At 40.4% G+C, this 72089-nt stretch overlaps 6 protein-coding genes across 6 annotated transcripts; 5 read left to right on the top strand and 1 right to left on the bottom strand.

Annotated features, from left to right (window-relative positions):
• Positions 1 to 6095: 6095 nt before the first annotated feature.
• guca1c (guanylate cyclase activator 1C) lies at positions 6096 to 7935 on the top strand (the record flags this gene model as incomplete). The annotated part of the gene is made up of 4 exons (XM_083694679.1): positions 6096 to 6290; positions 6810 to 6959; positions 7528 to 7615; positions 7805 to 7935. The coding sequence occupies 4 exons, from the start codon at positions 6096 to 6098 to the stop codon at positions 7933 to 7935; spliced, it is 564 nt and encodes a 187-aa protein (XP_083550805.1).
• Positions 7936 to 12055: 4120 nt separating this feature from the next.
• Positions 12056 to 12475, top strand: thrsp (thyroid hormone responsive; the record flags this gene model as incomplete). Its single annotated transcript, XM_083695116.1, has 1 exon — positions 12056 to 12475. One exon carries the CDS (start codon positions 12056 to 12058, stop codon positions 12473 to 12475), a length of 420 nt encoding a protein of 139 aa, XP_083551242.1.
• A 561-nt stretch (positions 12476 to 13036) lies between these two features.
• ndufc2 (NADH:ubiquinone oxidoreductase subunit C2) lies at positions 13037 to 14815 on the bottom strand. The gene is made up of 3 exons (XM_083695518.1): positions 14569 to 14815; positions 13727 to 13870; positions 13037 to 13190 (listed from the first exon to the last, which is right to left on the bottom strand). The coding sequence occupies exons 1-3, from the start codon at positions 14705 to 14707 to the stop codon at positions 13141 to 13143; spliced, it is 333 nt and encodes a 110-aa protein (XP_083551644.1). The 5' UTR covers positions 14708 to 14815; the 3' UTR covers positions 13037 to 13140.
• A 2183-nt stretch (positions 14816 to 16998) lies between these two features.
• On the top strand, positions 16999 to 26313 carry rab30 (RAB30, member RAS oncogene family). Its single transcript, XM_083696396.1, has 5 exons — positions 16999 to 17134; positions 18103 to 18201; positions 18304 to 18387; positions 18856 to 19039; positions 24483 to 26313. The coding sequence occupies exons 2-5, from the start codon at positions 18109 to 18111 to the stop codon at positions 24731 to 24733; spliced, it is 612 nt and encodes a 203-aa protein (XP_083552522.1). The 5' UTR covers positions 16999 to 17134; positions 18103 to 18108; the 3' UTR covers positions 24734 to 26313.
• A 10848-nt stretch (positions 26314 to 37161) lies between these two features.
• On the top strand, positions 37162 to 45493 carry prcp (prolylcarboxypeptidase (angiotensinase C)). Its single transcript, XM_083696099.1, has 9 exons — positions 37162 to 37591; positions 39967 to 40107; positions 40191 to 40292; positions 40404 to 40585; positions 40808 to 40965; positions 41081 to 41253; positions 44091 to 44258; positions 44380 to 44567; positions 44764 to 45493. Exons 1-9 carry the CDS (start codon positions 37364 to 37366, stop codon positions 44966 to 44968), a joined length of 1545 nt encoding a protein of 514 aa, XP_083552225.1. The 5' UTR covers positions 37162 to 37363; the 3' UTR covers positions 44969 to 45493.
• Positions 45494 to 49555: 4062 nt separating this feature from the next.
• Positions 49556 to 50518, top strand: fam181b (family with sequence similarity 181 member B; the record flags this gene model as incomplete). Its single annotated transcript, XM_083696261.1, has 1 exon — positions 49556 to 50518. The coding sequence occupies one exon, from the start codon at positions 49556 to 49558 to the stop codon at positions 50516 to 50518; it is 963 nt and encodes a 320-aa protein (XP_083552387.1).
• Positions 50519 to 72089: the final 21571 nt, after the last annotated feature.

The following is a 72089-nucleotide window of genomic DNA, read 5'->3' as shown; positions in this document are numbered from 1 at the left end:
GTTCATAGGGGACATCAAGTAAAGTGATCCAACATTGCATCATTCATAATAAGTAGTCATAAACAAATAATTCACAATCAATTGATCAATTGTTTATTCATGATTGTCTATAGTAATGACAGAGATGGCATTCACTTTTAAGAAAACATAACCCAATAAGAAACTGCAGCAAGGCTACTAGCCTGCTGCGAAATGAAGATAGATAAGTTAATAAACAGTTGTAAAGGTGCGTTTCACATTGGCATCAATTTACAGGCTTGCTGCAGGTGATAGTGGCTAACTACTGTAGCGACTACCTAGCCTAATTTAGCTAGCTATTGAGCAACACCAGTGGCCTCACACAGCATATAACAAACTCTGTACTCTCAGTGTTTAAAATACAAGTTGTTTCAAGCTTACAACAAAGCCACACTGGTAGCTAGCTAGGTAGCTGTACGTTAGCCAGTCATGACAATATCAAAACAAGTGTACAGTCCCCGACAAATCATGTAGCGCCCCGAAGGAGCGTGATGGAGAAACCTGTGAATGCAGCAAGACGTTTATTCATAAACGTTTTACTATAACACTCTGGTTGTCTCTGTTTTACATTGCTGTGTCCCCGTTGAGCACAGGGAGGGCTTTTTATCTTGGTGTGATTACCTTCTGTGATTTATTTGGGCGCAATTAGGCTACTATCGTACTAACTGTGTTGAAATAAGTCGCCTTAACGTCATTGTCCCGAACGTGATATGCTCATTGCTTTTTTAAATAAAGATTTAGGCTATCAAACTTGTATGTTGGTACCCAGATTTAACTGATTTGATTAACGTGGGATTATTTTAGAATTGTCTATAACCAATACCTTAAAAAGTACCAAATGTTTCTGAGTACCTCCTGCAGTACTCCAAAGTACCCCTAGGGGTACGCGTACCCCCATTTGAGAACCACTGCGTTAGGCTATATGCCTATTACGGGCGTAAAACTAGCAAATACAATTTCAGAACTGTGCAACAACTGTGCAACAATTGCAAATAATGTTGCATTATTTCACATCAGCGTTAATTTTTGAAGCATTTATAAGTGCATTTATAAAGCATTAATAACTGGCTCCTGATTGCCAGCTCCCTATTTGGCAAGCACCAATTGAATATCGAACAATCTAAACTAATGTGTTAAAACTGATTGTAAATGGTTTCATTATTGAATAATAATCTGGTTATAAGTGATTTATTAACTAATTATAAACCTTTTATAAACCCAAATGTGACCTTAATGTAAAGTGTTACCAAAAATGCTTCACTGTCCCATTACTTAAGGGCACTGTTTTTGCAACCAATTTCTTGTAATTTGCCTTAAGGCAAAAATTCAAATTTCAATATTTTAAACAGGAGAATTTGTCATTCTCATCTACAATCTGTAAAGGCAATTTCCCCAGCAGAATAGATTCACAATCCCTCAGGCATTTTCTGATTACAGAAGGTTTATATGTTACCTTTGGATTGGTGTCCTAAAATAAAGTAATTGTAATTTCCATGCATATGTTCTCCAAAATTGTGAACATGTACTGTAGTCTTATGCAGGTCAGTAGTCATATTTTTCTAATCATCAGATGTCTCAGTATTCAACTCTTCTGCCCATTTTGTCCTTGCCTTGATCTCATCATATTTGCAGTGATTTTCTAATATAACATACATTAGAGAATTCTGATGTTTCACCTTTAATACATTCTAATGTTTCATAAAAAATAAGACAAGAGGATGTAGTTCCGTTGTTGTTTTCTTTAAGTCACTGCTCTGGATATAATTTCTCACTTGAAGATATCAATAGAAATGGGAATGTGGTAAGCTATACTTTTCCTGCAGATGCTCAAAAGATACTACTCCTTTTTCATTCACAAACCAAATATAATCAAACCCACATCTGAGCCCATTGGTTCCATAATTTTTGTTTGGGATAAAACTTAATCCTCCCGGCATCACTAAATAAATGCTCACTGCTTCTCGATGCCAAGTTGAACTGTTCTCTAGTGCCAGTGGTAATCTGCCTATTTGGCAAAGATCATGTAAACATGTGTCCAAAATAAGTGACATAACAAGATTATTTGAGGCTAATGGTTGTTTAGGCTGTTCCCTACTGTCTGGCCAAAAGGATTCCCATTATTTAATACTGCAAAGGCCAATTGTTAATATCCTCCTTTTCCTGGTAATTAAGTAGTTGTTTATACCTCCAGGAAAAGCCAAGACCCTATGAATAAACTTGAGCCATTTGACATTGTGACTGACATTCATTGTCACTTTTGATTGGACATCAAATGTAGGTGACAGGTTAACTTTCAGGAGAAGAGGTCCACCAGCTAAATGGATGGCAGAATACAATGGAAAACAGATACAGTCATGAGAAAAAGTTAGGACACCCCCCAAAATATTAAGTTATTCTCTTAAAAATATGGACATATCAATATGTTATCTTCTTTCTAACAATGTCTATAGATAAAGGGGATGTAATTGAACAAAAAACTATGAAAATGTAACTTTGTAATCATTTATTTAACGAAAAATTAACAATAATGCCAATTCCTACTGAGGAAAAAGTTAGGACACCCTATGCCCTAATAGCTAGTATTGCCCCCCTTGGCTGAAATAACCTCAATTAGACGTTTCTTATAACTGTCTACAGGTCTCTGACATCAATTGGGAGAAAGTTTTTCCCACTCCTCCTTGCAGAATTCTTTCAGCTGTGTGATGTTCGAGGGGTGTCTTGCATGCACAGCCAGTTTCAAATCAATCCACAGCATCTCAATAAGATTAAGATCCGGGCTTTGACTTGACCATTCCAGAACTCTCAATTTATTTTTCTTGAGCCATTCCTTGGTAGATTTACTGGAATGTTTTGGGTCATTGTCATGTTGCATGGTCCACATCTGCTTCAGCTTCAACTTTCGAACAGATGGTCTCACATTTTCCTCAAGCACCCTCTGATACAATACAAAATTCATAGTGGATTCTATGATGGTGAGCTGACCAGGCCCTGCTGCAGAAAAGCAGCCCCAAACCATGACATTTCCACCCCCATGCTTCACAGTTGGTATGAGGTTCTTGTTCTCAAATGCTGTCTTGGTTTTGTGCCAAACATGTCTACTCTTACTGTGCCCAAATAGTTCAACTTTGGATTCATCTGTCCAAAGCACATTGTTCCAGAAGTTCTGGTCTTTCTCTAGGTGTTCTCTGGCAAACTTTAGTCTTGCCCTGATGTTTTTTTTTGACAGCAGGGGTTTCCTCCTTGCACACCTCCCATGTAATGCAAACTTGTTCAGTCTCTTTCTTATGGTGGATGCATGTACTTTGACATCAATTGTGGCAAGAGATACCTGTAGGTCTCGTGATGACATTCTGGGATTGTTGGAGACTTCTTTAAGCATCTTTCGGTCAGCTCTTAGGCTGAACTTGCTTGGGCGGCCTGACCTGGCCATGTTGGTGGTGGTTTTAAATGTTCTCCACTTGTAAATTATTTTCCGGACAGTGGAATGGCCAATTTCGAATAGTTTGGAGATCTTTTTATATCCCTTCCCAGACTCATATGCATCTACAATTTTTCTTCTGAAGGCCTCAGAGAGCTCTTTTGATCTCGCCATGGTGATGCAACTCACTTCAACAATCAAGAGCAAACCAAACTAAATATCTGAGGCTTAAATAGGACAGGCTCCTCCAAAATCCTCTGTAACGATGTTCTAATCATTTGCACCTGATGTGGTGCTCTTTATTATAATTTTAGGCATTTTAAGTGGAACTAAATGTGGGGGTGTCCTAACTTTTTCCTCACAAGAAGATTGCATTTCTATTAATTACATTTTACCAATCATTTTTTAAATAATTTGTTTCAGTTGTATTTGTTTAGTTATATTACCTCAATTTTTCAATATTGTTCAAATGAATATCAAATGTCCATATGTTTGAATATGTTGAAGAAGACAAAGGTTTTCATAGGGTGTCCTAATTTTTTCTCATGACTGTATGTGTTAAAAATCAAACAACAAACATTGTCTTTATGAGACAGCTCCACCACCTGTGAAATCACCTTAATTATACTCATGTGCAAGATTTTATATCCAAGGGTTTCTCATTTCTCAAAGCATGCAATGTAAAGTGCATTATTATCATGCTTTTCCGTTTAGCTATTTGCCTTTTTTATATTCTTGATAAATCATGGCAATCACTGTACAAGACTAATTACCTGCAAACCCATTGACTCAGGTGTGCACCTATATAGTGCACTGCCCACTATGAATGTGTGGGATGTGTAATGGGCTTGTAGATTATATGGATTAACATATTATATGGATATAGATTCCTCTAGAGGGACTTGATTACAGTAAGACATATTTTGGGACATTCCTTGATGTCCTGGCTTATTATAAATTACCCCAATGCTGAATGCCTTTTATGGAATTTAAGAACTTGCTGACTGGGATGAAGATATCATAGCACTGTCAAGATCAAACATTGAAGAGTCTAAAATTAACATTAAAAGGGGAGAAAGCGAATAGACACTGGCTGTCAATCCTGGCTGCTGGTGTCGGCCCTTCCGTAATCATGTTTTGCAGATTGGTAAACGTCTAAAGGTAGATTAACTATAACAGGAGTGCTGAGCTTTGATAGCCTGATTGAGAAGATGGGGTGTGTTATCTAATGTACATTAGATAACAACAGCTCAATGTACTGATTATATGTAAATAATTGATGATACTATTAGAAGTTGAACAAGATATCTTTTACAAGTGAGACATGTTGTTGAGACATGAAATGTACCTTATCTTTGCATTTTCACAACATATGTTTTACTAGAATGGACATTTCTGTCATATGCAGTACTGTATGTTAATGTAATAGAAGATTTTTTAACTAATTTGACCATACAGGCAAACCTTGTATCCACATTCCATGAATTATTATTGTTAAAATCCGTGTTTGTGTTTTGCTACTGAAATTATCTGGTCATTTATACTTAAAAGTGTCTGATGAACTACTACTCTACTACTACTACTACTACTACTACTACTACTACTACTACTACTACTACCACTACTACTACTACTACTACCACTACTACTACTACTACTACTACTACTACTACTACTACTACCATTTCTACTGAACTAAAATGTACTTAACAGTTACATTTTAGACATAATCACAAGTGACATACTGCATGTTTCATTGGTCAAGACTACTTCATAGTATCAATCTTTTGATCTAAATGTAATTTGTTTTCCTGTGGTAAGGCTCTCATATAAGCCCCTATCTCACCTGCACACTGTTTAAACATTGTCTTTCATTCTAACTTTCACCTGTCTTTTTTAGTCAAATAAATACAACTAAACTAAATAAAAAATGTGAGTTTCCAGAGTCATTTAAGACGTTTATGATATAACACAAGTATGTATCGAATTTGTGGTTGTTGTCAATTACATTTTGATTCAGTCAATTCAGGAAGTGATTTGAATTTGAATATATTAATTAGTATGATATGAAGATATTAATTATTATTAAGTACTGTTCTTATAACTGATATTACTGTACATAAAGAAAACTACATCATGAACAACTACATAATCACCCTGTTATACTCTTTGTCATACTGAATAGGAGTGTATAACTGTGGTGGTGAAGTAGGAGTGGTGTGGGCAGCTTCATTCCATGGCACAATGACTGATTTTGACCTTCAGGGCTCAGAGATTCTATTGAACAAGGTAATCCATGGAGTGGCAAGGGTTTCAGCCTCTTAGAGTTGTCATGCATGCCATGTTCTGACTGTTCACTGGGTGGAATGTGTTGTGCAAGCATCCAATCCCCATGTGGCTTCCCCACCACAATCTTTGTGCCAAAGATGTCCCCAGGTTCTTGGAAGAGTTCAACTGTTATCCCATTAAAGGGTTATCTCTCTTTTTAGTTGCCAAAGGCTTTATGAGATTAAGACAGAGTCAATGCATCATGTCTCAGCCAGTCCAGTGTTCAGCACTCCAATACCATCGCCTCCACCACCCTCTGCATTGCTGCCAGCTCTTTGCCGTCAGACGGACAAATTTCCCTCAGCAGGAGCATCACATCATAGTAGGAATTATGGGTGCCCACGGCTCGAACATGGATGATATCCTGGCGGAGGACATGCACCACTGGTACAACAAGTTCATGAAGGAGTCTCCATCAGGGTTGATAACACTGTTTGAGCTCAAGACTATGCTGGAACTGCAGGGCATGACAGAGGAGGCTAGCAGCTATGTGGACCAGGTCTTTTTCACCTTTGATATGGATGGGGTAAGAGACTGTAGCCCCCTCTCTTTCCCGTCCACTCTCTCTGTTGCATAATCAAGATAACTGATGTATGATTGCTGTGCACCTGAACCTATGATTTAGGCCTATAAGTTGATTAGGTATATTTTGTGATATAGTATGCTTATGATTTACCTCTACGCAATGTTGTTATAATCTCACAGATTGTAAACTAGTTCATGGATTTCATATAGCTGTGAGGTGCAATACTAGTAGCTAAGCTAAAGAAAGCACTGTGTCTGAATATGGCTTAAACTTATGACATTGGTCTTGCCTCAGATGCAGAGAAAATAACTGTTGCTGAGAAATGTATTTCCCTAGTGTACAGTATATTAAAGAGTACTGTGCTCTGAAGCATGAAATCCACTTTTTGTGAAATCTGATGATGTTTGACCTTGAGAGAAGCAAAATGAAATAGTTGAGCAGTAGGCCTATATCTATCTCTCTTTGTTTAAGAGAGATAGTTGTTGTTGTATAACAATCACATCTCTCTCTTTTTTACAGGATGGCTATATAGATTTTGTAGAATACATTGCAGCAGTAAGTTTATTACTGAAAGGAGAAATCAACCAGAAACTGAAGTGGTATTTCAAGCTCTTTGATCAGGATGGAAATGGAAAAATTGACAAAGATGAATTGGAGACAATATTCAAGGTAGCCTATATTTTCTATCCTCATCTCAGTAAGTTGCTTGGATATTGTGAAGTGATAGCCAGTCTTTAGGCCTGAGTTGTATGGCAAACTCCCACCCCTATCTCCTCTCAAAATATCTTTCAGTAGCAGATCTTAACTCTAAAAGGGTAAAAAAAGGTTTAAATAGCCAAGAACTAGAAAGGCAGCATAATATACAGGTAAGGGTCTGTTTGTCTAATCCTAACCTAAATATATCCCTCACTATGACCTCATTCTGCTACATTGCTTAGCTACTAGTGTAGAATCATGATTTACATGGTATAGGTTTGTTTTTCTATCCTACTCCAAAAACACATACAGCACAAATCTATAAACAATCGCATTATCCCTTTTTAGCTCGATATCAAGGTGTTATTCAACAAATTAACCATTCTCTCTTGTATTCATCATTTAGTTGCAGTGGTAGCTTTATTGAGACCTGCAGTACTCAAAGTTGTTGTGGGTCTCTCACTATGTTGCTCATATGGATGCTATAAACCTCAGACAGAGTTAATTAAAACTCAGCATACTGTAATTCTATTTAATTCAGGCTATACAGGATATCACCAGAAGTTATGAGATTCCTCCAGAGGAGATTGTGACCCTAATATATGAGAAGATTGATGTGAATGGAGAAGGTAAGAATGATCAACATGAGAGGATATAGGGCCTACTGTACAGGATGGAATTATTGTTGTATGTAATACTAATTATATAATAATAATAATATATAAAGCTCTTTTCATTATACAAGAATAATCTCAAAGTGCATAAATGTATGTATACATCGATCTTCTTATCTCACCCCTCTCTTTGCACTTCTCCAGGTGAGCTTACATTGGAGGAGTTCATCAGTGGAGCAAAGGAGCATCCTGATATCATGGAGATGCTCACCAAGATGATGGATCTTACCAATGTCTTGGAAATCATTGTCAATGGTCAAAAGAAGAAGTGCTGATCTTCTCAGTGTCTGATGGACTGGACTATACAGAATGTTGAGAAGATAATTTCTTGTCTGAGGGCAATGGTGGACACATATTATGGTGATTTTGAATATAAAAGAAAATTATATAAAAAGACACTCAAAATCAGCACTTGATAAGAGCCAAGCCCCACCTATACTTGAACAAAGGCTAAAATGATCTGGGGAACAAAGTGAGGAGCCCCAAACACTGTCTGCCTATATAATGTTCTCTCTTTGTGTGTCACCTGAGTGAAGAGTGAGGCTGAGGGGAACTTGTCCTCCTCTTTCCTCTGCAGGTGCTCTTACATTCACCAATGCTCTTCACCTCTGTAAAGGTCTTAAAGGCACCCTATGCAGGATTTCTCCCTCTTTTAAATGCAATGAGAATTGCAATGACAATTCAGAATAGTGTCTCCTCCACTCTCCCTCCCCTTGGTCAATGCAAACTACTTCTAAGTGAAACAATGAATCTGTCAATCATTTTCACGTTTTTATCCAGCAAATGTCTTAGTTACATGACCTTGTAACTAACAAAGAAGTGAAAGTGGTTGAAAGTGTAGCTGTTATTTAATTTTTAAATGTTTGCGGAAACATGAACACAGAAAATTAACCAGCCAGCATAGATACTCACATTCGCTAAACCCGAAGTTTCAATCAAATCCCTGCATTCCCCAAACAAAACTCATGTCAAACAGGGTTAGTTTACTAGTAGGCAGGTAGCCAATGCACACACAAGTTGCAGGTTACACACCCACAGCAAGTGGTAAAAAAAAAAAAAGCTGCATATTGCACCTTTAAAACCCACTTCACTATGTGATATGTTCTCAGAGGGTCTCTAAGAGATGACCTCAAACTACTTTCACATCCACACCAAGCTGTGACCACGTCACATAAAGTAAAACCTACAGAGTGGAGAGATATATAGGGTTGCATGCTAATTAGTTTAAGTAATGATTGACTGCTTGTTGATCCTTTAATGCTATAAGGGTTTCAATGAATGCAATGTTTGCTGGAAGCCCTCACCAGGAAGAAACAGGCTGTGTGGAGTTTAAACTTTAGAGTCACTTTATTGTAGTTTAGGATTCTGTTTTCCTTTTTGTATCAAATATAGAAATTGGTAACACACTGTCAGGCATTGGATGTCTCAAACATGTTTGCTCATCAAAACCATACAGTCACAGACCTTCTAAATAGATGGAATTATAATTTTGCTAATAAATGATGGCACTTTAAAAATATTTGTAATCATAAGCGAAAAGTGAAACATCATGGTTCCTGGGTCCCTGACACTTAATGAAAATGTTGCTCTTTGTTGTTTGTTTGACTGAATAATATATGCCATTTAGCTTACACTTTTATCCAAAGCAAGTTACATTGCAGTGAGTGCATACATTTCAGTATATATGGTCCCAGCAGGAATCAAACCCACAACCTAAGCATTGTTAGCGCCATGCTCTACCAACTGAGCCACAGAGGACCACAAGAATGTGTGCTGTAAAACAAAACTGAATGGTCTCTCGATTGATTGACTGGCTGACTTGTATGATTGTAAAACGATTGTCCAACCTACCAACTGATCATGTACCTGAGAAGTTATTTAAAAGCTTGTGTCTGTATTTTTGTTTAAACATGTATTTGGGTTGCCTTAAGAATCAATACAGTCTTTCTTGAGAAAAGCACACTTTGTTGTACTATTCATTTTCTCAGAAAGCAAGATGAATTTACTCCTACAGTAGAATACTAGCAGTGTAAAATGCATATTTTAAGATTAGAGTAGAACAATTAGGGACTCCCGCACACTATTTTTGCTTGCAAATGAACATTTAATAAGTGCAATTATCAGGTATGAAGTCAGGATGGTAAAAGGGAGAAAACATATAGCATATAAGGTCCCATTAAAATGATGTGGAAACAATTGCCACACACCCATCACCATCAGTCTGTGCAGTGAACATAATTACATAGACAATAATAGGCTAACAAATAGACTAGGCAAAAGTAAATTCTAAAGTTACAAAAAGGCTATCACTTTATTTACATTGGCTAAAAGCAACTTGATAAGAGGATTTCTTGGTAATAGCTTCTTGTAGGAATTGAAATCCTGCGTGAGAGAAGAGAGGAACAGTTTTTCTCGGTTGCCTGAGCACATTTCTTGAAACAGTATTCAACTTTTCAAAACAGTTAACACATTCCCCTAAACATTTAACATGTTTGCCAAAACACCACATTTCTTTAGCAAAATTCACTATAACTCTCAAAACTAATGCATGTCACAAAAGCAAATCAGTGCAGTATCCTTTGTCATCTAATGAAAAGTTAAATCCACCATTAATTTGATAATGACACAGTATATAGTAAATATAATCATCAATATACATGGCCGGTTGGACAACTTTCATTTGAAAGCATAGATGAAAAACTCTTTGAATTTCACTCACAATAACATTGTACTGTATAATTTATGGTAGTACTGTGCCTGAGAATATGATTGCTTACTATAAATATAAATAAAATGCATCTACAATTTTCTGAATCAAGCAGGTAGCTACAATAACAAAAACTGCATTACTGTAGAACACTAAATGTGCCAACAAAAACACTTACAGTAATCTATTCTCTCCTGCCTCCCAGGCCACATGTTACAGTACTTTATTGATTTAATTTGTGATTATAGACTGATTGTTAGTTGAACTGTTAGGCGATGAGAGTTTACATGTACGGAGTAGAGATTCACTATAATGGGAGAAATAGCTATATGCTGTAAGGAAATAGTTTTGTTTGTCAACACTTACTCAATTCATCTTTGTGTCTTATGTAGAGAGTTTTTCTGTTTTGCAAAAAGGTGCTTAACATTTGAATTTGAGTGAAAGCAATGAGAAATTACTAACTGTTTTGCTGAAAATGTTACTGTTGTTCTCATGTATGTTTTTGCTGTGGGCATGTGAACTTCAGTTTCATACAAATAGTATAAGCAATCAAGAAAAACTGTAACAGAGTGACAGTTGGCTATTTCATCATCAAATACATATTTCAAAGTGTGGCATTAAGAAATAATAAATGATGAATTATAAAAACCAAAGAGGATAATAAAAGTAATACAGCCATTGAAATTCAAACAGTAAATAATTATTACAAGAAAGAACTGAGGACTGTACAGACTAATGCAAGGAAATAAACACCAGACTTAAGCTTCGCAGACACAGTGCCAGACAAATGCAGACGATTCCAGATGATTATACAAACTGCAAGACAAATTCTCCACGTCACACTATCTTGATGCAATGTACACTCAATCAGACCTGATGGTAGCTCTCACACTGGGCGATGCGACAGAGCCCCCACTCCCCCGTTTGTTCATTGACAATCTGCCTGGCTTTACTTTAACTGGACACCATTTCACAAACAATCTGAAATAGGAATTTTATTGTAAGTTTGTTGATTGCATGGAAAACATACCTTTATGTCTGTGGCATCCCTGTTTCAAACCCAGCCAAACTAGATTCATTCTCTACCACAAGGTTCACAATTATTTGCTGTTTGAACTGAAATTGACAAGATAAGGACTGAGTACACATGTCTGTACGTTAGTAACCTGTCCATCCAAACAAACTGGCCTTGGATTGAACTGGACTGCATAATGCAATATAGAGCATGCCTTTATCATACTTTATGGCATCTTACTCTTACCCTCTTCATTTTCTACATTGAAATATGGACAAACATTACTTATAAGCCTACCATGTCTAACGTGTGCAGCCTATGTCACCACACAATGATTCTGATGGAAAATATATTCACCCAAAAGCACTATGGGTTGATTTACATTATAGTTTCAACAGACATTCATTCACATGGTGTCCATGACAGACTGCCAGAAAAAATTACAGCTTGTGAAAATCAAACAATCTGGAGACCTTGACTCAATATTGCAGTCACAACGTTCCTAAATCTATCGGACCATCCTATTGCATAACTATACTGGCAAGCCCACCTCAGCCTTATCATATAAATACTTCAACCTCCCCTCCCATGGCCCTGCACTGCACACAGGCTTCCTGCTGCACCACCACCTTATCAGCAGCACAGAAACTGCCAGAGAATTCCACCTAGAAACATGCAGTCTGCAGAGGCCAAGTTCAACAGAAGCTGCCTGCTCCTGGCACTAAGGCGGTACAGCACAGCTGTGCACAACATGGAGCACACTATTCTCCTACCCAGCTTGCTGAGAGACGTGCAGCTTGATGACAACCAGGACTGTGAGGCAGCCGAGGGGTCCTGCAAAGACATTTATGAGTACTATCTCATGCTGAAGGCCATCAGAAACACTGTGGAGAGCGGACTCATTCCTCTTGACGACCGTAAGGCAAAGACCCACATGGCTCTCAACAAGTCCCTGGAACCTCTGATGGAAGCAGACCCTGAGGCCATATTCCACTTCCACCTGAGGGGACTGTTCTCTGTTATGGGAAATCTCACCCAGAAGTCCAAGAGTCTCACATCAAAATACATGGACATCATTGGAGTTGCAAATTAGTGACCACAGTTAGAACTAGGTACAAATAAGCAAAACCTTTTTGAATTTGAACATGAAAAAGTTTCTAAACATTCCAAATCAACTGTCAAACGGTTTACATACATCAATAACAGGTTTTGTGACATGGTAAAATGCAATAAAAGTGCTTTGTCAAAACTGATCTGTGTTCAAATGTTCTTAATGTTAATTACAAATACTGTACATATGCAAGACTGTAGGATTGAGTATGTGCTGCAGCTTTTATATTTTTGCCAGCAGCCAGCTAACATGTCTTAATTTGACCTATCTTTTCAATCTATTTAATAAACAACATTACAGTCAGTGCATATGTTCTTGACAAATGCAATCTCTTTCATAATAGCATCATCAGATGATACAACATTGCATTTTGAGCACAGACTTGTATTGTGTCTGTGTACATGAAATAATTTCTCTAAATAAGTACTCTACACGTCCATGAATAGCAGGTGATAATACAAAAATAAAAAAAGTGTTGTCTGAGATGTATTGGAATGAATAATAATAATAATAATAATAATAATAATAATAAACAGAGCATAATTTAGGTAGGGTTTTTTATTATTTACATGACTCTTTCGAGTTTCAACCAGTATGTGAAAGCCTTCACAAAAACAGGGGACAACAGAGACAGATGCCACCTCCACTCAGCGCACAGGGTGAAAATCTTCGACAATTTCAGCAAACGTCTTTTTCTCTGTTAGGATAAAGACAAAGAGGAACACAATACACATTTGATTACATTAATGAAACAACATAAGAATAGCCTTCTGACAATACATGCAATAATAACCCTAACAATGTATGTGATCCTTGCAAGAACAAGATCAGTCTGGTTTTAGACAGTTTTGTGAAAACAAGGCTGGATTAATCTGCCCACACATGCTGAAGTAGTTAACAATCAATAATAAGTAATGACACAAGATGTATACCAAGGGTCTCACAGCTACAGAGTGTGCAGGCATTCCTTCAAGCCAATAACTAATTGAAGCAAACACTTCAATGAATTGTGGCCCAGACTGAAGACCATGATTAACTAGTTGATTGTTTGCAAAAGGTGTGTTGGTGCTGGGTTAAAGCATACACCCTGCTCACCAAGAAGGCCTAGTTCTCCAGGACTGGATTTATGTTGCTCATATGTGTGTAATGACCAGATTCTCTTTTGTTGCGGCCAACTTGTGAGTAGAAATGTTTTTTGGTCTTTGAATGTTTACTTCAATTTAACCTACTTACCTTTATCCTGAAATTCCTCTGGGTGGAGTCTGGCGTACTCATTCATGTCTCGATCCAGTCTGGCATACGTATAGTTTTCATATTTCGTGACATGGTACCCAATGAACCAACCAATAGTCGTCAGCAAGACTTGTCGATGAACACCTGAAAATGCAATGTCAACAGATTGAATACGAGACAGGGCCTATATGGGCTTATATGAGGAATATATGCAGCTATATGCAGAATATATCAAGCTGGTTAGGAAGGATACAGTCAGGATAAAGCTGGTTCAGGTATACAGTGCCTTTGGAAAGTATTCAGACCGCTTCACTTTTTCCACATTTTGTTGTGTTATAGACTCAATTTAAAATGGATTAAATTATAAGAGTTTGCCAACAATCCACACAAATGACAAAGCGAAAACAGGTTTTTAGAAATTTCAGTAAATTTGAGTCTATAACTCAACAAAATGTGGAAAAATTGAAAGGCTCTGATTATTTTCGGGAAGGCACTGTACAGAGCCCTGCGTAGGTAATGGGACACTGACAGACTTTTTCTTATTTTGGCTCTATACTCTTAAAGTTTGGATTTGGAATCAAACAATTAGTATGAGTTTGTATACATTGCCAGTTTTTTTTTAATTAAGGGTCTTTTTGTACATGTTAGTCTCCATTCAGAAATGACAACACCTTTTATACATAGTCCCCCTATTGTTGGGCACCAAAATATGGGTGTCTTAACTTTTTGTTTGTTTGTTTAAGTCGGAAGCTCCGGCAAGCCAATACCACGACACTCCATCTCATGAAATGATGGAGTGTCGCGTCGGAGCGAGCAATACACTAGCTAGCTATCAACTGTACCTGATCTCAAGGGCGGTCTACGATTGAGGGCGTTCTGAAGCATCGCTGTGCACCAGCCGATGGCACCCAACCAGACAGAATTTCGGTTCACTATTCCTGGAGGTGGGAGAACCTTCGCTTCGTCCGGTACCAGCCTCATATCGGCAAATTCAAATAATACAACCTCTCAACTGCCTATCGACTGACTCTCTAGCTGGGCTAACCAGTTAGCATCTCCTCATTAGGAAGTCAAGGGCATATTGGACCGGAACAGTGCAACAGAATAAAATGTCCGCCAGGACACTGAAGAGCATAATTCCGCCTTTCTCGAACATTATAGTCTATAGTTTTATTGGTAACACTTCCTACTACAGCACGGAATAAAGTGGTAATCAACATAGTAATAATACGGTCACACTTTATTTTTATATAATAACCAAGTAATAACCTTTATTATGATTAAACATTTAACAATTTAATCTAAATTCCTTACATTAGTGTTACCATGCAATACAATAATTACATATAAATATTATTTTTGTTGTGAGAAACTATAAACTGTAGGGGATTTTTAGCATGTAACGTTATTATCATGTTATTTCACTGTAATAGGAATGATATGATACATATAACTTCCATACTACCACAACATACGCAAATTTAATCGGCCATTTAAAACGAAGACCTACTCGACGATATATCCCCGCACACTACTTGTGGCTCAGTTCCTAAACATCCTGTACCCGTGTACCGCCCAGGTTCCTCCAAATAGCTGGGATTGGGATTGATGATGCGCGCTGCACACCTGCAAAACTAAATAAACTCCAGCTAGCTCCATTAAGACTTCCGGTTTCGCTTATCGCCAAATTTTACCAATAGGCTAAGACAAAATATTTGCACAGCCAATATTTCCATCTGTCTGGCTTCTTACAGTTTTGCGTTGATTTCTCAAAATATTATTCCTAAATTCGTTAACTAAAACAAAATATGTGCACAAGCGAATTATGTGGTTACAAATGCGACTGGCTATAAATCAATGTTACACAACTCTGGTTCCCGTATTAATATCGGCTAAGTTTTGGTATGAAATTATGCTGCATAACAGACCACTCACAAAATATTATTACCAAATTCATTAGGGTATATGCCTACAGCTGCATTCGTAGCCAGAAAATGTACGGGAACCTGTAGTGCTTATTTGATTAATTATCAGTCTTGCTTCTTACAGCTTTGCGTTGATTTGTCTAAATATTATTCCCAAATGCGTTAGGATATATGCCGACTGCATTTAAGGTTCCGTGTCCACAGCGAGCATTTATTTATTATAAAATGCGGTTGTTTTTCTCAATGGAACAGGTCGCTTTGTCAGCGCTGTAAAACCAAAACCAGCTTCTTTTTTTTTTTTAGCGCCGAGCTCCTTAACGGCTGGCTTTTTCAGAGCTGAACAGAGTTGAACACCGTTAAACTATTGATAAAAAGCTGTGCCCATCAATGTCACTTTGCTAGCTACATTGCCAGCTAAAGCACTGTATCAAGTAGCCAAGCAACAACAAAAGCCCAGCACTGCTTTAACAAAAAAAAGCTTTTGCTGTAGACACGGCCCATTACTACACTCCTAGCTCTCCACTTTGCAATCTATTATGACATGTTGAATGACGTCAACTCGAAACTCATAAACGCTTCATCAAAAGCGTCAGCTAAATGGCATATATAGATTGTTTAGGAGTTTCGAGGTGACGCTGATTCCTCATTAAAAACGTTACAATAGGGTGCAATGTGGAGAGAGAGTTTATAGCTAATCGCATTTCTAAACAAATAATTTGCCTGTGCAAATATTTTGTCTTAACGAACGAATTTGGCAATCATATTTTGAGAAATCAATGCAAAGTTGAAGAAGCACTACTGATGGAAATATTGGTTGTGCAAATATTTTGTCTTAGCCTATTGGTGAAATTTGTGCTTGAAGTAAAGGCGTCTTACATCAATACAGAGTTAGTACAATAGTAACCTAATGACGCCCAAATATTTGTTCTCTTTTGTCACAGAAGGTGATCGCACCAAGAGATTTAACTAAATATGCACCACAGTAAAATACAGAAATCAATACATCATATATGTTATATCAAGAGAAACAATCGCATTCTTCACCAAAGAGGTCCTCAATCAACTTTTGCGATCCTGCCCTGACAACCATTTTTTCAACAACAAAAAAAGCCATCCAGGAAGGCATTTTGTTTGTGAGTAGCAGGGCAAAGGGCAGGGCCGTTTCTCCTTTCGCCCCAATCTTTGCACGAGCCTGGGGAACCAAGTCTTAAGCATTCATAATAAGGTCTGCGGCCCCTACACTCTAGGCTTCACAAAGTGTGCTCGATTCAACCGATGCACCAAATGGGCGGGTTTTGGGCTCGGAGCTGCTGCGCCGAACGAGTGAAATCGAACGCAATTAATGAGGAAAGATGTCACGTCACGAAGCGAACTCCCTCCACAGAATAGCGTTCTAGCCTGAGAGGATAGAAATGCCCCCTGGTGCCGAGTTTACTGAATGCATACGAAATAGTTTGAAATCGGGGGATATCCCCAGGCTTTGGTAAGTGCAAATATTATGTTATTTGAGCGATTATGTAACCAAAACGATGCTTTTTTAGCCAAGGTAGCTAGCTTGCTAGCTCCATCAGCTAACAGTGGTGTCACAAGCTGCAGCTAGCAATCTATCTATCTAGCTAATGTCGTTTTTTGCCCAAAGATTATTGCAAACCGTCTCTGTTTTGCTGCTGGAGTGGGTGGGTGGAATTTCATCCTCATTTTCACAGAAGGATTGTTGTTTGTCTCTTGGCTAACTAGTAGCGTAGTGACGAGCGAGTTGTCTAAAAAAAAAATTTTTTTACGCTGCAAACACCAACTGTGGGAGCTGCATCGCAGGACCGCTAGCTAGCTGCAGTTAGCCCCATCTGTTCCCGTTGTATATTGACAGACCGCTCTTAAATCTTTGCCACTTCCCTGTGTGATACAGGCCATCACATAGCCAGCTGGTTTCTCAAGCAAACTGCAGCATGCAAGTTACATTTAACTGTTCGTTTCGACTGATTCTGCAGCATCATACATGCATTGCATTATATGCAGTGCATTATATGCATTAGAACATTGGCTACCAAGTATTATGACTAAATGGAGTTTGCACAATTTCTAGTTATAAGGCTCATTAGTTAGACTAATAGAGTCTGTAACGTTTTGTGGCAGAGTGGAGATTTGCTTGGCTTGCTCTGTAGACTTTGCAGTCCTCTCAGCATCTTACCACTGGCCCTGGCAACGAGTCCATAAGAGGCATGCACAGTAGGCTCTGCCATAGCAACATCTTGGATCCTTCATAAGAAAAAACATTGAATGTACTTAAAATACAATGGGTTGTTTCATGTTATGGGTAAAGGTAACATTTAAGTAAAAGCTTACTGTCAGACATGTCCTTACAGATTCTGTCATGCAATTTCATTGATTTATTTATTTCTCTCTGCCTCTCTCGCTCCCCCTCCCCGTCCTCCACACACTTTTCATCAACAGCTTAGAATGAGCATGGAAGACTATGACTACCTGTTCAAAATTGTACTAATAGGAAATGCTGGGGTTGGGAAGACCTGCCTCGTTAGACGTTTTACTCAGGTTGGTATCATTACCCAAATTCTCATGAATGATTTGCTAAACGCTGACAAAGTAATCTAGTCTGAGTAAGCTAATTGTATTATTTTGTGGTATGCTTTACAGGGCCTTTTCCCACCTGGACAAGGGGCTACCATAGGAGTTGATTTTATGATCAAGACTGTGGAAATTAAGGGGGAAAAAGTCAAGGTCTGTAAATAATATCTGCTTTGGTTTTTAGTCACATTGTATACAGACCTCATATATTTTGTAGAAACGTAGGCTATATGTGTTCCTCTTGTCCTTTTTGGAATATACATTAAATAAGTAAGTAGCACCAGAAAGGCCCATAGGGCAGGAGCACATCTCCTGTTTTTGTAGTACAGCCCTGGACTGGGAGGCTAGTCTATCCATGTCCTTAGTGCTGAGTAGCATTGGATCACATTTTTAGTCTTTGACTTGGCCAGGGATCGAACCTCCGACCTTCAGATCTTAAGGGTGGACACTAACCACAAGGCCACTGAGTCAGTGGATGACACATTACCCTACAGTATTTACAACACACAATAGGCTTATTCCTATTTGCTTTTTATACTTTATATGTATAAGATTAGAGAACAAAATAATTGAAGATAGCAGTGATATGATTGACATTTTAACAATTCTGACAATTTACAGTTGCAAATCTGGGACACAGCTGGACAAGAGAGATTCCGCTCGATTACCCAGAGTTACTACCGCAGTGCCAACGCTCTCATCCTTACCTATGACATTACCTGTGAGGACTCCTTCCGGTGCCTTCCAGAGTGGTTGAGGGAGATTGAGCAGTATGCCAACAACCAAGTGGTGACTATCTTAGTTGGTGAGCATTCATATCAGAACATCCCTCCTACAAGTAGGACACACAATTATTAAGATGCTAATATAAAAAAAATCGATGTTGTCCCCCACTGATGAAATCAGAGAGGGGACTATGATTCGGTCTCTCTTCGTTTGTATTTCAGAAGTTTTTTCTCTGACACCACTGGGACAATTTTGATGAAAAATGTTGCATCATTTTGTCGCAGTCTATGTGCACGGGCCGTGGGAGTGTAGCCTAATGCAGTAAGCATATAGCCTTACGAATTTGGGAATAATATTTTGAGAAATCAATATAAAGTTGTAAGAAGCAAGCACTGCAGGTTCCAGTGACTTTTTTGGTTACGAAAGCAGCTGTAGTTCATCATGTGTTCAAAACTAAAGTTCTACTTCAGTAAAAACATGTTGACAGGCTTCAAATAAACACAATTGGCTGTAAGAAGAAACACTAATAATGAATCAAATAAGCACTACACGTTCCAGTAACTTTTCAATCTTATCTTTCAATAATTGTCACCAATTCATACAAGGAGGAGCACGACATCAGGGCTCTCCTCAAAGAATATAAGAGTGTCGCTGCGCCATGCTGTGAACTTGCTGGTGCCACTATGTAAAAAATTTCAAGGCAAATTAAGATATTTAGTAATGATAGAGTAACGATCTTTGATCGCCAACAACATCGTTGTTGAAAGCAAAAGTGAAAGCGCTGATGTTCCTCAGTAAATTCAGCGTGTTAGCAGTATATTCATCTGTTTTGATAATGTAATCCAGTGCCACACTGTTCAAAAATCCTGGGGAGAACCCTGCAACATGTTTACTTCACATGTTTCTATAAATGCGATAATTTGGTTCTCAACATGTCTTGACATGATTTTGACTAATTTCATCACAATTTTCCTCCTTAACCCTTTAACACCGATGTTGCATATAGGTAAAAATGTCTTTAAAGAACTGGCAAAATGTCTTTACATGATCATATGAGTGTTAACTGCCTATATTTTAAAACACTTTTGCATTAAAAAGCCATAGAGGCATTGTGACAGTAGTGCATAACCATTGATATGAGTGTTGAATTTGATTATATATTTTTTTTCCTTGGGCAGTCATAATCACTGCTTAATTTCATGCAAGGAAAACTGGGTCCAGATATCTAAGGGTTAACTCATTCCTTTAGTTTTATCCAACAAGCTAATGTTAGATACAATACACTGATAATGTAAAAAGGTCACTGGAGACACCAAAACAAATGTGACTAACACTAATATGAAAATGGTAATATTTGGCTGCAAATAATAATAATGCCTTTATTTGTATAGCGCTTTTCTAAACAAGCTTACAAAGTGCTATTAAAACAAGAGAAAATATCATAAGTAGAATTCCAAACAGAAAGAAAGCAACATTCAAATAATAAATGTTGTAAAAGACATTCAGACAAGTCATTGAAATTGGGGGGGGGGGGGGCAACAAATTAAAACAGACTAACATTTAATCAAATAACATTTCAAACAATAGACAACATTACAAAATAATATTTAACACTTTAAAGAGGTTTTTAAGAGAGATTTATAAGACCACCGTTGCCAGTTTGCCAGCGTTATGTCTTTAGCCAGCCTGTTCTGAAGTCTAGGGGCCCAAATGGCAGTCAATAGAGCCTTGCCTGAATATCTAAGGATGCACTTCTGTTTATATGTTAAAAGTTCTGCAGTGTATACTGGAGCTAAACCATGTTTTGTTTCATAAGTAATCAATAGAATCTTAAAATAAATTCTGAAATCTACTGAAAGCCTGTGTAACGAGGCTAAAATGGTTGTGATGTGATCACTTCTCTTACTTCTGGTTTCAAGTCTCACTGCTGCAATCTGCACTAGCTGCAGATGAGAGAGGTCCTTTTGACTGATGCAAGAATATAACGAGTTGCCTTAATCAAGTCGAGAAGAAATAAAAGTGCAGTAGATCAGTACTGCCATTGCAACGATGGTGGACATGAGTGGTGGAGACGTGTGAAATGATGCCGAAAGCTACCACAAGGTGGTGACAAGGGCTGTGAAGGATGTTTGAAAAGATCCATCCTTCTGTCAGTATAAATTACTGACAATGCTGACATTATTTGTGTGCCCTCCAAATAATCACTAAAATAAAAATGAGAGAGAAAATGGTTTGTGATTGCAAAGCCTTGCTTAATCAGCTTGCTAGATAGATGACCTCCCTCCACGAATGACAGAATATCTCGTATTTTATATATATATATATATATATATATATATATATATATATATATATATATATATATATATATATATATATATATATATATGAATATAATGTTTAATGCTATATTTGGCATTATATTTTGCCTTATTTAATTGATCAGATTCAGAATTCTTTTATTTGGCCAAGTATATTTGCACACACAGGAAATTGACTTGTTGGGGTTGGTGCATGGGACATAAAAAAACAATAGCAAATATTGACAAGAAATTTACAAAATAGCAAAATATTAGCAAACATGTATTATAGCAGATCAGCTCAAGAGTTACAGGGAGACGAGTGGAAATGGTTTAAATATCAAGTTATCTTAATGGGGACCAACTTGTGTTTTTCAAATATCCTTATCTACTTTCATACCATTTGTTTTAGTCATCACACACTCTGTCAAACGCCCTATGCGCAGACAGCATGGGACAAGTTTCAGTGGCCATTTGACATGAATAAGCTTTGATAATGCAACCTATCGATTACAGTGGGAGACTGAGACTGGATAGAAAAGTAGCCTAGGCTCTAGGACAGGAGATATGCTGTGACAGAGAGTGTATTGTGCAGTGCACAAAAATGTGGGGACACACACTAAAAAGGTCCTGCACATACAGTCATGAGAATAAGTTAGGACACCCCCCAAAATATTAAGTTATTTTCTTAAAAATATGGACATATCAACATTTTATCTTCTTTCTAACAATATCTATAGATAAAGGGGATGTAATTGAACAAAAAAACAATGAAAATGTAACTTTGTAATCATTTATTTAACGAAAAATTAACAATAATGCCAATTCCTACTGAGGAAAAAGTTAGGACACCCTATGCCCTAATAGCTAGTATAGCCCCCCTTGGCTGAAATAACCTCAATTAGACGTTTCTTATAACTGTCTACAAGTCTCTGACATTGATTGGGAGAAAGCTTTTCCCACTCCTCCTTGCAGAATTCTTTCAGCTGTGTGATGTTCGAGGGGTGTCTTACATGCACAGCCAGTTTCAAATCAATCCACAGCATCTCAATAGGATTAAGATCCGGGCTTTGACTTGGCCATTCCAGAACTCTCAATTTCTTTTTCTTGAGCCATTCCTTGGTAGATTTACTGGAATGTTTTGGGTCATTGTCATGTTGCATGGTCCACATCCGCTTCAGCTTCAACTTTCGAACACATGGTCTCACATTTTCCTCAAGCACCCTCTGATACAATACAGAATTCATAGTGGATTCTATGATGGTGAGCTGACCAGGCCCTGCTGCAGAAAAGCAGCCCCAAACCATGACATTTCCACCCCCATGCTTCACAGTTTGGTATGAGGTTCTTGTTCTCAAATGCTGTCTTGGTTTTGCGCCAAACATGTCTACTCTTACTGTGCCCAAATAGTTCAACTTTGGATTCATCTGTCCAAAGCACATTGTTCCAGAAGTTCTGGTCTTTCTCTAGGTGTTCTCTGGCAAACTTTAGTCTTGCCCTGATGGGTTTTTTTGACAGCAGGGGTTTCCTCCTTGCACACCTCCCATGTAATGCAAACTTGTTCAGTCTCTTTCTTATGGTGGATGCATGTACTTTGACATCAATTGTGGCAAGAGATACCTGTAGGTCCCGTGATGACATTCTGGGATTGTTGGAGACTTCTTTAAGCATCTTTCAGCCAGCTCTTCGGCTGAACTTGCTTGGGCGGCCTGACCTGGCCATGTTGGTGGTGGTTTTAAATGTTCTCCACTTGTAAATTATTTTCCGGACAGTGGAATGGCTAATTTCGAATTGTTTGGAGATCTTTTTATATCCCTTCCCAGACTCATATGCATCTACAATTTTTCTTCTGAAGGCCTCAGAGAGCTCTTTTGATCTCGCCATGGTGATGCAACTCACTTAAACAATCAAGAGCAAACCAAACTAAATGTCTGAGGTTTAAATAGGACAGGCTCCTCCAAAATCCTCTGTAACGATGTTCTAATCATTTGCACCTGATGTGGTGCTCTTGATTATAATTTTAGGCATTTTAAGTGGAACTAAATGTGGGGGTGTCCTAACTTTTTCCTCACAAGAAGATTGCATTTCTATTAATTACATTTCACCAATCATTTTTTAAATAATATGTTTCAGTTGTATTTGTTTAGTTATATTACCTCAATTTTTCAATATTGTTCAAATGAATATCAAATGTCCATATGTTTGAATATGTTGAAAAAGACAAAGGTTTTCATAGGGTGTCCTAACTTTTTCTCATGACTGTATATTCCATGTCTGAATGATTTTATTAAGTGTCCATCACATGATTTGTTCTTAATGAATTTAACAAAATGAGGCCCAAAATGGAACCCTGAGGCACTACACACTTTACTTCTGGGGGAAACTGAGCTACCCAAACCAACAGAGAACTGCCTATTTGAGAGATGAGATGTAAACCAATTTAGGGCAGTGTCTGTAATTCCCACACAATTTCTAAAATAGTAAATTGAAATAGTATGATCATTTGTGTCAAAAGCAGCACTAAGGTCAAGGATAACTAGAATTGAACACTAACCAGTAAATGTGCTCCCACCATAATATCATTTAATATTCATTACAATTATTTCGCTTGCCTCATAATCCCAGAAACTGAGAAAGTGTGAAAAACTGTGCAGGTTAGAAGAATTGTATTTATTTTTAAAATCTGTTTTCAGCTATATTAGCAACTGGTTAGCCATGTGACTTGTACTAGTACACGTCTCGAATATCAAATACAAATATTTGATCACGCTCAACATTCTAGCTATTTTAGCTATATTTGCTAGTCTCCTCTGGAGCTTTCAATACAAGCTTGCTATGTTTGTCTCCAGACAATACCTTTTGTATTTTGGCACAGGCTACATGCAATTCATTCTGTGATGCAATCACTTTACCAGTGTATTGTTCCACAGAGCAATTAAGGTTGCCTTAATTCCAGAATTTAATAGGAATTTCATCTGGTGGAAAAGTGTTGTGCTTACTGTACCACATATTGTGTCAATCCTATCTGCTATCAAAATGATGTTGGTAATACAATTCAAAGGCTTTGAGAAAGCCCTTAGAAAATGGATTTTAGGCAGAGCGCAGAACAAACATGATGGATGACAGTATATGTTGAGTGTTATATACAGTTATGCATTTAGGCCTGTGTGTCATGTTGGATGTTCAATGTTATGGTTAACGTTAAGCGTACTGTCTTTACAGGTAATAAAATTGATCTTGCTGAGAAGAGAGAAGTTCTCAGACAAAAGGCGGAGGAGTTTGCTGAGGCACAAAGCATGCTTTATCTGGAGACTTCAGCCAAAGAGTCTGACAATGTGGAGAAACTCTTTCTGGATCTGGCATGTGAACTAATTCGAGAGGCCAAGCAGAACACGCTAGATAACAATGACACTGCCCCAATGCCCGGGGAGGGCAAAAGCATCAGTTACTTGAGCTGCTGCAGCCTCAATTAGAGAGCTCAGCTGTATGGCCGTGGACACTAGCCATTCACTGTGGAGTGGCAAAGAGCCACTGTCACAGTCCTCTTGAGCCCCATGCCTTTTACCTTAAACTGAACAAGGGAGTTTGTCAAATAGCCTTCTAGTATTCTCCCAGTAATTGTTCAGAGGAAACAATTCAAGCTGCTGCCACTAGGGGGACTTTTATCCTTGATGGTAAAAATTACCTTTGCAACCTGAAGTGAGTGAATATTTTAAGGAGTTCTTAAAAGAAATTGAAGGAACTGTATTGTTTTACACACCTTCATTCATTTGACAAAAAATGATAGTCCCTCCTGTTGGGTTGTTGTGACAGACAGATTACAATGAAATTAAAGAATTCACCAGCAGTGTTACCTGATTTAAAAACACAAGTATTTTATAACAGGCTACATGCAACTCATTCTAGCCTTTCGTCTGTTAGACATGATCAGAATGACCAGTGAAATTTTATGTTGTACAGTAATAACCACCTACTGGGTGGTTCATCAAACTCACCCTAAAAAAAAACGTTTTTAGATATTTTTTAAGGAATGCTACATTGAATTGTTTGAAATCATTATTATTTCCTAGTCAGCTATTGTGGCTAACCGAATGCACAACTTTGATATACCCTTTTGATCAGCACGATAACAGGTTGAATCAAAAACTTAAGCTCATGGTCTTTGATTGGTGCCATTATTAGTCTTTAAACAATTAAAACAGATAGCAGAGGGTTTTGTGGTTATTCCTAATTTACACTTCATATTTGAGTGAATGGAATTATACAGTCAAGTAGTTTCATGTCTGTGGTTGAGGTGTTACTCATTTCAACTTGTTCATCAGAAATTGCACAATCATTTTGTCTCTAACCTCATTTTACTGAAGTTTTTGACATCTGAGAGCAATGCTGTAAGCCTACAGCTTGTTTATGAAAGCAGTCAAAGCTTTGTTTTTGTTTTTCTACCCTGTTCATTAATTATATTGTGCATGTCCTAGGAATATTAGACAATGGACATGTCTCTAACCTTCACAATAATTTGAATGTGGTCTAGTTGTTTACACCAATTTAATTACTATGTAACTGTGAATTATTATTTTCCAATATATCCCTAAACTTGTACCTGCTGCTAAAATGTTCTTAATTTGAATGTCATAATATTAAATCACACCCATACTCGAGAACAAATTAAATTTATTATTAAGTTAAACTGAATTCTGTTGGTCTTACAACATTATGTTATCATTTTCTTCTAGATGTATGCATATTTTGATAATGTATTCAGTGAATTATGTACTACGTGATAATTCAATTATTAACACACAGGCCGGAATCCTAACTTTAATTCAATCACAGTAAGACAACTTTGCGCACATGAGTGGTTCGTAAACTAACCATGAATAGCAACCGTGTATCTCAGTTTATGGGAGGAACAAGTAGCACATGTTAATTTGCCCCAGTTTTTCGAAAAATCGTGTCATGGGATTTTTTTTTCACATGCAAAGTGTCGGCTACCCCTTTAATGCACATTGCACACGCACCTTTAATTAAGAATACTGCAATAAAATGTAGTGAATCCAATGCCATAATTGAAAAATAAATTCCAGCTCTGTGTGAATGCTTGTACGTGTTTGTAAGCAAATAACTCTCAAGTAGATTCCATTAAAATTGGCCTACTGAATTTTGTTCTGATCTAATGTATGGATTGGACCCCCCATGCCATGGAAATCCAGCTTTTACGTGCTGTTTTTCAGCGGGTGAACTGGGAAAATGAATAAAGGTGTTTGTGTGCCTTACCATGCCAGCAAGGAATTTGTCGAAGCACCTTTAAACCGATGACTGTGATATACCATCCCCCAACACCCGCAGGTGGTCTTTATATACAGTACATGTGCAGAATGTTCTTGACCAATGAAATTGATACAATTACAAATAACAAATTATGGTTATCACAGGACTGATGTAGTTCACCACCTTATTAATGATAAATGTGTTGTGTAGGCATCAATTCATAACCAGCATTTTCAATAGTTCGTCAAGATATGTAATCCTTCCAATGGGCCAAGCCTAAAAATGTAATTTCTTCACAAATGTCTTTCTATCATTCATCTTCAGAAGTGGTTTAAAAAGACATGATTCTACATATTCACAGTAGGGCGCGCCACTTATTTCAACTTTTTGTTTGAGTAGAGCCGCGGGACGAATGGTTCGTAAATATGGGGTTAGGATTCGCTTATCTGGGAAATCTATTGGATACACCCACATTTCAACTTTTTTGTACTATTTGCTCCATTTTGTAATTTACCAAAACAGTGTACATTTCTGCCTTTTTTGTTGTCTAGCTTTTTATATCACCATTATTTTCTTTGTAAGCAACAATTGTCCCAAGTTTATTATAGTTGTATACACATACATTGTACCTCAATGTATTCCATATTATGCTTTAAGTGGCTTTTTTCTGTGCACAGCATGCTCTTGCCATAATTTCACACATTTCAAGATTTGTGTCTTTATTATAAACATTTGCCATATTGTAAGATGTTGCACAGTAATATTATGTGTGTTCTTAAACTGTAGTAATAATATTGCCATTTTTGGCCCATATCTTAATTTAGCACTTTGCTTTTATACTGGCATTTCAACCCGCCGCCATCTTCAAGGTAGTCACGACAACGAAGGACACACTAATCAAGGTGAGCGCAATCAGCATAGATGTTTCATCACCTTGATTAGTTTGTCATGCGTTACTACTGTTGGGGGCAGTTGGGCAGACCAGATCACAATTTGTTCGATAGTACAAGATGATTATATGACTGCACTCACCACGACTCAGGTTGAAGATGGCGGCGGGTGGCAAAATGTTTGTTCTCAAAAGATCAGGACATTTGAAAGAAGATACTGATACACAACGTGATACATGGCCATACATGGGTACTGTACAGTGGAAACGTAAATACTGCGATTTATTAGAGTATCTGGAGTAAAACCTGATCATAGTTCAACTGTGATGGGTGAGTCGAGAAGGCCGTCCTACTCCTTGGCAAATGCCATGGAGTTGGATAATCCAGCTAGCTGCCGAGGGGGATTCACTCCTGCGTCTCCTACGGCTCTTAACGTTATTCCATTACCGATTGCGATACTTTGTTGTGAACCTAACGTCCTCAACTTTATTATACCCAGAAAGATTTTCCGATCTCAACATATAGAACTTTAATCCGCCGTTTAAAACGAATACATACCCGGTGATATATCCCCGCACACTCATTGCCAAACATCCTGTACCCGTGTACCGCCAATTGCGCACATAAAGGGTGGTGGCAATTAGTTTAGCAATTGGGATTGGTATTGATGATGTGCACGGCACATCTGCAAAACTAATTGCCTCCACCCTTCGTGGGTGGAATTGGGAGGTACACGGGTACAGGATGTCTGGGAACTGAGCTGCAAGGAGTTTGCAGAGATATATTGTAGGTATTAGTTTTAAATGGTGGATTGAAATTGTATATGTTGAGGTCGGAAAATTATTTCTGGGTAGAATGGAAGTAAAGGACTTTAGGTTCAGAATGATGAATCGGATAACGTTAAAAACGCTTGTAGGACGACTTTATCCCGTAGGAGCAGTGGCGTTTTTACATTAGGGGCATGTAGGGCAGTGCCCCACCAAAGGTGGCGCTGTGGTGCAAGATGCGTGTTACATCTAAACGTTGTGACAACATGTATTTTATATTTAATACAAAATAATGATTAAATGGTGAAATTGGTGTGTATAAATATAATAAACTTGACTCAAAATCCTTATAGTGCTGTTTTGGAGTAATTATTTTGGAGTGTGTCTGTGTGCTCGCGCTCCTGCTGTGCTCCCTGTCCTATCTCTCTGCTGTGGGGCAGTCGAGCATTCTGCCCCATCGTTGCTAGGGGAACAACGTGAGTGTGATTGGCGTAAGCAGGGAAAACCTCCCGCAAATTATATTGGGTCGAGGGGCACCTATGAACTGCCTAACAGGTGGCGAAAAAATATGAAACGCTAATGTCATTAACATGGCCTGACGTGACAGGAAATAATCACAAAGCAATTCAGTTGATCTACTGTATGTCTAACGCTAATGCTAACTAGCTAAAGTTTTCACAATGAATTATGTGGATTATTTATTCACCGTGCGGTTTAGTACATTGCCTTTGGAAGAGAAGATGGAGATAATACGTTTAAGGCCAAACAGACCAGAAGACTTTGTCCTGCTTCAGGCTGGGGGTAAAGTGACCCATACGTTCAAACAGGAATGGTTTGACAAAAAGAGATGGCTAACCGCTAGCACCTCGAAACATGCGCTATTCTGTTTCCCATGTATGGTTTTTGGTGGAGACTGTTTGGGCATCAGCTGGATTCAAAGACATTAAACATCTGTCAGAAAGAACAGCGAAGCATGAAAGCTCTGCGTCCCATCTGAATTGTGCCATGAAGTTGGGTTTACTGGGGCAACTCAACGTCCAGGCACAACTAGATGGTGCATATCGCCGTAGCATCGTGGAGCACAACAAACAGACCTAGGAGAATCGGTATGTTCTGGGGAGGCTGATCACTTGCATCAAACTCTGTGGGAAGTGTGAAATGGGTTTGTGTGGTCACGACGAGTCAGCCAACTCACTAAACCCAGGCATTTTTAGGTACATTTTTGAGACGATGTGTGAGGGGGATACCAGGCTCAAAAGACACTATGACAAGCAGCCTTACTTCAAGGGAACATCTAACACCATTCAGAACAAACTCCTGGGTTGCATATATGAGGTCTACAGGGAGGAAGTGGCCAAACAATTGAGAGAGACCCAGTTTGTCGCTGTCCAGGCAGATGAGACTACCGATATATCATGCGAATCCCAAATGGTCATAGTGTTGAGATACATGGTAGACAACACTGTCACGGAGCGATTCCTAGAGTTCATGGAAGTGAAGGATAAAACTGCCTTCGGCCTTTCCAACGCGATCAAACGAGCCCTTGAGCCCCTGGGGCTGACTGACAAACTCATTTGCACAGACATATGAAGGGGCAGCGGTGATGAGTGGTAATGTAGGCGGCGTGCAAACACTGATAAGGTGACCTACCCAAATGCAATATTTGTGCATTGCTATGCCCACCAGTTAAACCTAACCCTGCAGCAAGTATGTGCATCCAGAATCAGTGAGCTGAAGGTGTTCTTTGCAGATTTAGCTGCTTTTGCCACCTTCTTTTCCACCTCGCCTAAAAGAACAGCTGCTCTAGCAGAGACATCGGACAAGCGAATGCCGCGGCCACCTGGCACACGATGGAACTTTAAAAGCAAGACCGTTAATGTGGTATGGGAGAGTCGGGACGAGATATTGGAATGTTTGGTTAACATTCACACTTAACTAGGATGGGACAGGGTGACCATCAGCGAGGCATACAGCCTGTCCATGTACTTGCGGGACCTGACATTTCTCCAGCTGCTGCAGTTCTTCGCCAAAGTCATGCCATAAGTGGATGTTCTGTATAGTATGCTACAGAAAAGAGAGATTTACGCATCTGGCGCGAATCGTGCAGTGGAGAGCTTCAAAGTGAACGTGAAAGAAATGAGAGAGAGAGCAGATGTGATTGCTAGCCAAGCTGGCGAGGGCGCAGCTAAACACAGGAAAAAAAACACAGCTGCAGTGATGAAGGAGGCCTGCGACACCATGATTGCTCAAGTGGAGGACCGGTTCTCCAAAAGTGACCACCTTATTGCAGCACAGCTGGTGGACTGCTCATTGTTCCCAAAGTTTGTACTATCATTCCCATTGGCCCAACTCAGCTGTGCTATCAAGCTATGGCCCACAGCCCTTAACAACAAGGAGAAGTTGCAAACAGAGCTGGCTATTCTCTACTACCACACTGAGCTGCATACAGGAAAATCAGCACTGTCTCTATTCCAGACCATTCACGAAAACAACCTGCAAGAGGCCTTGTCTGAAACCTGCACTCTGCTAAGGATCATCATCACAACTCCCATGACATCCGCCGAGTCAGAGAGGAACTTTTCAACATCGAGAGGTTTGCTCACACAAAGAACTGCCGCGCTACCTTCCTATTCAAGTGAGCTGGTTTGTTTGGACATGTATGACAAATGGACAGTGCGCCGTTCACTGTAGACTATATTGCTTTGTTTTGTAGTCATTTTAATCGTGTTATACTGGCTGTGATATACAGTGGAGGGTTAAATGTGATGTGTAGGCCTAATGCCGAGACCCTTGATATGCACTTGTTACTTGTCGCTTTCAGAACCCTGGACAGAGCTCGGGCTGTATATTCATATAGCTCTGTTAATTAGCCTAGCCTACTTTGCGTGTGTTAATGTGGCTTTTGTACTGTGTTATAGCCTCTGCTCTGATGATATTTCTTTGACATTTAAAGAAATACAATTGATAAAACTTTCCTACAAGTTAACAATGTGCCGCATGCTTGTATTTTAATAAAGCATGCAAGTTATTGAATATACGTGTCTGTCTCATCTTTTTACTTTGTTGCAGTATAGGCAACCTCAGTGTCGCGCTGAGCGCTGAAGCCTATGAAGTGTATTCAGTTTTGAAATCTTTCTGCTCCCTGGGACTCACAGCGCAGCCCATAGCCTATGCCTACCGAAGACTACCTTTATTTTTTGTGGTGGTGACGTCATACAAAACTGCCCCTCCAGAAATACCATGCTAAAATCGCCACTGCGTAGGAGTGAATCCCCTCTGCAGCCAACATAGGGGAGCCTCTGACCCCACATAAGTACGGTTGTGAGGTCTGTTCGGGCTCCTGTCTAGCCTTCTGCGGGAGTTGCAAAGTAAAATAGCATATGTGTTGTGTAAGAGTAAGAAAGAAAAAAAAGCATTACAGTTTACATTTTATCCGTATCTTTATATTTTAATTTACATTTCCAAAATAACTTAAGGCTACCCTGTATTACATTAAATAATCACACTAAGTTTCACCTTTCCGAGTCAATTTGTTCCAAGGTCGAAATGCTTTCTTGCAAACGATTGTTGTTATTTTATATTACTTTAATCTTTAATATTCAACCTAGTAACTAGATTTTTGTTAGGAATATCTTTACAAGCTGCTAATACATTATTTCCCCAAAATAGATCTAGACAACAGCCATTATAGTCCACGAGCCAGACCCTCAAACTTCTGCCATCGGTACCATTTGGAGGTACAAAGTCTCATAGTGATTTTTTGGAGGGTCTGTGGAAGTTGGAAAATATGTGATAGAACTGCATCACTCTGAAGGAATCTCCCAGTCTAATTGATGTGGATATCGAGAGTGCTCGAGAGGGAAAGGAAGGAGGTTGAGATAAAGAAAATGTACACTGTAGAAGTGTACATTGCTGGCTATCATGTGTGTAGCAACACTAGGGTTTTGGGATTAGCCCATAAAATAGAAAAAGGAGATTGGATGTTCAAAATAAAATAAAAGGAGGGAGTTTCCCAGCTACTCTGGGAACTCCAAGAAACATGCTGAAATTGTTTACGTGTTGATAAAGTCGCAAAATAAAAAGGGGGGGAATCTGTGTAGCCCGAAGAAGGCACATTAAATCCCACCTTATTAGCTACCACATTCGCTAAATGGCAAAAGGAAAATAAATTAAAAAAAACAATTGTTGACTATTTAGACGCAAGTAATTTAGTAAACAAATATACTTATTAAACATTAAAGGTACATGTATTCCCCTAAGAATCTGAGGGACCACAAGAGGGGCTGAGTAAAATGTCAGGGAACAGAAAAGTAAGCAACCATGCAATGTTAATGATGGGAAAATATGAAGACTAGACAATAGAAGTAAATGTGCTTCACTGTAAGCTGCCACCCAGCAAAAAATTGGCCTAATGTAGTCACAGCGAACAGTGTAAAACTAAGTCTCCCGTGGCAATATCTTGGATGTTTATTTTCCAGGGACAATTGGAAGTAGGTTTAAAGAAGAAAAACAAAAAGTGTTTGAGTAAAACAAAGATTTGGTGGGGAGACTTGAGAGGGCTTTCATAATGTAAAGCATGGAAAGGGTAAAGAGGATGGTGCTTGATCAGTCCAGGAAACCTGGCTGTGATGGTGCACCGAAAGGTAATGGGAGCACCACGTGGAACAGCATCCATAGTGTAACACATGCATTAACATGTGCATTTTGTAGAAATCAAACAATTACTATGAGGTTAAAGTAGAGATTCTCAACTTTAATTCAATGTGTTCTTTTTTCAGATTGCTTTATACATAGTCCCCCTATTTCAGGGCGTCAAAAGTATTGGAAAATTTGGCTTGACAGATGTTTCTGGTTAGTCAGGTGTGTACCGTCACATCATTTGTGCAGGTGTAAGAGAGCTGTCAATGTCTAGTATTGATTCTAGGCTTTGCATTTGCCTTTGGAGTCTGATATTGGTGTCTAGCAATATGAGGACCAAAGAGATGTCAATAAAAGTCAAGGACACCATTATGAGGATGAAATATCAGACAAATCAATCAGAAACATAGCCAAAACCTTTGCCTTACCAAAATCAACAGTTAGTAACATCATTAAAAAAGAATGAAAGCACCGGTGAGCTCAGCAATCGCAAACTGGCTGATAGGCCAAGGAAGACTTAGAGAAAGTATAGAGTTAAATGAAGACAAAATACTTACTATTTTCAATACTTATGGAGGGCACTGTAATACAATCATGCAATCATATACAAATTATGGAAACATAATTTAAAGGGGCGATCTGGGTAAACAGCTAAGCGATGGAGAAATTTAACCATACTCAAATTCATAGACATAGCCACGCAAGGACTGAAATAAGGAATCAAATTGATAGTTTTAACCATGTTTTGAAGCTATACAGTTTGTTTACAATTAAAACAAGCTAATATGTTTGGTTCTGATGGGCAGTTGAACTAAGCTCATTTACAGTTTACCTTATATTCTTCCAGAATCAATAGCTACAGTATATAGCCTACTCTATCGTTAATCTGAAGGTAAAAAAAAATGTGTGTACCAATCTCAGATTGCCCCTTTAAAATTTTAATGACAATTCTCAAAGTGGTGTACAGGATTTTTTGAGTTGAAGTCGACCCCAGAGTTTATGGCATTGACTCTTTCTCGACTCTGACTATAGCCAAATGAGTGTGATGTCATGGAGTGTGAGTGAGTGCTTAAGAAACAATTTGACTGGGCTAGTGGTGCATTGGGAGAAGATTGGCATTATCTACAAGAAATTAGCTACCGTTTTTGTTGTCTCAGACATAAATTAGCAGTGGAATTTGGAGTCACAGTGTCATGGGAGTCAATTCCGAGACATTTGGTGTTGTTTTGATATTTCATTACTGTCCGCCCTAGCCCACCCTAGGGTGCTGCAACCTGAAAACATTTTTTACAACCATGCCAGACTACTGGCTGGGAGCACTGTACATAATATTTACTTGGCTCCGCCCTGTAGACTATAAATAACTGTACAGCACTCTCTCACTCATCTCACCTGGGTGAATGAAACCCCTGGGCTGCTAAAATAAGTTTTACGGTACATACCCAAAAAAACGTATATTGCCAAATGCACACCTCTAATGACACACCCTTCAATAATGCCCACACGTGAAGTGTGCATGCAATTCCTCTGGGAGAGCCTTCCCTGCACTGACAGGCCAGGGAATATAGCTCACTGATATTCTGACTGGAACCAGAAGAGAGAGAGCCATTGAAGTTATTACTCGCGTACTGTACAGAGATGTTATCAATCAATACGCCGCCACTGCCACTGAGTAAGCTGCCACCATCTCCTCCACGGGGGACATAGCTAAGAAACCCAACTCACCAGCCCTTTCCACAGTAGTGAACGCTGAAATGCTTCATGCATGCAGGTTTTGGAGTGGTTTGGTTGGTCCCAGGACTGCGCCTTGACATAATAGTCAGGGAATCTAGGGAGGGGCCTATACTTCTGAGGATTTGGCTCCTCTATGATTGTGGAGTCCATTCTAGAAAGAGCCAGGATAGAAGGCTCCACACAGGGTTAGAGTTCAAACTTCCCTGCTGCCTTGGTGGTCACCACTAATAACTCCTTGGCTAGGGGGGGCAGTCGTTGATGTTTAGGTTGTTGCACAGAGGGGAGTCTCCCCACTGTAACCCCTCCTCCCTATAATGCTGGCTTTCATCATAATATAACAAAGTCTCAGACATATGGGGGCCCATCGCCTGTTCAAACTGTTTTCCAACAAAAGCAACAGGAGGGATAGGGCAGGATCTCTTAATAGCCTGTGATTGAGCAGGGGTTGAGGAGAACTCTCTCCCGGGAGGCTCGAACGTCTGTTCCTGCTCGCACAGCTCCATGTCGCCCCCACTCTGCTATAGTTCCCAAGCTACTCAAACTAAGTTTAAGCTAGCTAGCTAACCTAGCTGTGACACAGTACTAGCCAGGCATGGAGTGTAGCTTGTTAGCAAGCCCTTTGACCTTGAAGACAGTAATGAAATACTGAGGTCAACAGCATTGATTATTATGAATACTAAATTGCTAAATTAAATATGAATCTGTTCCACAAAAATGAAATGAAAAGAAAAACTGTTTCATATGTTTGTGTAAGGCCTGCAAGTGTGTGTGTTTCTATTATCAAAGGAACAAAGTAACACTTTACAGTAAGGATACATTAATTAACATGCGTTACTGCAGTAGTTAACATGTATAAACCATTTACAAAGCATATAGCATTCCAATATATGTTTACTACATTTACATTACATTTAGCAGATGCTTTTATCCAAAGCAACTTACAATAAGTACATTTGTCTAAGTAAGTGAATCAACTATACAACAGTCATTGTAAGTAAAACCTACGATAAGAACAAATGCTGTCAGCAATCACACTATTTACTACAGTTTACAGTTCAGGTTATTACACTATTAATAAAGACACATACAGTTTAAACTATTGATAATACTAGTTGTGGATATGAATAAAGTGGTGAAATACAGTAGTATTCAGATTTAACCTGATGATTAGGTACTGCAGGTGTTAGTACATTAAATGGTTTATTAGCATGCTTGTTTGAGGTTTTAAAGTCAAACATAAAAGGGATAGTTCCCTCAAATGACATATTCACTTCAAGTTATAGCATAGAAAGCTATCAGTGTGGGGACTTGGAGTTAGCAATGGAATTAGATTAATTTGCTGAACAACAAATTATTATTAACATAGGTAACTGCTTAACAATGGAGACCCCTGTTAGTATGCTCTAAATAGTGAAATCAACATGAAGCAGGTTATAGCAATAATTGAGACTACATTCAGTACAGTGTTGTCGTAAATATAAATATTGGAATAATTAAAACTTGCCTATTGCCACTTTAATGGTATTTGCCAGTTCAACAATTCATGAGGGACCACCAATCGAGGTGACCCACGCTAATGGTAATGGTCACTCCCCTCATCAACAAGTAGCCTAATCTTGAACACCTCTGTGTAACTGTAAAATCTACCAAACAATAATATATACTCAGTGGTAAAAGCTAAAAAATGTAATCGTTTTGCATAATTTCCACATACCAATGGCCATTAATGACGACTTGAGATTTTACCCCTTTATGAACTTGAATAACTACTGTAATATACCATTTCTTACTGCCTTTATTAAGCATGAACAAGGCTTTGTTAATGTATTAAGTCATGTTGACTATGCCATTAATTCATGTACCGTTATTGTAAAGCGTTACCAGGAACCATTCTAAACAGTATTCCCTGAATGTAGAATCTTATGCGAAGCTTACAGCATTCTAAATTAAGTCAAAATGTGTGTTTTCTAAGAATAAATGTGATTGGTGTTGGACCTATTATATATAATTTAATAGGCAATGTAATCAGTTTAAGGAATTAAGCGTAAAACAATGTTTCGGATGAAAATGGTGTTTGTTTACAAGCCATCCATACAGAGGATTCAGAGATGTACCCTAATACAGAATTACAGGTCAAATGTCAATTCACCCGAGCATCTCAAACATATTGCTGATGGATAGCTGTTATTCCAAGCTTTCCAATGATAGATATTTTGTATGTGTTAACTTGTTTAATAGCGACAACATGTATCAAATCACAACAAATAGAGAACAATGAGAAAAGATGGAGGAATGAAAGAACACATTTTCCAACTCTAGAGGCAAAGACCTTTAAAAAACAAAATCGAGACATCGTACCTCCAAATTGTATTGACCAACTCCCCTGGCTCATGGACTATTATAAGATCTCTGACTATACCTTCGCGCCACGGAGCAAATCCTTTCTATAAATTATATTTCTATCTGGAGCATACGGAAGCGTCGTGACATATATTCACGACAATCGTAAAGTGAAAAGCCAACATAACACCACATCAAAGAGATTATACAGATTATAGAGGGCCATGACACACAGTATTTCCACACAACCTTAATGATTTATTTTACTAGTTGTGCCCGATTGAATGAAAACTCTTCCCACTCTGGCCGTCTCGCTGTCACGAGCTTCTCTCACAACTTGCTGACAAGCAACTCTGACTTTAGACTTCCCCTCAGCGAATCATCAACACATCCCAAGACAGGTTCCTTCCTTCTTCTCATGTGTCATGCGACTCCGGTTTAGTTTAGTTGAAGAAGGCGACTGTATATGCAGACTCATAGCAAGGTTTTATTTTACAATCGTGCAGAGGCCAGTGCAGATATGAGATCCGAATTCAGAACAGTGCCGAGACCTGCAATCACGGGCATCGTAATCTTATGTCTCTACTGTCTTAATGTGTTTGCTCTCAAATCACAACTTTTATCGAGGCATGGCGTTTTAGATTACGCGACTCAAAACACTATCACATATGAAACATTATATTTTGACCAGGAGGTAAGTTTCTCTTGTTCCTACCCTGTATTTTTTCATGCCAAACGAGCTTTTTATTGTTGTGTTGACTTCACTGTAAAATTGAAATTGTCGTCAGTACAGTGAACAAACAGGCTATCTGAAATTAAGTCAGGGTTTTCGAAAAATCCTTTTTAGGTAAAAATTCACAAACATTTTGTTTGTGAAATTCATGCTTGTGTACACATTTGTGCACAGTTGTATCACAACCTCCCAAATGTATTAGTATTATACACTTGATTTGAGGCTAGAACACAATGTGTTTACAGTAGGCTTATATATGGCCTTTTGCAAGGAATTACGGTGTTTTTGTAGATGCTACTGTATATTTTACAAATCATTGAAGTTGTATTTGTTACTAAATTTGGACTAAATATAGGCATTAGAGCCTTAAAAGTTAATTTAAAGTGCTATAGGTTTTGAAGCTGTGTGAAAGTGCATGAGCTACCTCTGATTTAAGCCCTCATTAACCTCACTTTGTCATTTTGTAGACTTGTTATGTAGTAGTTTCCATGAAAGGGAATTATTATGCTTAATTTCACTATGAAGGTAAGCTTGGCATTGCTTTCTGATTGTAAACAAACCTGTCATGTGTAATGAGCTAAATTGCATGTTAACCTGACTCACAGTTGCAAAATACTGTTCCCCAAGCAGAAGGCCTAGTTCTGCTTCATCAAGCCCACACTATTGCCTGACCAAACTCATTCAAAAAGCTGTCAGGAAGAGCCATTTCCTGCCCCCCCATCCCCATTGTCTCTCCTCTTTTTTTAATGTTACCAGCAAACTGGTATAACAGATGCTCCAAAAGGTATTCCTTCTGGAACTTCAAACTATTTCAACTAGAAATCCAGCAATTCAAGAGTAGAATTGTACAATATTTATTACAGAGTCACATGTCTCTGGGTTTTGTCTCTCTCTTATACCATGGTCTGTAACTAACTAACTAACTTGAAGGATGGAGTGGTCTGAGGGGGATAGAAAGTGATCTGGCAGTTTGTCCAAAGGAAATCCTCTTGCCTTGACTCTGCCTTGGTAAAAAGAATGGAAGTCCCCTTTTAGCAACACTTGTCAACTGTATTAGCATTAGTATATTGATCAGTTGTTTCTTGCATTTGCTTTGAGCAAATGTAATACCAATTAGGCTAATTTGAAATCACAACACTGCCACATGTTCTTAAACTATTTTTTTCAGAAACTGAGTAATAAGTCAAACTGAGTAAAAAGCCAGTCTGGACTAGGCTTGAATTGGAAAATCTTTATTATACATGCTTGCCAGTTGTGGAGTACACTTTACCTTACCACGGGTAGTCTTTTTTGCCAGACTATTTACCAGGCTTATAGATGCATGGATGTGAGTGGACTAGTGTTCAGGACACAAAATGCCCAAAATGAATTATTCCATTTTGAGTAGTGATGTGGAAATTCTACCAACAAACACAAGGTGGCACTATTTAGTACGATTCATTACAGAACAAGCACAGCCAGGGATAGGTTCACATTTAGACTTGGACTGGCTTTGCCTGGCCAGTAGATGAGGTTACATGTTCATACTATACTATAGTCACAGGAATACCTTTCAGACTGATACAGTAAATCTTTTATGACATTCCATAGGTTGAGAATTTACTTACTTTACTACTACTGTTAGTTGACAAAACATTTTAGTAAAGACAAGCAGTCTAGTGGTTTCACTCATACATTAACCCAATGCCAAGCACGAAGAGGCTGTGGGATGAATGGACACATTCAAGCCTGTGAATGTTTGAGAGAGAGAGAGAGAGAGAGAGAGAGAGAGAGAGAGAGAGAGAGAGGTAGAGTCAGAGAGAGGTAGAGAGAGACAAAAACATTCTTTATGAAGTGTTGAGTGGGTTTCAAGTAGGGGACAACTATTCTGTGGCATACAGCAGTAGCATGGGGCTTACTGCTCTGTGAAGTTATGTTATTTTTTTTCTGAAGGAGAGTGGGGGAGTGTATGGTAGAATTGGGAGGACACTCAAGAAGCCCTGAGGTTTGATGAAAGCATATCACAGAGCTCTGAAACTGGCTCTGGATTTTAGTACAAATTGCGGCTAATTATCATAGCTTCCAGCCTAGGGTTGTCACTTTACAATCCAAAGATGGCTCAGGGCCAGGTACCCATAGATCACACCAAGCAGTCGTGTGGAGTGGATCCTCTCGAGTAGGTGCAACTCTTAATCGCAGTGGTATCACTCCAACCTTTTCATGATGTCTGAGGATAAACATTGGTTCTCAACGAGACACTGAATTTCAGAGACTGTGAAATTAGCCAAATAAGTGGTATCAAAATGGTTTGATTGAACCTTTAAGTTATTTATTTATATATATTTCTATCCTTGCAGATTGATCACTTTGGATTTCTTGAGGATGGCACCTTTAAACAGAGATACCTTGTCGCTGACCAGCATTGGCACCAAGAAGGAGGTCCTATCCTGTTCTATACTGGCAATGAAGGGGACATCACTTGGTTCTGCAATAATACTGTAATAACCTCTCTCTGTTCCATGATCTAGCATTTGCTGAGCAAATATTTACCATGCAGCCTAACCTTTACATTTGTCTTTAGGGTTTCATGTGGGATATTGCAGAGGAGTTGGGTGCCATGCTGGTTTTTGCAGAACACCGCTACTATGGAGAGTCCTTGCCATTTGGACAAGACTCTTACAGTGTACATGAAGATATTAACCTTACACATTATACTCTAACTAATATGTGCATTTACTTGAATTGGAATTTGTCCCCCAACAACAATACTCATAAGATGTTTTTTTTCCTACAGGATAGCAAACATCTGAACTACCTGACATCGGAGCAGGCTTTGGCAGACTTTGCTGTGCTGATCAGGGAGCTGAAGAAGATTGTGTCTGGAGCTCAGTCCAGCCCAGTTATTGCTGTGGGAGGATCGTATGGCGGGATGCTCTCTGCCTGGATGAGGATGAAATACCCCAATATTGTTGTTGGGTAAGAGGCCTCAGGGTGTCCAAAGTGTAGCTGGGCATTGAAACTCTGGCAGACTTTGTACTCATTCTGACAATTAAGACTAGTCCTGGATTTAAGAGCATATTCAACTGAGAATCTAAATTGAAAGTGCTTAATTTGTGTCTGAGAAAGGGTCCTGCAAAGTCTAGAAATGTGTCTGTTGTTGAAAATAATGTGTTAGAAGTGCTTCCTGGTGTATTCCAGAGCTCTGGCCGCTTCTGCTCCAATCTGGCAGTTTCCTGATATGGTACCTTGTGGAGTCTTCTACAAAATTGTGACAGAGGATTTTGCCAAGAGTGGATTGAACTGTGACGTCAACATCAAGAGGTCATGGAAGGCTATTGACAATATCTCCTCAACTGGTATATATGAGCCCTGCTTTGAATGTAAACAGCCAAACAGAGAAGCTAATTTTTATAGCATAGTTAACTCATGAAGACAATGGGGTTTTCTCTTCTTTTGCTCATCTTTGTGCAGCTGATGGTCTCCAGTGGCTGTCCAGTGAGTTTAGTTTGTGCTTCCCACTCAAAAAGAAGGAGGACTCAGTTGGCTTTAAGGCCTGGCTTCAAGAGACCTGGGTGAATTTGGCGATGGTTGACTATCCCTATGAAGCTAACTTCCTCCAACCACTCCCACGTTGGCCAATACAGGTACATGTAAATACAGGCACTAGTCTGATATTTTTATGTGGATATTTCGCAAGAACATGGACAGCACTTCGACAGAATTGAAGGCAAATGCAGGGTGATTTTCAAAGAAACGTAAAAGCTGACGTACTTGTGCATTTTCTTGCGCCCCTGCTGCACCTAGCTATTTTCAAAGATATTTCTATGCTGCACGTGTGCGTAAATGAGCGCAAAAAGAGGAGGACATGCCTTATTAAAATAGCTTGTGCGCCTCACTCATATCGTTTTACAATGGACTGTGACTTGGAAGGGGGGAAATTCACGCCAGAAAACGTAACCTGAAATAAAATGATTAGCTAGACTAATAAAATTGAAAACAAAGATTTACTTAATCAAAACAGAACATCTGACAAAGAATGAGCAACTCAATAAATGCTACATCTCCTATGAAAACCAAATACAAAAGAAAGGTTCCTGATTTAAAATGAAGAGCTAAAGATAAACATTCAATACGCTCCCATGAAGAGGCACCGGTGGTGGACTGGAGGCGAGTGAAATCCTGAACCAAAGCGAGGCAAAGGCTTTACAACTCGTGAACCAAGTGGCCAGCGACGGCCTGGTTACGGAGGGATCACTAAAACAACAGATGAATAATAAGAGCCACCGTTCTTTTCATGTAATATCATATGGTTTGGACGCTTTAGTTGATTATAGGCGTAATATGTTGTTTTGTTTTTAAGATGAACTTTAATCTACTGAGAGCACCAGTGGTGAGTCCGAACCATCCCTCCTACGCTCCATTGCCGACTGTCTCAAAGCCAAAAGCTAATTTTTCTGCATCAAAGATTGCTATAAAACAACGCCGTATATCACAAAATCTTCATCGAGCAGTTGATTGAGACGGTTGGCAATGGAATGCAAATCATTGGAAAAACTTTGATCCCGATCCCTAATGCTAAATCCAGAATGGGGTGATTGTCAAATGTATATTTTCTGATTACTTGATCATCGGTAGCATCAACAAAACTAATCAGTCCTATATATTCTATATTTTATGGGTAACGTCTTTGTCTGGCGGTAAAGCAATAGAAATAAACATTTTCAAGTATGGTGCGCCACATCCTTTGCTGATGCAAGTTTTCCGGGGGCTTATGTGGATACGTATTTTTGAAAATTCAGGCGTGATGTCGAATATTGTATTAGAGTATTTTGTGAAGACGACACACCCTTCTCTGTTAGCCAGGCGCAGGTGGAGTGCAGAGATGTTTATGCACCATATCGTACAAGAGCCAATTTGGGCTCAAACCTCAGATGACGCTTGCATATCTACTTGCGCCCGTTTAAAGATCACCCTGATGATGTCTAACGTTGTTTATATAGCTGTTACTACCACTATAACGAGTGCGACTACTACCACAACAACATACAGTATAACCACAAAAACGTATACGTTCGTATAACTTCCTATACATACTTCCTATATATATTTCCTATATTAACTTACCTGTGGAATACAGCATATGCAAAATTGCCATTTGGTTGTTTTGACACATGATTTCTTAGCACCTCGATTTGGCACTGCTATTAATATTTTACATCTCCTTTGTGCTCATTCAACTCATGTTGTGATAGTACAGAGGCTGTTTTAAAGCCTGATGGAATTATCCCAGAACCTCTTTACATGTCACGTGCTTAAACCAAGTCACACAATTGACCCTAAATTCTAGTTTCTAGTGCTTACTCATCCTCCTGTGGTGACCAGGCCAGTAATTAATTTGTCAGTACATTGTTCTCCTTGGCTACTGTCTTGGACCAGGTCTCTCTTGAAAAATAAATGTTATCTCAATGAGACTAACCTGGATAAATAAATAAAAGTAGTGTAGATATTTCCTTGAGTGCTTGTTTATCCTTTCTATATTTGCTGGTTGATATACAGTATAATTACACATTAAATGCAGTTGAGGAATCACCTCTTGTGCAACAATTTAGATGAGATAAAAACTAAATGGTCATTTAGAGCTTTTTTTGGCTCAATGCCTGTAATGTATGCGACCCCTATGGGTGGTTTAAGCAGTTTAGGCAGTGGGCGCAAAGAGGAGCTTTTTTAATGACAAAGCTAATGTGATTATCTGAGTGACTGTGAGAACGGGCATTGAAGGCTTAGAGGAGGGAAATCTGTTGGCAGAGATGAATGTATAAGCCTAATCCTATCTGAAAAGTAGGGAGAAAATGCTTTGCAGTTTTTTTTCATGGCATAAATCTGCAGTGGGACATGTCTGTAGCCCTCCTCATCCAACGACCACCACCTCCTGCCCAGCCTGTAGACAAAAGCCTTAGTAACAGAATCCACACTGCAGAGCTCCACTACCACCTCCAGACAAGTAGGCACAGTCGCTCTAGTTTACAAAGAGAGCAGAACAACAGAGACAGCAAACTGCCGCAACCATAACAACAGTGCAGTAACAACGTTTTAAGCAACAAGTGATGAAAAGAAAGTTTTAAAATATCAACTGCACCCATTACCTTACCGCCAGTAATGTAACTAATGTCACTGTAACATGAAATGTTGTTCTGTTGGGAACCATGTCAAGTTTTTAAATCTTTTAATCATCATGCATGGCTAAACAGAATGTGCTTCCCCTCTTGCCAAGTGAACAGCAATAAATTCAAGTTAAGCCTACCCTCATTCTACTCAATTTCATATGCAAATCGACTCCACCACTTTTAAGTGAAAACAAATTTATGTGCCACTAGAAAAAACTTAAGGGAACTGGAACCTTCAATATATTTAAAATCATTTCAATATCATTGCATCCAGAGCTGGATTGCACCTTTAATTATTCTGTTTTGTTTATTCACAGGTGGTCTGCAAGCATCTTAGTTTTAAAGCCCCTGTATCTGACATCCAGCTATTGCACAGCATCTCCCAAGCAGTGAGAGTGTACTACAATTACACAGGAAATACTCCCTGTCTCAATATCTCTCAGACTGCCACTGGAAACCTGGGCTTCATTGGCTGGTATTATCAGGTAAAATAAAGTAACTCTTGAAAAACAATATTTTCTTCTATTTATGTCATTGTCGTTTAAATATAGATTATAGCAAAGTATAGACAATGTAAATTGTGTGCCTCTACCTTACCTCCTCTAGGCCTGTACAGAGATGGTGATGCCCCTGTGCACTGATGGGGTCCAGGACATGTTTGAGCCACAGGATTGGAACTTCCAGGCTTTTTCAGACGAGTGCCATGCTCTGTTTGGGGTGAGACCACGGGCAGACTGGGCACACACAGTCTATGGGGGAATGGACATTGCCTCTCACAGTAACATCATCTTCAGGTAAACACCTGCTGCTATTAGTAATTCAGGCTTGGGTATAATCTTGGCTCCCACAGAAGCATGCTCTGTCACAAGATATTTGATAATACACATTTTACATTTTTAATCTAATACAGGTTCAGTAATTTCACCTATAATTATTCATAGTTAACTTAATCTGCTTCTTTTGTCTACTCACTCTACTGATCTATTGCAGCAATGGCGGACTTGACCCCTGGTCGGGTGGTGGAGTGAAGAGAAACATCTCGGATTCTCTGGTTGCCATTATGATTCCTGAAGGAGCCCATCACTTGGACCTGCGCTACAACAACGAATACGACCCCCACACAGTCCTCTCTGCCCGTGCTCTAGAGGTTGACTACTTTAAGCAGTGGATCAGAGAGGCCAAAAAAACACAGTGAACTCCCTGGACACCAAACTACCAGAAGCAGAAATTCTCCCCCAAAGACGCGTTCATGTAAATTCACCAGTTGGATTTGTACGTCCATATTGTTGAGATGTGAGCTGATTGCTTCAGCAATACACTTCTTTTTTGTTCATGTTTAGTTATCTCTATGAATCTTCTGCTACATTGTCGTTGTTTTGTGCCAAAGTTTGTTTCTATTTTCGAAATTTCTAAGTTAAAATGAAAGTTTTTTTTTTTTTCAACTCAATAGATAATTTTAGAATAGATAACATTTACAGTAAATATTAATCATAATCATAAATACATTAAAATAATAAATTCTCAGGAAAAAAACACTTTTTTGTAACTGTTTACAAACATTTTGAAGATTTGATGACACTTTTTTCTACTAATTTGTCATTTGTTTTGGTCCTGAAATTACCAGTATTCAAGAATGACATAAGGGCTGGACCCAGCAATGTCTCAATGTTGTTAACAACATTGCTATTGCACTGTTCTCCTCTGAATAAAGCACAATATTTTTTAAATGTCATGCTGTCTGTTTTTCATTTTTCTTTGATTAAGACAATATCTCAGCTCCATACTCCACCACTCAGAAACTAAACAATGAAGCCTCTTTGAATCATACATTTTAAAGTATTAAAAAGATATGGATTGGTAATTTATTGGCATGACACTTATATTCTTATTTTAATATAACAATAACACAACTAGCCAGAGTTGTGTTTAGTATGAAGTGGAGTAGCAGTCAGAACAGTTGAATGTGTGTACAATTTAATAAAAACTCAATCGAAGGAGAGCAATAAAGTGACTGGTGGGAGGTTAGCACAGTAAAGCATGGTGACCCTGCCCCATGTGGACCAACCTGTGGGATTCCCTCTGCACACATTAATTCACTGGCAGCCTCAAAGTCTCTAAATTGCTGCACCTAGACAGCCCAAGGTCTCTGCTTAGCTCCCCCCTGCTAGCAATATTATTAATACTACACATGGGTGCTGAGGTTGGGAAGGGTTGGGTTGATGGATGGTCAAGAGAGAAGCAGTGTGCATATAAGAGGAGAGATGGTGAGGGATTAAGTCCAATTGCCTTTGTGGTTCATCAGAGTCATATGTTTAATTGTGGGTAGAAAGCCTTGAGTTGAGTGAGGCTATCAGAGGATCACAGTATATTCTTTATTTTTCTTGAACTACAGCAATGTACACACCAGTATCAGCGGTAGTGACATGATGAAACGTATGTCATCATGGGTATCATCATGTACAGGTAGTTTGAGTAGAAGTCTCTAAATTTGACAATTGTGAAGCTGATAGGGAGCATGTTGTGGGTCAGACCATTTTGCATTAAGAATCACAAAGCCAGACTTCAACAAAATGCTGTTTCTCTGCGAGTCTTAGAGGTCCCTGTTAAAACCCCCCAGAAATAAACATGGGGGAGGAGGTCCCCATGCTTACAGCCCTCCAGAGCTTTTCTCAGGACTTTGAGTGGTCATTAATTGTGCCACCCCTTTCTCTATCCCTGACACTGCCATCAATCAAACATGTTATTAGCATTCGGCTGACCCGGGGACCTGAGTGTGTCACTGCTCAGACAGGGACCACACACTAGTGGGAAGAGATTAAGCCTGTGTGTGTCGCATCGTGTTGCTCTGAGCCCCAGGGACAGGGTGCCTGCCTAGGGGGTTGGGTGCTGAGTGAGTAAATTCCAGGGGGAAGAGGGCGTGGTGGGCAATGTTTAACAATCCAAACAATATGGATCTGTGTACTTAAGCAGGTCCCCAGTAGTGGTGAATGGCAATAGAGGTTTTCTTCATGGTCAGTTTCCCCCCTAGGATTTAATGTTCACCTTGATTTGACCTTGTTCATATTTGTGAGAAGTGAGACTATCATTACTTATTTGGCTTTGAAAAAGTATGTTTACTTACAATGTCAATGACAACGGCCATCTTGGAAGTTCAAATGAGCCAAACTCTCCTTGGTCTCTTTCTTTAATGTGAGTTTTTTTCTGTCGGTATGCCACAGCCCACCCCCTCTCATCCTCTCGCCCTTTATGTGACTATAGAGACTGGTTTCCGGAATCTGAGCATCAGGCTCTGAAATGTGAATGACCCGCCAGTACAAAAGCCAAAGTCTCTGAGTGGGAAGAGGGGGAAATATCCGCCATTTCTGTGATGATGTCACTGTGCCAAAACAGTGCTGCCAGAAAACAGGGGGAAGAGAAATGGTATTAAAAAGTGCTCAAAACAACAAGTCCATAGCATTAAGAGACATTTCATGGTATGTTTGCCATTAACTTGAACGTAATAACTTTTGTTATACATGGTAAAAAAAAGTTTGGTTAAAACATATAAATCAAGCACTGATGGCCATAACAATATGACAAACTATACAATGCTCAGCCCAGACTGTACACTTATTTTCCCTCTCTCTGCTGTTGTTAACTTGTCAAAATAAGATAATAGTGGTGCAAGATGCTATGAATGTCTCTTTTGGATACCCTGAATTCTGTAAAAGGGGAGAGAAAAGGCCTGTAAAGACCAGAGAAAAGCTTGTTTTTACAGAATTGCAACGTTTCTTATTGTTTGGTAACTGTTTATTGTGCTTCAATGTCAGCTTTTCTGGGAGGCTCATTCAGGCTGGGGTTTTTGTTGGGCTACAGAGAATTAGATCAGTACTATCAGTTTCACTGTCCCCTTTCTCCTTTGGAATTTACATGAGAATAACAGTTTCTCGATGGTCCCCCTTCTCTAAAGCGCTTAGACTTTCCCTCCTCCAACTTTAAATGATTCACTGGCTCACCTTAAAAAGCAATTTTAAGAAAGAAAAATCATTTCTTGGGAATTTCTAAGGACAAAAGCGGCTCCTCTTTTGGGCTCCTTCAATTATATCAACACTTAAGTCCAGACCTGCATTTCTCAAACAATACTGAGTGCTCTGCAGGTAATCAAATGTAGACATATCTAATTCATTGAGCACGTTCAGAGCTTTTTATATTGTGGGTAGAAGATTGGTAGGCTTACTAAGTAAAAATGTGACTATTTACTATTTACTATTGATCTTTTCACTGTGTGGAACAATATGTCCAGCCGTATGTGTTCATATGTATCCCATGTATTTTCCCTCAGCAATTTCACTTAAATCAGGGTAAGCTTTGGCATCATGAAAATCCCAAGACTCTTCCAGTGTATTCACTGTTGGCCAAGAAACTTCCTGTAAATGCATTATTGTTTACAGCAGTAAGTTTCATACCCAGGATTTCTTAAGGTCAACATTTCTTCTGGCACACTGAGCTTGAACTGCACTTTAATTCCCTTTAATTTAACAGCTCCGGCAGCTTTTCTAGTTAAATCGACTGTTCATTATTGAGATCCATTTTACGAAGGGGCTGTGAGGTGCAGTTTAATGAATCTCTGGCACAAAGCTCCCTTTCACTGCTGAGGGAAGAATAGAGGCTATTTAGACCTTGTAGGGCTGTATGTCAAAGGCAGCCCATAATAGTTGTCAGGCCGGGGCAGAAATTCCCACTGGTCTGGGAATGCACAAGAAATCTACTTTCACCATGAGCAGATTAAGACACAAGCAAGAAGTTGGGAAGAAGCTCTCAAATAGTGGCACCTGTTTTTCCATAGGATCATGTTAGCTAGATTACTTTTTCACTTCTCCATGCTGCATGAAATCATACTCCATGATAGAAACAGTTATAGGAAAAACAATTCCTACATGTCAGTGAGCAAACTGTTGAGGAGATTTGAGAGGTCATGTTAGAACTGGTTATATTGTGTAGCACTTAGAAAGATGTGTGAACAATGTATGAAATGTAAGAAAAGTGTTTCTGAAGATAGGGGTTGCAAATAACATGATTTCTGTTGAAAAGGCTTTGCAAAATGAATTATGTTTAGAACTACGATGTTGATGACTGTCTTTGCATTCAAAGTTCTGTCTATGAATTTAAAAGTGGTAACATTCCTCCAACCCCATCCCTCATTTTCATGTGGCGGGGCTGACATTTTGTTGTTTTTCAAATGATGGATTGTGGCTTTAACTAGACATTTCTATATTTCAAATTAGTTTGTTTTCTTACTAGAAAGGACTCTCAAGGGTTTAGTTTAAACACAAAATACTGTATTTTCAACACATTTTAACACTATCAACGTAACATAGTAAGGCCACAGTAATATCCTCTAGTTTCATAAGTGTCTTGGGTTCACAGCACATATAAACAGTTAAACTGAAGGGGGGTAATCTCTCCACTGGGTATTGTCTTTTGACACAGCAGGGAACCTTAGACAAATCCTTCTTAGTTGCAGGTGGTCAGGCGTGAGCAAAGAGTTAAGTCCTGTGGTCCCTCTGCCCCTCCTCTTTGATGTTCTGACCTCATTGGCCCAGCCCCCTGAAAGCTCTCTCTGCTTTCCTCAAACAGTGTCCCTCAGTTCTGTTCAGGAGTGTTCACAAGAGCTGCATTACCAGCATCAGGACCAAGGGTTTGCAAGCCACCCTGGAAGAGAAAAAAACATGCTTTGATGAATCTCTTCACTTTATAGATCATAGCGGATGCCATAGGTGAGGCAGTTGGGTTTAGCAGAGTAATGGCTGTTCAGACTGCAATCATGAACTCACAGTTCATTAATTTCTGTTTTCCTGGATCCACCATGGAGTATGACATGGAGAAAAGTCTGGACGGGAGTCTTCTGGGCGAGGTGGAGAGTGAGGGGGACTACAGGGAGACCACCAGAGACCTCCTGAGTTTCATAGACTCAGCCTCCAGCAACATCAAACTGGCACTTGACAAACCAGTAAAGTCCAAGAGGAAAGTTAATCACCGCAAGTATCTACAGAAGCAGATCAAAAGATGCACAGGCATTATAACACCAGGAAACACAGCCCAAAGCCCAGCCAAGAGACAGGGCTCTCCTCCGACTCAGCCCAGTCCCTTCCAGGGCAAAACTCTCCCCAAGCGGGGGGATGGGATTCAGGCCAATTTACAGAGCAAGAGCCTGGCAGCCCTCTTCAACCCGGTAAAGGACATCAGGGGTGAGAAAGCCAAGAAGCCGCCCCTACGGCATCGCAACCTGCCCCCCTCGTTCTTCACAGAGCCTGCCAACTCCAAAGTCACCTCCATGTCTGGTATGACCCTGAAGGACCTGGAACGGGGCAATCCTGAGGCAGCTGAGTTCTTCGAACTTCTGGGACCAGATTATAGCAACATGATCAATGATCAGGACCTCTTTCATAGCATGCCTGTTAGGGTCCAGCAGGAGATGGCTGGCCCAGATCCTGTTTCCTACGACACCCACCATTTAGTTGGGGGATTCCTCTATACCGAGCCATGGAGTACTTGCATAGGTTCGTCTAAGAAAGCAGGGGAGAGCATGCGGACAGGCTCAGTACAGCCCCCTGTGCACTGTCAGTCAGACTCTGTGTCTGGTGCTTTAGAGGACAACACACTGTGTACACTGGCCTTCCCAAACTTCTTCACAGAAAGCTCTGTTCCACAGGTCACATATGACTTGAGCGGTGGCTACAACAGAGCTATCTTTCCTTCTCTTTAAGACAAGCTTTCCTTGTAGTTCTGTAGGGTTAAAGGCTTATGCCTAATACAATGGTGCAGAATATAACAACAGTAAAGAGTTTTGGTTTTCATAACAAAAGTACAACATGGAACTTCACCCTCATGAAAACTTTCTATTAACCCTGACAGCCATTTCATAACAGTGTTTTCCTGAGAGGGAAATAATTGATGAATTAGCTACATTCTCAAATGAATAACACATTTTAAGGACTATTTTATTTTCTAAGCATGTTAGAAAAAAACAAAACATATGTGATATGACACGTATGCTTTATGTGCCATGTGCCTTTGAGATGTCAATCACTTGATTAGTACAATGTTTCCTGGATTTTAACTTGAACTAGAGTATCGTTTTGGTGAATAGGTTGGTCTCACTTAGAAAGATCTGAAACACCTCCCCTTTGGACTGGAACTTTCTTTTGAGATTTGATATAATTGCTTCAACTTCTGATTTACATGCTCCTGTTGGTTCCTCATTTATTTCTCACTCATGCATGGATAAAACCTCAAGGTAAAATACTTTGAAATGTTCTCCTATTTCAGAATAAAAAGAACTATATAAAACAGAAAATTAAATTCAGGGCTGGATCTCTTTCCATCTAACATTGTAGGTTAGAAAAGATCATGATAGCTATTTGGCATCTCCAAATCTCATGTAGAAACAATCAAACAAACAAACAAACAAACTGTCAATTTCCCCCCTTTTGGTGACTCTTTTAAAGTCAAGCATCATTTCAGTGGTCAATGGTTTGCAAATATGGCGAATTAGCAAATAATGTGTACACCAGGCTTGTAAATGTGTACATTATAGAGGTACGTTTGGTGGTGACCTTCTGTTGTTTCGGGAGTTAGAATCATCAACATTTTTATCAACCCAATATGTTATACATAATGTAAAATGTTGTATGTTGAGAATGTAAGACAAAATAAAGCTGGTCTTTATTACTATCAGAACAAATGTGTCTTCTGCTGTTTCCTACATGAATTGATATTTTAATAGGTAAATAAGCACAACCGGTGTTGTGAATAAATTCTACACAAATGAAGTAAAACTAAGTGCAGTTTAACAATAGTCTCCTTATTTCAAGTAGTCTACAGCAGAGCTGACAGGAGTTAGATATTGTGGATATACAGCTATTATACACTAATACAAATGTATTGATAACAGGGTCCTTGCATGAACGTGTAATCAAAGTATGAAAGGATGACTGCCCACATCCAAAGCAAAGGACAGACAGGAATAGAGTAGAAGCTTTGGTTGAATATGTGTTGATACCACCCTCTACTGGCTGTACAGAGATTAGAGAAAATGATTAATTTTGCAATCCGACATGGATGACAGACTCAATTGAATGTTTGTGTAATCCATGACAAAGGAGTGAAATCTGCTATAGAAACAATCAAATCAAATAGAAGTTTGAAGTCATCAAAGTCATGTCCACTTACCAGGTCAGACTAAAAATATAGGATAGAACTATGGCACATTGTTTTAGTTACTAGGTTGCTAGGCTGTTTAGAGCTCAATTTCGAACATGAACACTGAATATGGAGTTGGATAACCACTTTTAGAAGTATACTAATATGTCAGTATGTATTATAAAGAACATCACAAAAAAGAAAGACAACATGACTGATAATGCAAACATAGACTGACATGGTATTATTATATAAATGCACTAGATGGCAGTGATTCGCCTTTAAATACCAAGCTTCATTCATTCTGGTAAAATCAGGCAAAGACATTTTTATCACATCAACTTAGCGAATAAGAGATGTATTGCAACAATGTGTACATCTTAAAACATAGGCTTATATAAGAAAATTAGTAGATATAAAGGAATGAATGGTTGACAAGCCCATCCATGATTTCTTTCCCACAGATTTGAATATAATATTCTCCTATTGAGAAATGTAAGATGCTTACTCACATAAGCACAGGATGGTTTACAAATGTGTGATCTACTTTGGAGTTGATACTGTTCTGCATACCAACCTTACCATTAATATTCAGACTAAACAAAATCATATTTGGCCCAGCACCTACAGTATATTGTATATACAGACAGCGTATTAATCCTCTCAGCAGAGACTGTATGATTGTGGCAGATTATTGTTGGACACACAACAGTATCATATATTGATATATGGTGCATTGGAGCTGTAATGTTTGTCAAAGAGATTAACAAGATTTCCATTGACATAGACTTATAGAACAACAAGAGACAAATATGCAAGTGAGCTAGATAATGTACAGCTTGGGGGTTTTGCTCCACAGTATGAGGTGAGAGGTAAGCAGTACCCTGATAGTCAGATGAACAAAGAAATAAGAGGAGAGTTTTCAGGTCAAAGCTCCTTGGAGAAAACCACATTGCATGTTACAGTTTCTTTCCCTTTGCGGTACATTGGAGATCTAAAATCTTCCCACTCTTGACCTCTCACTAACCCCTTTAACCCCTTTAACCCCTTTACTGTAGTATTGTATGCCCTGTTTCTGGCACTGGTATGGCAACACTGTGTGGTGCAACATGACATTCACAAGTCTCTCTCCTTCACAAGCCTTCTCCACCTTTCCCCATCAATGGTGAGTTGACTTGATTCTACTGTAAGTGCAAAGACACGGTTCTCCATCCCAATGAATGTGACGTATACACGATTGCTTCTGTAGGCCTACATTTTTTAAGAAGACATTGTAAATAGGATATAATACTATTGGAATCATGACAAATTAATGTGCTGTGCAAAATCATAATAGTGATGAAATCCAGTAGGCAAAAAAACCAAAAAGGATTAACTGTATTCATCTATGCTCTTCCTCTGGGTGTCTAGGTGTGTTTGCATCTGTGTGTGTATTTGTTTACAGGATAACAATTGCAAGCTGTGTGGTTGACATAAATCTCTCCTATATCAAAGAGAATGCTTCTTCAACATTTGTATCAACAGCAGATGCCTCTGAAATTGACTGACACAAATCTCTCATGCAAATCATATTAATAAATCTTATTCTAGAAGCCATTCCCTGCTTAGCTGACAGATCACTTTCTCTCTAGGCTGGGCAGCATTTCTCACAACTGCTACAAATCCCTATCAGCCTCCCCACCTGCTGGGCCTCCCCACTGACAAGCACACAACTGCCTTGAATCTGACGTTAGCACAGAGAATCACTGTAAACATGTTAACAAATAGTACTCTACTCAAGTGATAGTTATTTACCTTGAGGATTTCCAAGAACCACTACCCCAAAAGCTTTGAACAGAATTAAATTTTTTCCAACCCTCATTGTCACCACAATATAACATATACAATCGAAACCAAAACAAGAGCTGAAAGATATTGTCATTGGCAGTCCTGTCCCATGTTATGAAGAAACTGCCAGAGACTCTTGGTTGCACCCAATAACTCCTGTACTATGGTGATACTAGCATAATAAATAATGTGTACCCTACAAATAATCAGGTACAGGGAAGGTGTATCAGCGATGTTTTTTAAATGTCTATTTTTAAATGTAACATAATATATTATTGCAAAGCACATAATATTTGTCCCATACCTATATTAATAACCATGCTTACTATCAAACTAGCCTTGTTATGGAAATTAAAAAATCACTTCACCAAAGAAAATATTCCATTGTGACATTTAACATTTTAAATAACATTTTTAAACAACAATGCCTTCCAACCAGGCATACACACATTGTACGTGCTAAAGTTGTAAAACATAATATTTACAGGTGATCCATAATAACATCATTATTCAATGTCTTAAGCCATGAATTATAATGTCCAGAAAATTGAAAAATATTCCATAGGCCTATTCTAGGGAATACATTTTCAAGGATGTTCTGACAACAGCACACTACGAGGACTCTATCTGTTTTTGTGTCATCTAGTGGGGGCAAGATCAAATCTAAAGATATAAAGGATGTACTTATCATCCATCGGAAAGAAAGTCGTATTATACCCCCTGCACATCCCTCGAGAGGAATAATAATGCTTAAGAGCAGATGAAATCCCATTACCTCTCACAGATTTCTTCCCTCAGAATTGCTCAAGACTTCCCCTTTGAGGGATGAAGGACACCATTAACAGACATATTCTGATTTCAGAGCATATCTTTTGGAAAGCATCTAGAGGACATCTATTTTGGACAAGTATCACCTTGTCATTTCAATATCAATGCATGCCTGAATTGTATCAAATTAGGTAATTGTAAAGGCCTTTTGGTTAGACATTGGCATTATTACAAGTGACGTGTGTCGAAAAGGACATTAATTATATCGACCCATTACCATTACCAACAAACAAACAAACAAACAAACACATAAACGCATGCATCTATGCACGCACGCACACACAGTGAGGTTAAACAGGTGTTTGATCATAACATGAACGGAGACATTCTCTTGCAGATTGGCAGAGTTACTCCCTCTGGACCAACCAATTCTGTGTTCATATGGTGCTGTCTGTCACAGGAGATCACAAGGTCTCATATCCTGACTAAATGCAGTTTGTTCTCCTCCCATGACTCTTTTCAGAAGGAGAACTGAATTACACCTGTGTCTACCCAATTCTGTTAAAGATATATAGGCCATCCAATTATCAAGCAGTTTAATTGGCTGAATGGTCCTGGAACTTTCCCATAGAAAAAAAAATCAAATGCATATTCTTCCACTAAATCAACAGTATCAAAGGGACAGCTCCAATTCTCCTGATAGCAAATGGAATACTGTAAATATAGCCTATTTTATTCAATTTCTATGTTCCAGTTTTCCTTGAATGATTCTACATTGGTCATTCACCAAACCATAATTTCTTTGTGTACATAACCATGCAAAATGTCTTCTTCTATGGTTAGCCACTAGCTAACTTGACCTGCTATGATGCTATTTCTCTTTATAATGCTATTTCTCTCAGGAATTGTCGGAATCATAAAGTAGTGTCTCAACCACATTAGCAGGGACCGGAACCCACCTTTCAGTTCTCCCTACTCTCTGTTAGTACTACTCTTAGTTATTGTTTTCTGATTGAACTCTTGTTTGTTTGCTTTGAGTCTCTTGTGTCTAGCCTGTTTAGTTGTTTTGACTGATGTCCAAGAAATTACTAATTAGATCATTAAATGGAGTTCTTTGTTTGTTTGTCTTGTTATTCCTGCATCTCCTTATAGGCTGAGCACTCCACTTTTAGTGAATTGTTTACAGAGTTACATATGGTTGGTTCAATTTTGATGTTTTTTTAGGGGAGTAAAAATTATAACTGCCACTTTGACATTTTGTTTTGTCTCAAGTTTATAAATTCCTATTCCAAGAAGAAGAGGCAAGACAAATGTAGATATGTGAAATAAAATTGTAGCTGATATAATTCATAACAAGCTTGAATCCTAGCTTTCACATAATGGATGAAACTGTTAGTCAACTCAGGATTTTAGTTCAAAAGGAATACTGCAACATGGTGCCCTGAAATAAATGGTGCCACCATGCACCAGAATATCAATTGCTCAATGATGGGTTAAACTTTTGAAATATAGCCTACCCCTTCTGTTTTAACTTAAATGTCAAAACAACATTATCATTTATTAGTACAGTATATCTACACTACCACAGTGCCAAAGACAGTCTTTGTAGGAACATAGATTTACAACTTCCAAGAACAAAAAGAGAATTAGGAAAAGTTGATGTTTCTGTAAACTGTGTTGAATGAACATTGTGACAGTAAACATGTGAGTCTGCTGCCGTACCATTGCTTCCTTTAGAATGCAAGCATACAGTAACTTACTTAATAAATCTGTAAGAATAAGTGAAACTGTATGCCCAAGAATGCTCTCACTGAGCACATCACTATGACTGTAATTTATTTTTCTCTTTATGACACTGTAAATGAGCACTACTGTACATCTCTGCACTTCACTGAAATACATTAATTTCCCTGGGTGCAACCTCTGGCTGCCAGCCAGCATGCTCAAGGTAATCCTTTCAAGGCTCTGATAGTGAATAGTGTAATCCCTTCTCATTAGCCTAGTCATTGCTATGTTTTTCTAATGAAATAAAAGGGCTCCACATGAATAGATTGTGAGTTAAAACATGACATAGCACATGCCTTGTCACCTTCAACAGAAGCAAGGGGATTTTAAATATAAAGGGTATATATGCCATATTTGAAGAGTGCTCGCAATGATTTTGCCATCATGTATAATGTGTCAATGGTATAACTGATATTAATCTGCAGTCAAAACAGCTTATGACAACTGACATTATACTGTCATGTCTCAAGCTTTTAGTGCAGGGGTGGCCAACACGCGGCTCGCGAGCCGCATGCGGCTCTTTGCTCATTAATGTGCGGCTCTTCTTTTTAAAAATGATTTTCTATTTAAAAACATAAATAATAATAAAATAAAATAAAAAAATGGAATACACATTACATCTTACATTAACTTGTATTTGTCATATTTTTACTCATTTTAATTTGGGAGTTATACGTTTAAATCTGCATCCTACTGCCGAATGTGTGAATTAGTTGAGTAACGTTAACTTATTGCTGTAGCAGCGGAACCAATCCACTGAACTAGCGAACCAATCACATACCTTGAAATTGAAAAAAAAAGTGCTTCAGCGCTGGTTCATGATTTTGCTGGTGAGGTCTTTGCATGACATGTCTGAATTGTTTGGCTAGTAATCATCGTTCAAAATGGCAGGAAAAAGTGAAACCAAACGAAAATATGAAGAAGAACACCGAACGTTTTTAGAGGATTGGGAGAGTTTGTATTTTTTTTAGACCAGGAATTCCCAAAAGGTACAGTACTCCGCACGCAAAAGCTGAACATGTTGAAAGGTCAGTCCGAAAAACAAACGCAGTTGTTTCGCAAATTCGCCAAACACGCTGATATCGTTACAATGGCCAGCTATCAGGTCGCGTGGAACATTGCCCGTGCGAAAAAGCCATATAACGAAGGAGAGTTTGTAAAGAAATGCATCGGCGAAGTTGTTGCAATCTTATCCCCAGAAAATGAAAATATGAAAAAAATGGTTTCAGACATACAACTCTCTCGCCACACAGTTTTTTTTACATTATAATTATGAAAAAGTTATTTAATTGCAAGGTGTGTGTGTGTGTGTGTGTGTGTGTGTGTGTGTGTGTGTGTGTGTGTGTGTGTGTGTGTGCGCACTATGTGGCTCTTTGCAGTAGCCATGGCAATTTTTTTGGCTCATAGTCTCAGACTGGTTGGCCACCCCTGTTTTAGTGTAAGACTGGACATCTAGTTTACCTGAATCAAGGTCTGTGTCTGTATCTGTCAGTTATCATCAGTGTTTGGCCTTATGTGTCAAGTAAAGAGGTACTGTGTCACTATGGTAAACATGGTTCCACCTACTGAAACCTAGAACCTAAAAAAGTTATTCAGCTTGTGGAGAACGCTTAGTTTGGATGACCCTTTTGGGTGACATGCAGAACCCTCCCTGTGGATAGGGCTCTACTGCACATGGAACCAAAAAGCGTTAATCAATGGGCTCTCCCCTGAAGTATAAAGATTGTATCTTATTTGCCAGGATTAACTGACCAGGATTGATATATGATTTGAGTGTCTTCCAGTGGTATGAACAATTAGGATGGAAACAAAACGAATCACCTATGATACCAATTTAAGAGTGTGGTGGTAAAAAGTAAAAGTAAAATCAAACCTGTAAATTGCTCATGTTTATATATCTCTTGGGGTGACCCATGCAGAAGTGGAAATATATATTCAGAGGCACTCAGATGTCTCATTTTATTTGATTAGATTAGACAATGTGGGCCAATTGCAACCCAACAGTCTGATTTGCCAATTAGCTGAGTGCTTCCATCTGGTTAGTTAATTTAGGGAGGCAGGGGATCAGGAGAGAACAACTAGTGATGACCATCAGCTACATGTGAAATTGAATTAACTTGTAACCAAAAAGCCGCTCAAATTTAGCTGAGGAACAGCTAGTCTGTTTGATATTCATGTGTAAGTTTGCTTTCATAACAGAAGGCAGGAAACGCCATGTCTGAGGCTCTGACCAACACACTACTATTATTCATTGTACTTAATTTTCTTCTCACTGCTACTCCTCCTACAGCTTTTATGCAAAACATACTATTTCTAATTTATAACATGCAGAGGTCTAACTTGAGTTGAATAAATGTTTTGATAGTCATTATACTTTTAAAAATATTACCACGTGAAAGTTTGAATGCTGCTGTTCGTACACCTCTTAAGCAACACATGTAAAAATGTCTGCCCTTCCGAGTCCTTCTCTGCTTTCCGGGCGGATAGAACGGAGGAGTCCGGCAAATCCAAGGGTGGTGGAGTTTGTTTCATGACCAACAACAACTGGTGTAACCCTAACAATGTAACGACGCTTTCTCAGTCCTGCTCGGCTGACCTGGAGCATCTGACCATCTCATGCCGCCCATTCTACCTTCCCCGGGAGTTCAGCTCAATCATCATCACGGCCGTCTACATTCCACCACAGGCCAACACCGAGGCAGCGCTATCGACCCTACATGATACGCTGTGCCGGCATCAGAGCAACCACCCTGAGGCGGCGATGATAATAACAGGTGATTTCAATCGGGCTAACCTTAAAAAAGTTATGCCTAACTTCCGTCAACACATCAAGTGTGCCACCAGGGGAGATAGAACTTTGGACCATTGTTATACTCAGTTTAAGAATGGGTACAAAGCTGTTTCCCACCCTCCCTTTGGGAAATCAGATCACTGCGCCATTCTGTTGATGCCTGTTTACAAACAGAGGATCCAACAGGTAGCGGTCGTGAAAAGGGAGGGAAAGCGGTGGTCCGACCAATCAGAGGCCGCGCTACAAGACGCGCTGAGTGACGTCGACTGGGATATGTTTCAATCAAGTTCCAGCGATGTCAGCGAGTTTACAGAGACCGTCTTGGACTTCATCTCTACATTAGCCGATAACATCGTACCAACGACAACGGTAAAGATCTACCCCAACCAGAAACCCTGGGTCGACAGCTCCATCCGTGCCGCTCTGAGGGCTCGCACCGCCGCTTACAACTCCGGGCTGGCATCCGGCAGCATGGAGGAGTATAAAGCGGAGTCCTACAAACTGCGGAGGGCGGTGAAAGCCGCCAAGAGGAGATACGCAGACAGAATGCAGGGGCAGATGGAGAGCAACGACACCAGGGGACTATGGCGAGGACTACGATCTATTACGGATTACCGGCACACACCCTCCTCAACCGGAAGTGCAGATGCCTCCCTAGCTGAAGACCTGAACTCTTTTTATGCACGGTTTGAGGCTGGCAACACCACCGCTAGCGCGCCGGCTAACAACAACAACGTCAGAGCGCTGGCTAGCGCGGCTGATGGGAGTTCACACGCTGGGGCAGAGCAAGCACTCTCCGTGACGGAACACGACGTGAGGAGGGCTCTGCTGAAGGTGAACACTAGGAAGGCTGCTGGCCCGGATGGCATACCTGGGAGAGTACTTAAGACCTGTGCTAACCAGCTAGCTCCTGTGTTCACCACTATTTTCAACCTTTCACTGGCTAATTCAGTAGTTCCCACCTGTTTTAAAAGATCATCTATCGTCCCTGTGCCCAAGATCACCTCCCCAGCCTGCTTGAATGACTACAGACCCGTGGCTCTAACCTCAGTGGTCATGAAGTGCTTCGAGAGGCTGATTAAGGATTACATCTGCTCCTCCCTCCCTCCGACCCTGGACCCACTGCAGTTCGCATATAGACCAAACAGATCTACAGACGATGCAGTTTCCCAGGTCCTCCACACCACTCTCTCCCACCTGGACAGGCAGAAGGGGGGCTATGTGAGAATGCTGTTTATAGACTATAGCTCAGCGTTCAACACCATAGTCCCCACCAGACTGGCTGATAAGATGATTGGTCTAGGACTGAACATTCCCCTGTGTGCCTGGATCCTGGACTTTCTGACGGCCAGGCCACAGGTGGTCAGGGTGGGTAGACACACCTCCAGCTCACTCACACTGAGCACAGGGTCCCCCCAGGGCTGTGTCCTTAGTCCCCTCCTCTACTCCCTGTACACCCACGACTGTGTGGCTAAGTCCAGCGAAAACTCCATCATCAAGTTTGCGGACGACACGGTCGTGGTGGGGCTGATCTCAGATAACAATGAGAAAGGCTACCTGGACGAGGTGGCGGACCTGTCACTCTGGTGTCAGGAGAACAGTCTCATCCTGAATGTCTCCAAGACAAAAGAGCTGATTGTGGACTTCAGGAGAGCACAACAACTAAGGGCCTACACACCGCTGGACATCGGAGGGACTGCTGTGGACAGGGTGAGCAGTTTTAAATACCTGGGAGTCCACATCTCAGAAGACCTGACCTGGACTACCCACATCAGTTCTCTGGTGGGAAAGGCAAGGCAGCGCCTGTTCCATCTCAGGCAACTGAGGAAATTCAGAGTCTCCCGGAGGATCCTTCAGTCCTTCTACTCTGGAGCTGTGGAGAGCATCCTGGCTGGCAACATCACCGTCTGGTACGGTAACAGCACGGCCCAGGACAGGCGAACTCTGCAAAGGGTGGTACGCCTGGCAGAAAAGACCATGGGAGCTCCAACCCCCCCTCTCCATGTCCTGTACACCAGGAGGTGTAGGACCAGAGCATACAGGATTATGAAGGACCCTCACCACCCGAAACATGGACTGTTCCAGCCGCTGCCGTCAGGAAAACGCCTCCGCTGTCATGCAGCAAAAACAGAGAGGCTAAGACTGAGTTTCTTCCCCCATGCCATCAGAATTGTCAACGATGACCCCACCAGTGCCCCCCTCAAGTCACTCACACATGCACTGTCATTCTAACACATATGCACACACATAATCATCCATCTGCTATTTATATTGCTTACTGGCTATACTGTTCATATTGTTTATACTGTTTATACTGTCCATACTGTATATTTTTTAGTACTTCTATTTTTATTTTATTGTATTTTAAAACTTATTGTGTTGTTGCACTACTCTGTGGCACTGTCACCTTTGCATTTCACTGTATACTTGTATGCACGTGACAAATAAAGAAATCTTGAATCTTGAATCTTGAATCTTAAAATGTGGTTTTACATTAAGTTAAAAATGAAACTTGCAGCTGCAAAAGAAGAAACAGCACCCTTTTTCACCAATAGTGGCCAGAAGTGACTATTGCAGTCAGTGTCCCCCATAATGTCACTCCTCTGCACATTTCTCTTTTTACTTTTGATATTTAAGTAATTTAGCAGACGATTTTATCGAAAGCAACATACAATATGTACATTTGTTTAAGTAAGTGAATCAACTATACAACAGTCATCCTAAGTAAAACCTACAATAAGAACAAGTGCTATTGGCAGTCACAGTGGTAGAGAAAGGAAGAAAACTAAAAAAAAATGTATTCCAAGTTTTGGTAATGTAGGGTGTTAAAGCCAATTCAAGCTTCATCGACAACAACGTGACAAGGGGTCTGCGTAGGTTCGCGAAGGTTACGCCACTGTTGCAGAGGAGGTTGCACAGGCAGTCGAGCACCTCTCTCGATTTCTCTACAAGCAACCTGCCGCGAAAATGTTGCACACCATTGATTGGTTGGTTAGTGAATGGAGGTGGAGTACAGTACTGGAAGAAGATTCGGGAGAAGTTTGTGCGAATTAAAAGAAAGCTGGAGAAAACAAAGAAAAGTGGAGCTGCGGCTGGGAATCACACAAAGCCCACCTTCTTTGTTATGCTCTCCTGGCTGGAAGTATTCATAAAGCCCGACCGAGACAAACTATCTTGAGGTAAATACATGTTCTTTGTTTACTAGCTAGCTTGCCTAACTAGCCTACAGTACAGTCTGACTTCTGCTACCGTACTTTGACTGCAGCTGTTCTCAACCATTAATTATGTAATCAACCATTAAATATGAAAGCCACCAGAAGTGTGTACAGAAGTGTTAATGACACCACTGCACACAGGCTGTGCGTAGGCTACGCAGAAGTATGAATTACAGAGTACTTGCGACAGTGTTGCACAGCGTGAACCGCATACTAGTCGCACAAGTGATGCAGAAGCATGTAGAGACCTTTTGGGGGTGCAGAGGTCTGAGGAGGAAGAGCTCAGGTGTACCCTAAAGAGATTGGTCTTTCGTCTACGGTAGTGACTCTGCCGTCCTGACAGTGGTGGGAAGCTCATTCCACCACTGGGGTGCCAAGACAGTGAAGAGCCTTGACCGAGCAGAGCGACCACTATGTCCTCGTAGAGATGGAGGTGCCAAGAGGTCAACAGAGGTGGAAGAACGGAGTGATCGGGCCAGGGTTTGGGGACTGACCAACGTTTGCAGATAGGGAGGGGGCTGCTCCCTTTACCACTCTATAGGTGAGCACCAGAGTCTTGAATCTGATGTGAGCTGCTACTGGGAGTGAAGTGTGTGGCGGAGGGGTGTGACATGGGAGAATTTGGGGAGATACCAGAATTTGGGGAGACAGCCTGATGGGCTGGAATTTGGGGAGACAGCCTGATGGGCTGAAGTGTTCCGGATGAGCTGCAGAGGTCTGATGTCGGAGGCAGGGAGCCCGGCCAGAAGTGAGTTGCAGTAGTCTAGGCGGGAGATGACTGGACCAGGAGTCGCGCTGCTTCTCATGAGGAATGGGCGTATCCTTTGAATGTTGTAGAGGAAGAATCTACAATCTGTTAGCTGCACTGGACAGTTGGTTGTCCAGGATCACCCCAAGATTCTTCGCTGTCTGGGAGGGGGACACAGTGGAGTTCTCCACCATGATGTAGAAGTCTTGGAGAGGTCAGGCCTTCCCAGGAAGGAAGAGCAGCTCCGCCTTGTCAAGACTGAGCTTGATGTGGAGAGCAGACATCCAGGCAGAGATGTCTGCGAGACACGTGTCGCTACCTGTGTGTCAGAGAGGGGGAAAGAGATAAAACGTTTAGTGTCATCAACATAGCAGTGGTAAGAGAAACTGTGTGAGGAAGTTACAGAACCAAGAGATTTGGTATACAGAGAAAACAATAAGGGTCCTAGGACAGAGCCCTGGGGAACACCAGTGGTTAAGTTTGTGATGTGGACATTGACCCTCTCCACGTTACCTGGCATGAAAGATCGGCCAGGTAGAATACAAACCAGGAGACTGCAGAGCCTGAGATGCCCAGCTCTGAGAGGGTAGAGAGAAGGATCTGGTGGTTTACTGAATTCCAGAAGAATGAGAACAGAAGATAGGGAGGAAGCTCTAGCAGTGTGGAGGGACTCCGTGACAGCAAGGAGAGCAGTCTCAGTAGAGTGAGCTTCCTTGAAGCTGGATTGATGTTGGTCAAGGAGATTGTTCGTAAAGAGATAATGCGAGAGTTGGTTATAAACAGCACATTCAAGAGTTTTAGATAAGAATGAAAGAAGGGACACTGGTCTGTAGTTTTGGGTCAAGTGATGGCTTCTTGAGAAGAGGTTTGACTCTGGCTGTCTTAAAGGCAGCCGGGACAGAGCCAGTGGTCAGGGAGGAATTGATGAGGGTTGTAATGAAAGGAAGGATTGTTTGATATGGATTGGAGAAGGGGTGACAGGATGGGATCGAGAGGGCAGGTGGCACAATTGGATGAGACAGGTTTTAGGACATCATCAGTAGAGAGAGGGGAAAGAGATAATAAACCGCAGCCAAATCTACTTGTGGTAGTAGTGTTAGCACAAGGTTGTGTGAAAGAGCTGCTAATCATCTGCAGAGAAGGAGGAGGGAGGGGGAGGGGAATGTGGCAAACAGTTTCCTTGGGTCAGAGGCAGACGATTGAATTTTAGATTTAAGCTTTGGCAGCAGTCACAAAGAAGGAGAACTTCAGGAGGAGAGAGTGATTAGATGCTAAGTTGTCAGCATGGTCAGTTTTCCTCCATTTCCTCTCAGCTGCTTGAAGGCCTGTTCTACTAGCTTGCAGGGATTCAGACAGCCTTGGTGCGGGAGGAGAGGATCTTGCTGGCCAAGAGGAGAGTGGACAGAGTCAAAACATGAGAAGAGAGTGGATATGAGGATGGAGGAGGCAGCATCAGTAGACAAAGGGAGAATGATTCAGGCAAGGGTAGGGACGATATAACAGAGTAAGGTAGAACATTGGGAGAGAGGGTCCACAGAGACGGTCCATTCAGTTTGAATTGGAGGGGATGGATTTGAGGGGAAGGGAGAAGGATACAAAGTGATGGCCAAGCTGATTGCCTGTCTTATGAGTCGGGGGAGAGTGAGACAGGGTAAGGTCAAACAAGGAGATAAGGTTAAGAAATCCAGAACAGTGAAACTTCTCTGATTTGATGTTGAAGTCACCCAGGAGAGCGAGCAGTGTGCCATCCTCAGGGAAGAAGCTGAAAAGGAAATCCATCTCATCTAGGAAGTCACCAACCTGACCTAGGGGATAGCAACAATGTGAAGTTTGACAGGGAAAGTAAGAGAAACAGCATGGAATTCAAACGAGGATATGGACAAATATGATAGAGAAAGAAAATTAAATGTCCACTTAGGTGAAATGAGGAGCCTTTGCCACCGCCTCGACCAGAGGGTCTAGGGGTGTGAGAAAAGGAGTAGGCAGCAGAGAGTGCTGCTGGAGTAACCATGTTCTTCAACGTGATCCATGTCTCAGTGAGAGCCAGGAAGTGAAGGGATTTAAATGAGGCAAAGGATGCGATAGCCTCTGCTTTTCCTGTTAACACCTTCAAACATAGCCAGATAGTTTAGGTTAGTATAGGAGGGGTAGTGAGGGTGAAGTGGTCTTTAGGAGGGACTGTTAAGATGTAGCTTGAAGAGATGGGTTTTCAATCTACGGCAGAAGATCGGAAGTGACTCCTATCCTGACCGTTGTGGGAAGCTCATTCCACCAGCGGGGCGCCAGGACAGTGAAGAGCCGTGACCGAGTAGCGCGGCGACTACATCCACATAGAGGCGGCGGTGCCAGGCGGACAGCCGAGGTGGACGAGCGGAGTGATCTTGCAGGGGTTTGGGGGCTAACCATTGTATGGGAGGAGGTATGGGAGGAGGTCACAGTAGAGTTTTCTACTGTGGTGGAGAAGTCTTGGAGAGGGCAGGCTTTCCCTGGGAGGAAGAGCAGCTCAGTCTTGTCAAGGTTGAGCTTTAGGTGGTGGGCTGACATCCAAGCAGAAATGTCTGCAAGACATGCCGAGACACGTGTTGCCACCTGTGAGTCAGAAGGGGGGAAGGAGAGAAAAAAAGTTGAGTGTCATCTGCGTAGGTGTGGTAGGAGAAACCATGTGAAGAAATTACAGAGCCGAGAGATTTGGTATAGAGAGAGAACAGTAAAGGCCCAAGGACAGAGCCCTGGGGGACACCAGTGGTGAGGGGTCGTGGAGAGGACAGCGATCCTCTCCACGTCACCTGGTAGGAGTGATTGGCCAGGTAGGATGCAAACCAGGAGAGTGCAGAGCCAGAGATGCCCAATTCTGAGAGGGTGGAGAGAAGGATTGGGTGGTTTACTGTGTCAAATGCAGCAGATAGGTCCAGAACAATGAGAACAGAGGAGAGGGAGGAAGCTTGAGTGGAGTAGAGAGCCTCCGTGACAGCGAGGAGAGCAGTTTCAGTAGAGTGCCCAGCTTTAAAGCCGGATTGATGAGGGTCAAAAAAGTTGTTTTCGTTCAAGGGTTTTAGATAAGAAGGAGAGAAGGGATACCGGTCTGTAGTTATGGACAGCAGATGGGTCAAGAGTTGGTTTCTTGAGAAGAGGCTTGACTCTGGCTGTCTTGAAGGCAGCTGGGACAGATCCTGTGGATAGAGAGGAATTGATTAAGGTGGTAAGGAACGGAAGGAGGTCTTTGGAGATGGATTGGAGAAAGGGGGAGGGGATAGGATCGAGGGGACAGGTGGTTGCCTGCTTGGATGTGACCAGCTTTAGAACATCCTTAGGGGAGAGGGGGGAGAAATCTGATAAACCAGGGACTGGGAGTTGCGCAGTGGGTTTGGGAGGAGAGGTAGCATTGTTGGTGAGAGGTAGAGGGAAGGAGCTGCTAATGTCATCAACCTTCTTTTCAAAGTAGGTGACAAAGTCATTGGCAGACAGAGGAGGGAGGGTTGATGAGTGAGGAAAATGTGGAAAAAAGTTTCCTTGGGTCAGAGACAGAGGATTGAATTTTGGAATGGTAGTATAAGGCTTTAGCAGCTGATGCAGATGAGGTGTAGTTGAGGAGGAGAGAGAGATAAAGGTCTAGATCATCAGGAATGCCAGATTTTCTCCATTTCCTCTCAGCTGCCCAGAGCCCTATTCTACAAGCTTCCAGGGTTTCAGACAGCCAGGGAGCATGTGGAGTGGATGGTGCCGGCCTGAGATCTGTGGACAGAGAGAGTCGAAGGATGAGGAGAGAGAGGACAGGAGGGTGGAGGAAGCTGCGTCAGTGGATAGAAGAGAGAAGGATTCAACAGAGGGTAGGGCAGATAAGACAGAGGAAGAAAGAGTGGTGAGTGAGAGGGTGCGCAGGCCGCGACGAGAGAACACAGAGTGGGTAGAGACTGGTTGGGAGGGTGAGCATTTGAGAGGGAGGGAGAAGGATACAAAATGATGGTCTGAAACTGGAAGAGGGGTAACAGTGAGGTTTGAGGTATGGGAGGATCTTGTGAAGACAAGGTCAAGCTGATTGCCCGCCTTATGAGTGGGAGGAGAGTGGGACAGGGTAAGGCCAAAGGAGGGTAGAAGGTCAAGCGTTCCAGACGAGTGAAGCTTCTCCGACTGGATGTTGAAGTCTCCTAGTAGTGTAAGCGGTGTGCGGTCCTCAGGGAAGGAGCTGAGAAGGACATCCATCTCATCTAAGAAGCTTCCAAGCTGACCTGGAGGACGATAGACAACAACAATGTGAAGTTTGTCAGGGGAGGTGATAGAAACAGCATGGAATTCAAAGGAGGATATGGACAGGTGTGACAGGGGAAGGACATTATGTGACCACTTAGGCGAGATGAGGAGTCCTGTTCCTCCTCCTCGACCAGGGAGTCTAGAGGAATCAGAAAAGGAGTAGGCATCAGAGAGTGCTGCCGGGGTAGCTGTGTTATCTGGTGTAATCCATGTCTCTGTGAGAGCAAGGACGTGGAGAGACATGAAGCAGGCATAGGCTGAGATAGCCTCTGCTTTCCGGACCGCCGATTGGCAGTTCCAAAGTCCTCCCATGACAGTGAGGTCATGGTCAGTTGAGCATGGTGGGTAGATTAGATTGGAAGGGTTGCGAGTGGAGGTATAGCGTCGATGTGTCCTTCTATTGGAGGAAATAACAGGAATGGGGAGAAAGCACATGGGGAGATTTTTTGCCGGTGTAGAGGGAGAGGGTTAGTGGGAAAAGTATACACAATACACTCGGGGGGTAATAAAGAAATGATCAAGATAGAATAAAAATACTTAGTAGTATGGCCTTCCTCTCAGGGCGACACAGATAGTCTCCTATGTCTTTCTGTCTTGAGTCTTCATGTCAGGACTGTCGCAGAGGCTGTCGCTCGTTACAAAATAAATGCAGATTCTGTGATTGCTGATGACTAGCAGATCAAATTAGCATCACCCAAATATGAATTTGAATCCGGTACACTTTATGTAAACATCTAATCCTGCTACTCTCCCTCAAGTGCTCAGTTTTCAATGGATGTAATTTAAGATGTTTTGCGTTCATTACCACGACCTGCTCATGTTATACTCAAATAGGATGCGTACAATTTACATACAGTTAGGTCCATATATATTTGGACTCTGACACAATTGTTGTTATTTTAGCTGTTTACCAAAACATATTCAAGTTACAGTTATATAATGAATATGGGCTTAAAGTGCAGACTCTTAGCTTTAATTTGAGGGTATTCAGATCCAAATTGGAGGAAGGGTTTAGGAATTACAGCTCTTTTATATGTAGCCCCCTCTTTTTCAAGGGGCCAAAAGTAATTGGACAATTGACTCAAAAGCTGTTTCATGGACAGGTGTGGGCTATTACTTTGTTATTTCTTTATCAATTAAGCAGGTAAAAGGTCTGAGTTGATTCCAAGTGTAGCATTTGCATTTGGAAGTTGTTGCTGTGAACGCACAACATGCAGTAAAAGGAGCTCTCAATGCAAGTGAAACATGCCATCCTTAGGCTGCAAAACCAAAAAAAATCCATCAGACATAGCGGCAACATTAGGAGTGAACAAAAACAGTTTGGTACATTCTGAGAAAAAAAGAAAGCACTGGTGAGCTTGGAAACACAAAAAGGCCTGGACGTCCACGGAAGACAACAGTGGTGGATGATCGCAGGATGCTTCACATGGTAAAGAAAAACCCCTTCACAACATCCAGCCAAGTGAAGAACACTCTCCAGGAGGTAGGCATATCATTATCCAAGTCAACCATAAAGAGAAGACTTCACAAGAGCAAATACAGAGGGTTTACAACAAGGTGCAGGCCATTCATAAGCCTCAAGAATAGAAAGGCCAGATTAGACTTTGCCAAAAAACATCTAAAAAAAGCCATCCCTGTTCTGGAACAGCATTCTTTAGACAGATGAAACTAAGATCAACCTGTACCAGAATGAAGGGAAGAAAAAAGTATGGAGAAGGCTTGGAACTGCTCATGATCCGAAGCAGTGTGATGGCATGGGCATGCATGGCTTCCAATGGCACTGGGATAACTAGTGTTTATTGATGATGTGACAGAAGACAGAAGCAGCCAGATGAATTCCTAAGTGTTTAGGGATATACTGTCTGCTCAGATTCAGCCTAATTCAGCAAAGTTGATTGGACGGCGCTTCACAGTACAGATGGACAATGACCCAAAACATACTGCGAAAGTAGCCCAGGGGTTTTTTAAGGCAAAGAGGTCATGCATCAAGCATGCATTTCACTTGCTGACAAAACTAAAGGCAGGAAGACACACGAACAAACAACAACTGAAGACAGCTGCAATAAAGGCCTGGCAAAGCATCACAAATGAGGAAACCCAGCATTTGGTGATGTCCATGGGTTCCAGACTTCAGGCATTGCAGTCACTGCCTGCAAAGGATTCTCGACAAAGTATTAAAAATGAACATTGTATTTATGATCATGTTAATTTGTCCAATTACATTTGAGCCCCTGAAAATGGGGGACTGTATATAAAAATGGTTGCAATTCCTAAATGTGTCATACGATATTTTTGTTCAACCCCTTGAATTAAAGCTGAAAGTCTGCCCTTCAATTGCATCTCGATTGTTTCATTTCAAATCCATTGTGGTGGTGTACAGAGCTAAAATTATGAAAATTGTGTCACTGTCCAAATATTAACTGTACCTCCCATTTTAGCCAGCACCACTGAAAGATCCCAGCTAACCTCATCCCCAGGCAATAGCACACCTGGAATATCAACCACTCAAAGTTCGCCTTAACAGGAGTGGCCATAGAATGCTATGAGAGTGACCTTAGTGAGTCAAGTATTTGTGTTACGTCCCCATATTTGTGTGCGTGTGATGTCGTTTGTCTGTTTGTTTTTCCCTCTGTCTCTCTCCCCCTGTCAATCATCGTTTCGTCCGTCACTCCCCGTTGCCCTTCGACCAATGGGTTCATCTGGCGGTCATCCATCAACCAATTAGACCATCGTCCGTCTCTGTTTAAAACTCCTGCGCACTCTTCAGAAAGGGAGGGGTGTGGTAGCATCGGTCAGCGTTTTTTCGGTCATTTGGTATATCATAGTATTCTACTGTTCTTGTAAGTGTCTGTCCTACCATTGTGTTCACTGCCACACCTGTAGTTCATTTATTTGGCCCTGTCTGGCGTCCTCCCCTTAGTTCGCTCTCTATGTTTCCCCCATGTTGTCTGGTTGTTTGTTGTATGTATTAATAATAAATCTGTCTTGTTTGCCATTTTACTCAGTCGTTGTGTGTCATGATGCTTTCCAACCAGCAGATGGCGACAGAGAGCACTTCCAGGGGGACCAAGAGGAAGTAACCTGGAGATGACCATATTTGGTCTTTCCTGCCCGAGGGACTCACCTGGAACAGATGACCGGAGTGATTGTGTTTTGTGTTCATGTTTCTCACCTGTGTTTAGTCATTAGCCCTTATTAGTTGGAGTATTTAAATACCTCTGTTAGCAGTGCCTCTTTGCTGAGTCTTGAATGTTTATTCCTGAGACAGTTTTTCCGTGTATTGTAAAGATTCCGAGTAAAAGCCTTGGACCTCCCTCAACTGTTCTTCTGACTCTGCATTTTTGGGGTTTTCCTGGTTAACCATCAGCTTTGGCTAAGGTGAATAGAGCCTCTGGTGGTCAAACTCTAAATCTACCGTGACAGTTGTGTGTGTCGCACTAAAACCGCAACAGCAGTTCTCAGCAGCATATACAGACACTGTATGTTACGTTTCTCCCCCCTTTTATATCCCTAGACGTAGTATCTGGGGGGGTTCGTAACAATTTGTCATCATTTAATTTAATAAGCGAATCACACTATTGTTAGGCATGGCTCCAAATGGAGGCAGAACCCGGGCAGGAACTTGAGATGTGCTAGCAAAAACATTCCCCCTGTACTGGGCTCAAAGGGAGAAAAAATCCTGATAGACCCAAAACATCTGTGGTCGATGTGTGTCCCGCTTGTGGAGAAAACTACCACAAAAGCAAATACAAGTAAATCCAGTTGTGTCCCCTAACTCAGACTCAGCCAGTGTGTCTAACCAGTGGGAATAGTCATGTAGAAATAATCCCATTTCATTCACTTTAGCTATGTCCTTTGCTGTCAAGAATGATCAAGTCAAGATAAATGACAAATGCATTAAGTTAGCCTATTTGCTGCAATAGCCGGTAGAGAAGAATAGTCAACAGTATAATTGCACAGTATGTAATAGTACCTTACTTACTATACTTCCATTGATAGTTGCCAACGAAGGGCTCAGGGGAGCCAAACACTATCCTGAACAATCCTGAAGTCTCCATTTGTAATCTTGGAGTATGTAATCCTGGTGTATGTCTCTGCCAGCGACTGCAGCAAATATCCCCTTTCTTGCAACATCTTGGCTTGATCCTCCATGATCGACAGCAAAGGAGATAACACTAGTAAAATCTGATTTGTCTGGCCATTAATGGTGGTGGTCATAACAGTGTTGGTCATGCCTGGTATATTAAGTTATCATCATAACCCGTTAGTAAGCAAGCAAAAACGACTCCTTTAGAGACTTGTTTTCTAAAATGATGTGCTGTCCGTTTTCTACGGTCTTTCTATTGTCTTACCGAAGGCCAAATTTAAAGCATTGGTCCACCAGACCTTTCGGACATAGTGTCTGGGAATGAGACTAGATCCCGGCAGGTTCTGTCGTGTAATCTAATTAGGTGAGCACAGTAACTACAAAGCGATTACATGGTAAGCGCATTAGTGTGCTACGCCACTAAGAGCCCAATATTTCTTAAACTAACCAAACTGCATCTCTCAATGTAACACAAATCTACCCCACAGGGAAGTAAGAACTGTAACTGTAACTTTACAACAGTTATTCTCTCTTTTCCCTTTTACATAGACTCAGTCTTTTGTTCTGTTTGCTTTGACTTTTAAGTCCAGTCATTGAGGTTTGACTATTGCTCGCCCAGACCTTGGTATACCCAGCAGGTAGATCCGTGTTGGGTGTTGGCGATGC

This window comes from Argentina silus (genome assembly GCF_951799395.1).
Source record: "Argentina silus genome assembly, chromosome: X".
In the NCBI taxonomy this organism is placed as follows: Eukaryota; Metazoa; Chordata; class Actinopteri; order Argentiniformes; family Argentinidae; genus Argentina; species Argentina silus.
Note: the sequence above shows the minus strand (reverse complement) of the source record. Positions and strands in the feature narration are given on the sequence as shown.

Excerpts from the sequence above, each read along its gene's own strand:
- ndufc2 (XM_083695518.1), bottom strand. The coding sequence starts at position 14,707 with ATGAGGCTGGTACCGGACGAAGCGAAGGTTCTCCCACCTCCAGGAATA. Across the intron at positions 13,871-14,568 it reads TAGACCGCCCTTGAGATCAG|GTGTTCATCGACAAGTCTTG; the intron begins GTACAGTTGATA and ends TTGCATTTTCAG. Across the intron at positions 13,191-13,726 it reads AGAGGAATTTCAGGATAAAG|AGAAAAAGACGTTTGCTGAA; the intron begins GTAAGTAGGTTA and ends TTATCCTAACAG.
- rab30 (XM_083696396.1), top strand. The coding sequence starts at position 18,109 with ATGAGCATGGAAGACTATGACTACCTGTTCAAAATTGTACTAATAGGA. Across the intron at positions 18,388-18,855 it reads TTAAGGGGGAAAAAGTCAAG|TTGCAAATCTGGGACACAGC; the intron begins GTCTGTAAATAA and ends GACAATTTACAG. Across the intron at positions 19,040-24,482 it reads AGTGGTGACTATCTTAGTTG|GTAATAAAATTGATCTTGCT; the intron begins GTGAGCATTCAT and ends CTGTCTTTACAG.
- prcp (XM_083696099.1), top strand. The coding sequence starts at position 37,364 with ATGCAGACTCATAGCAAGGTTTTATTTTACAATCGTGCAGAGGCCAGT. Across the intron at positions 40,293-40,403 it reads TTGGACAAGACTCTTACAGT|GATAGCAAACATCTGAACTA; the intron begins GTACATGAAGAT and ends TTTTTCCTACAG. Across the intron at positions 41,254-44,090 it reads TCCCACGTTGGCCAATACAG|GTGGTCTGCAAGCATCTTAG; the intron begins GTACATGTAAAT and ends GTTTATTCACAG.